We start from the raw sequence: 70,227 nt of genomic DNA on the forward strand, positions 1-70,227 counted from the left end.
AACATTCCCCTAGTGCTGCCTCCAAACATTCCTGGAGTGCTGTCTCCAGTCATTCCCGGAGTGCTGTATCCAAACTTTCCCGGAGTGCTGTCTCCAGTCAATCCTGGAGTGCTGTCTCCAAACATTCCCGGAGTGCTGTCTCCAAACATTCCCGGAGTGCTGTCCCCAAACTTTCACAGAGTGCTGTCTCCAAACATTCCGGGAGTGCTGTCTGCAAATATTCCCGGAGTGCGGTCACCAAACATTCCCGGAGTGCTGTCTCCAAACATTCCCGGAGAGCTGAATCCAAACATTCATGGAGTGCTGTCTCCGGTCATTCCCTGAGTGCTTTCTCCAAATATTCCCTGAGTGCTGTCTCCAAACATTCCCGGAGTGCTGTCTCCAGTCATTCCCGGAGTGCTGTTTCCAAACATTCCCGCAGTGTTGTCACCAAACATTCCCCGAGTGTTGTCACCAAACATTCCCGGAGTGCTGTCTCCAAACATTCCAGAGTGCTGTCACCAGGCATTCCCGGAGTGCTGTCTTCAAACATTCCCATAGTGCTGTCGCCAAACATTCCCAGAGTGCAGTCTCCAGTCATTCCCGGAGTGCTGTCTCCAGTCTTTCCCTGAGTGCTTTCTCCAAACATTCACGGAGTGCTGTCTCCAAACATTCCCAGAGTGCTGTCTCAAAACATTCCCGGAGTGCTGTCTCCAATTATTCCCGGAGTGCTGTCCCGAAGCATTCCAAGAGTGCTGTCTCCAGTGATTCCCAGAGTGCTGTCTCCAAACATTCCCGGAGTGCTGTCTCCAAGCATTATCAGAGTGCTGTCTCCAGTCATTCCCACAGTGCTGTCTCCAAACATTCCCCGAGTTCTCTCTCCAGTCATTCCCGGAGTGCTGTCTCCAAACAATCCTGTGGTGCTTTCTCCAGTCAATCCCAGAGTGCTGTCTCCAAGCATTCACGGAGTGCTGTCTCCAGTCATTCCCGGAGTGATGTCTTCAAACAATCCCAGAGTGTTTTCTCCAGTGAATCCCAGAGTGCTGTCTCCAACCATTCCCGGAGTGCTGTGTCCAGTCATTCCCGCAGTGCTGTCATTCCCGCAGGGCTGTCTCCACACATTCCGGAAGTGCTGACTCCAAACATTCCCAGAGTGCTGTCTCCAAATATTCCTGGAGTGCAGTCTCCAGTCATTCCCGTAGTGCTGCCTCCAATCTTTCCCGGAGTGTTCGCTCCCAACATTCCCGGAGTGCAGTCTCCAAATATTCCCGGAGAGCTGTCTCCAAACATTCCCAGAGTGTTGTCTCCAGTCATTTGCGGAGTGCTGTGTCCAGTCATTCCCAGAGTGCTGTCTCCTACATTCTCGGGGTGCAGGCTCCAGTCATTCCCACAGTGCTGTCTCCAAACATTCCCGGAGTTCTGTCTCCAGTCAATCCCAGAGTGCTGTCTCCAAGCATTCACGGAGTGCTGACTCCAAATATTCCCGGAGTGCTGTGTCCACACGTTCCCAGAGTGCTGTCTGCAAACGTTCCCGGAATGCTGTCACCAGGCATTCCCGGAGTGCTGTCTACAACATTCCCGTAGTGCTGACTCCAAACATTCCCAGAGTGCTGTCTCCAGTCATTCCCGGAGTGCTGTCTCCAGTATTTCCCTGAGTGCTGTCTCCATACATTCACGGAGTGCTGTCTCCAATCATTCCCGGAGTGCTGTCTCCGAAGATTCGCGGAGTGCTGTCTCCAAACATTCCCGGAGTGCTGTCTCCAAACATTCCTTAGTGCTGGCTCCAAACATTCCCGGAGTGCTGGCTCCAGTCATTTAAGGCGTGCTGTCATACCTGGAGTGCTGTCTCCAAATATTCCTGGAGTGCAGTCTCCAGTCATTCCCGTAGTGCTGCCGCCAAACTTTCCCAGAGTGTTGGCTCCCAACATTCCCGGAGTGCTGTCTCCAAATATTCCCTGGAGAGCTGTCTCCAAACATTCCCAGAGTGCTGTCTCCAGTCATTCCCACAGTGCTGTCTCCAAACATTCCCCGAGTTCTCTCTCCAGTCATTCCCGGAGTGCTGTCTCCAAACAATCCTGGGATGCTTTCTCCAGTCAATCCCAGAGTGCTGTCTCCAAGCATTCACGGAGTGCTGTCTCCAGTCATTCCCGGAGTGATGTCTTCAAACAATCCCAGAGTGCTTTCTCCAGTGAATCCCAGAGTGCTTCTCCAACCATTCCCGGAGTGCTGTCTCCAGTCATTCCCGCAGTGCTGTCATTCCCGGAGGGCTGTCTCCACACATTCCGGGAGTGCTGACTCCAAACATTCCCAGAGTGCTGTCTCCAAACATTCCCGGTGTGCTGTCTCCAAACATTCCCGGAGTGCTGTCTCCAGTCATTCCCGGAGTGCTGTCTCCAAAAAATCCCGGAGTGCTTTCTCCAGTCAATCACAGAGTGCTGTCTCCAGTCATTCCCGGAGTGCAGTCTCCAAACAATCCCAGAGTGCTTTCTCCAGAGAATCCGAGAGTGCTGTCTCCAAACATTCACGGAGTGCATTCCCCGAATATTCCCGGAGTGCTGTCTCCAAACATTCCCGGAGTGCTGTCTCCAGTCATTCCCGGAGTGCTTTCTCCAAACATTCCCGGAGAGCTGTCTCCAAACAGTCCCGGAGTGCTGCCTCCAAAGATTTCCGGAGTGCTGTCTCCAAACATTCCCGGAGCGCTGGCTCCAAACATTCCCGGAGTGCTGTCTCTAAACATTCCTGGAGCGATGTCTGCAAACATTTACGGAGTGCTGTCTCCAAACATTCCCGGAGTGCTGTTTCCAGTCCTTCCCGGAGTGCTGTCCATAAAACATTCCCCTGGTGCTGCCTCCAAACATTCCTGGAGTGCTGTCTCCAGTCATTCCCGGAGTGCTGTATCCAAACTTTCCCGGAGTGCTGTCTCCAGTCAATCCTGGAGTGCTGTCTCCAAACATTCCCGGAGTGCTGTCTCCAAACATTCCCGGAGTGCTGTCCCCAAACTTTCACAGAGTGCTGTCTCCAAACATTCCGGGAGTGCTGTCTGCAAATATTCCCGGAGTGCGGTCACCAAACATTCCCGGAGTGCTGTCTCCAAACATTCCCGGAGAGCTGAATCCAAACATTCATGGAGTGCTGTCTCCGGTCATTCCCAGAGTGCTTTCTCCAAACATTCCCTGAGTGCTGTCTCCAAACATTCCCGGAGTGCTGTCTCCAGTCATTCCCGGAGTGCTGTTTCCAAACATTCCCTCAGTGTTGTCACCAAACATTCCCCGAGTGTTGTCACCAAACATTCCCGGAGTGCTGTCTTCAAACATTCCCATAGTGCTGTCGCCAAACATTCCCAGAGTGCAGTCTACAGTCATTCCCGGAGTGCTGTCTCCAGTCTTTCCCTGAGTGCTTTCTCCAAACATTCCCTGAGTGCTGTCTCCAAACATTCCCAGAGTGCTGTCTCCAGTCATTCCCGGAGTGCTGTCTCCAGTATTTCCCTGAGTGCTGTCTCCATACATTCACGGAGTGCTGTCTCCAATCATTCCCGGAGTGCTGTCTCCGAAGATTCGCGGAGTGCTGTCTCCAAACATTCCCGGAGTGCTGTCTCCAAACATTCCTTAGTGCTGGCACCAAACATTCCCGGAGTGCTGGCTCCAGTCATTTAAGGCGTGCTGTCATACCTGGAGTGCTGTCTCCAAATATTCCTGGAGTGCAGTCTCCAGTCATTCCCGTAGTGCTGCCGCCAAACTTTCCCAGAGTGTTGGCTCCCAACATTCCCGGAGTGCTGTCTCCAAATATTCCCGGAGAGCTGTCTCCAAACATTCCCAGAGTGCTGTCTCCAGTCATTCCCGGAGTGCTGTGTCCAGTCATTCCCAGAGTGCTGTCTCCTACATTCTCGGAGTGCTGTCTCCAGTCATTCCCACAGTGCTGTCTCCAAACATTCCGCGAGTTCTCTCTCCAGTCATTCCCGGAGTGCTGTCTCCAAACAATCCTGGGGTGCTTTCTCCAGTCAATCCCAGAGTGCTGTCTCCAAGCATTCACGGAGTGATGTCTTCAAACAATCCCAGAGTGCTTTCTCCAGTGAATCCCAGAGTGCTTCTCCAACCATTCCCGGAGTGCTGTCTCCAGTCATTCCCGCAGTGCTGTCATTCCCGGAGGGCTGTCTCCACACATTCCGGGAGTGCTGACTCCAAACATTCCCAGAGTGCTGTCTCCAAACATTCACGGTGTGCTGTCTCCAAACATTCCCGGAGTGCTGTCTCCAGTCATTCCCGGAGTGCTGTCTCCAAAAAATCCCGGAGTGCTTTCTCCAGTCAATCACAGAGTGCTGTCTCCAGTCATTCCCGGAGTGCAGTCTCCAAACAATCCCAGAGTGCTTTCTCCAGAGAATCCGAGAGTGCTGTCTCCAAACATTCACGGAGTGCATTCCCCGAATATTCCCGGAGTGCTGTCTCCAAACATTCCCGGAGTGCTGTCTCCAGTCATTCCCGGAGTGCTTTCTCCAAACATTCCCGGAGAGCTGTCTCCAAACAGTCCCGGAGTGCTGCCTCCAAAGATTTCCGGAGTGCTGTCTCCAAACATTCCCGGAGCGCTGTCTCCAAACATTCCCGGAGTGCTGCCTCTAAACATTCCTGGAGCGATGTCAGCAAACATTTACGGAGTGCTGTCTCCAAACATTCCCGGAGTGCTGTTTCCAGTCCTTCCCGGAGTGCTGTCCATAAAACATTCCCCTGGTGCTGCCTCCAAACATTCCTGGAGTGCTGTCTCCAGTCATTCCCGGAGTGCTGTATCCAAACTTTCCCGGAGTGCTGTCTCCAGTCAATCCTGGAGTGCTGTCTCCAAACATTCCCGGAGTGCTGTCTCCAAACATTCCCGGAGTGCTATCCCCAAACTTTCACAGAGTGCTGTCTCCAAACATTCCGGGAGTACTGTCTGCAAATATTCCCGGAGTGCGGTCGCCAAACATTCCCGGAGTGCTGTCTCCAAACATTCCCGGAGAGCTGAATCCAAACATTCATGGAGTGCTGTCTCCGGTCATTCCCAGAGTGCTTTCTCCAAACATTCCCTGAGTGCTGTCTCCAAACATTCCCGGAGTGCTGTCACCAGTCATTCCCGGAGTGCTGTTTCCAAACATTCCCTCAGTGCTGTCACCAAACATTCCCCGAGTGTTGTCACCAAACATTCCCGGAGTGCTGTCTCCAAACACTCCAGAGTGCTGTCACCAGGCATTCCCGGAGTGCTGTCTTCAAACATTCCCATAGTGCTGTCGCCAAACATTCCCAGAGTGCAGTCTCCAGTCATTTCCGGAGTGCTGTCTCCAGTCTTTCCCTGAGTGCTTTCTCCAAACATTCACGGAGTGCTGTCTCCAAACATTCCCAGAGTACTGTCTCAAAACATTCCCGGAGTGCTGTCTCCAATTATTCCCGGAGTGTTGTCTCCAAGCATTATCGGAGTGCTGTCTCCAGTCATTCCCACAGTGCTGTCTCCAAACATTCTCCGAGTTCTCTCTCCAGTCATTCCCGGAGTGCTGTCTCCAAACAATCCTGGGGTGCTTTCTCCAGTCAATCCCAGAGTGCTGTCTCCAAGCATTCACGGAGTGCTGTCACCAGTCATTCCCGGAGTGCTGTCTCCAGTCCTTCCCTGAGTGCTGTCCATAAAACATTCCCCTAGTGCTGCCTCCAAACATTCCTGGAGTGCTGTCTCCAGTCATTCCCGGAGTGCTCTATCCAAACTTTCCTGGAGTGCTGTCTCCAGTCAATCCTGGAGTGCTGTCCCCAAACTTTCACAGAGTGCTGTCTCCAAACATTCCGGGAGTGCTGTCTGCAAATATTCCCGGAGTGCGGTCACCAAACATTCCCGGAGTGCTGTCTCCAAACATTCCCGGAGAGCTGAATCCAAACATTCATGGAGTGCTGTCTCCGGTCATTCCCAGAGTGCTTTCTCCAAACATTCCCTGAGTGCTGTCTCCAAACATTCCCGGAGTGCTGTCTCCAGTCATTCCCGGAGTGCTGTTTCCAAACATTCCCTCAGTGTTGTCACCAAACATTCCCCGAGTGTTGTCACCAAACATTCCCAGAGTGCTGTCTCCAAACATTCCAGAGTGCTGTCACCAGGCATTCCCGGAGTGCTGTCTTCAAACATTCCCATAGTGCTGTCGCCAAACATTCCCAGAGTGCAGTCTCCAGTCATTTCCGGAGTGCTGTCTCCAGTCTTTCCCTGAGTGCTTTCTCCAAACATTCACGGAGTGCTGTCTCCAAGCATTATCGGAGTGCTGTCTCCAGTCATTCCCACAGTGCTGTCTCCAAACATTCTCCGAGTTCTCTCTCCAGTCATTCCCGGAGTGCTGTCTCCAAACAATCCTGGGGTGCTTTCTCCAGTCAATCCCAGAGTGCTGTCTCCAAGCATTCACGGAGTGCTGTCTCCAGTCATTCCCGGAGTGCTGTCTCCAAGCATTCACGGAGTGCCGTCTCCAGTCATTCCCGGAGTGCTGTCTCCAGTCCTTCCCTGAGTGCTGTCCATAAAACATTCCCCTAGTGCTGCCTCCAAACATTCCTGGAGTGCTGTCTCCAGTCATTCCCGGAGTGCTGTATCCAAACTTTCCCGGAGTGCTGTCTCCAGTCAATCCTGGAGTGCTGTCTCCAAACATTCCCGGAGTGCTGTCTCCAAACATTCCCGGAGTGCTGTCCCCAAACTTTCACAGAGTGCTGTCTCCAAACATTCCGGGAGTGCTGTCTGCAAATATTCCCGGAGTGCGGTCACCAAACATTCCCGGAGTGCTGTCTCCAAACATTCCAGGAGAGCTGAATCCAAACATTCATGGAGTGCTGACACCGGTCATTCCCAGAGTGCTTTCTCCAAACATTCCCTGAGTGCTGTCTCCAAACATTCCCGGAGTGCTGTCTCCAGTCATTCCCGGAGTGCTGTTTCCAAACATTCCCCCAGTGTTGTCACCAAACATTCCCCCGAGTGTTGTCACCAAACATTCCCGGAGTGCTGTCTCCAAACATTCCAGTGTGCTGTCACCAGGCATTCCCGGAGTGCTGTCTTCAAACATTCCCACAGTGCTGTCGCCAAACATTCCCAGAGTGCAGTCTCCAGTCTTTCCCTGAGTGCTTTCTCCAAACATTCACGGAGTGCTGTCTCCAAACATTCCCAGAGTGCTGTCTCAAAACATTCCCGGAGTGCTGTCTCCAATTATTCCCGGAGTGCTGTCCCGAAGCATTCCAAGAGTGCTGTCTCCAGTGATTCCCAGAGTGCTGTCTCCAAACATTCCCGGAGTGCTGTCTCCAAGCATTATCGGAGTGCTGTCTCCAGTCATTCCCGGAGTGCTGTCTCCAAACATTCCCCGAGTTCTCTTTCCAGTCATTCCCGGAGTGCTGTCTCCAAACAATCCTGGGGTGCTTTCTCCAGTCAATCCCAGAGTGCTGTCTCCAAGCATTCACGGAGTGCTGTCTCCAGTCATTCCCGGAGTGATGTCTTCAAACAATCCCAGAGTGTTTTCTCCAGTGAATCCCAGAGTGCTGTCTCCAACCATTCCCGGAGTGCTGTGTCCAGTCATTCCCGCAGTGCTGTCATTCCCGCAGGGCCGTCTCCACACATTCCGGAAGTGCTGACTCCAAACATTCCCAGAGTGCTGTCTCCAAATATTCCTGGAGTGCAGTCTCCAGTCATTCCCGTAGTGCTGCCTCCAATCTTTCCCGGAGTGTTCACTCCCAACATTCCCGGAGTGCAGTCTCCAAATATTCCCGGAGAGCTGTCTCCAAACATTCCCAGAGTGTTGTCTCCAGTCATTTGCGGAGTGCAGGCTCCAGTCATTCCCACAGTGCTGTCTCCAAACATTCGCGGAGTTCTGTCTCCAGTCAATCCCAGAGTGCTGTCTCGAAGCATTCACGGAGTGCTGACTCCAAATATTCCCGGAGTGCTGTATCCACACGTTCCCAGAGTGCTGTCTGCAAACGTTCCCGGAATGCTGTCTCCAGTCATTCCCAGAGTTCTGTCACCAGGCATTCCCGGAGTGCTGTCTACAACATTCCCGTAGTGCTGACTCCAGTCATTCCCGGAGTGCTTTCTCCAAACATTCCCGGAGAGCTGTCTCCAAACAGTCCCGGAGTGCTGCCTCCAAAGATTTCCAGAGTGCTGTCTCCAAACATTCCCGGAGCGCTGTCTCCAAACATTCCCGGAGTGCTGTCTCTAAACATTCCTGGAGCGATGTCTGCAAACATTTACGGAGTGCTGTCTCCAAACATTCCCGGAGTGCTGTTTCCAGTCCTTCCCGGAGTGCTGTCCATAAAACATTCCCCTGGGGCTGCCTCCAAACATTCCTGGAGTGCTGTCTCCAGTCATTCCCGGAGTGCTGTATCCAAACTTTCCCGGAGTGCTGTCTCCAGTCAATCCTGGAGTGCTGTCTCCAAACATTCCCGGAGTGCTGTCTCCAAACATTCCCGGAGTGCTGTCCCCAAACTTTCACAGAGTGCTGTCTCCAAACATTCCGGGAGTGCTGTCTGCAAATATTCCCGGAGTGCGGTCACCAAACATTCCCGGAGTGCTGTCTCCAAACATTCCCGGAGAGCTGAATCCAAACATTCATGGAGTGCTGTCTCCGGTCATTCCCAGAGTGCTTTCTCCAAACATTCCCTGAGTGCTGTCTCCAAACATTCCCGGAGTGCTGTCTCCAGTCATTCCCGGAGTGCTGTTTCCAAACATTCCCTCAGTGTTGTCACCAAACATTCCCCGAGTGTTGTCACCAAACATTCCCAGAGTGCTGTCTCCAAACATTCCAGAGTGCTGTCACCAGGCATTCCCGGAGTGCTGTCTTCAAACATTCCCATAGTGCTGTCGCCAAACATTCCCAGAGTGCAGTCTCCAGTCATTTCCGGAGTGCTGTCTCCAGTCTTTCCCTGAGTGCTTTCTCCAAACATTCACGGAGTGCTGTCTCCAAGCATTATCGGAGTGCTGTCTCAAGTCATTCCCACAGTGCTGTCTCCAAACATTCTCCGAGTTCTCTCTCCAGTCATTCCCGGAGTGCTGTCTCCAAACAATCCTGGGGTGCTTTCTCCAGTCAATCCCAGAGTGCTGTCTCCAAGCATTCACGGAGTGCTGTTTCCAGTCCTTCCCGGAGTGCTGTCCATAAAACATTCCCCTGGGGCTGCCTCCAAACATTCCTGGAGTGCTGTCTCCAGTCATTCCCGGAGTGCTGTATCCAAACTTTCCCGGAGTGCTGTCTCCAGTCAATCCTGGAGTGCTGTCTCCAAACATTCCCGGAGTGCTGTCTCCAAACATTCCCGGAGTGCTGTCCCCAAACTTTCACAGAGTGCTGTCTCCAAACATTCCGGGAGTGCTGTCTGCAAATATTCCCGGAGTGCGGTCACCAAACATTCCCGGAGTGCTGTCTCCAAACATTCCCGGAGAGCTGAATCCAAACATTCATGGAGTGCTGTCTCCGGTCATTCCCAGAGTGCTTTTTCCAAACATTCCCTGAGTGCTGTCTCCACACATTCCCGGAGTGCTGTCTCCAGTCATTCCCGGAGTGCTGTTTCCAAACATTCCCTCAGTGTTGTCACCAAACATTCCCCGAGTGTTGTCACCAAACATTCCCAGAGTGCTGTCTCCAAACATTCCAGAGTGCTGTCACCAGGCATTCCCGGAGTGCTGTCTTCAAACATTCCCATAGTGCTGTCGCCAAACATTCCCAGAGTGCAGTCTCCAGTCATTTCCGGAGTGCTGTCTCCAGTCTTTCCCTGAGTGCTTTCTCCAAACATTCACGGAGTACTGTCTCCAAGCATTATCGGAGTGCTGTCTCAAGTCATTCCCACAGTGCTGTCTCCAAACATTCTCCGAGTTCTCTCTCCAGTCATTCCCGGAGTGCTGTCTCCAAACAATCCTGGGGTGCTTTCTCCAGTCAATCCCAGAGTGCTGTCTCCAAGCATTCACGGAGTGCTGTCTCCAGTCCTTCCCTGAGTGCTGTCCATAAAACATTCCCCTAGTGCTGCCTCCAAACATTCCTGGAGTGCTGTCTCCAGTCATTCCCGGAGTGCTGTATCCAAACTTTCCCGGAGTGCTGTCTCCAGTCAATCCTGGAGTGCTGTCTCCAAACATTCCCGGAGTGCTGTCTCCAAACATTCCCGGAGTGCTGTCCCCAAACTTTCACAGAGTGCTGTCTCCAAACATTCCGGGAGTGCTGTCTGCAAATATTCCCGGAGTGCGGTCACCAAACATTCCCGGAGTGCTGTCTCCAAACATTCCAGGAGAGCTGAATCCAAACATTCATGGAGTGCTGACACCGGTCATTCCCAGAGTGCTTTCTCCAAACATTCCCTGAGTGCTGTCTCCAAACATTCCCGGAGTGCTGTCTCCAGTCATTCCCGGAGTGCTGTTTCCAAACATTCCCGCAGTGTTGTCACCAAACATTCCCCGAGTGTTGTCACCAAACATTCCCGGAGTGCTGTCTCCAAACATTCCCCGAGTGTTGTCACCAAACATTCCCAGAGTGCTGTCTCCAAACATTCCAGTGTGCTGTCACCAGGCATTCCCGGAGTGCTGTCTTCAAACATTCCCATAGTGCTGTCGCCAAACATTCCCAGAGTGCAGTCTCCAGTCATTCCCGGAGTGCTGTCTTCAAACATTCCCATAGTGCTGTCGCCAAACATTCCCAGAGTGCAGTCTCCAGTCATTTCCGGAGTGCTGTCTCCAGTCTTTCCCTGAGTGCTTTCTCCAAACATTCACGGAGTGCTGTCTCCAAGCATTATCGGAGTGCTGTCTCCAGTCATTCCCACAGTGCTGTCTCCAAACATTCTCCGAGTTCTCTCTCCAGTCATTCCCGGAGTGCTGTCTCCAAACAATCCTGGGGTGCTTTCTCCAGTCAATCCCAGAGTGCTGTCTCCAAGCATTCACGGTGTGCTGTCACCAGTCATTCCCGGAGTGCTGTCTCCAGTCCTTCCCTGAGTGCTGTCCATAAAACATTCCCCTAGTGCTGCCTCCAAACATTCCTGGAGTGCTGTCTCCAGTCATTCCCGGAGTGCTCTATCCAAACTTTCCTGGAGTGCTGTCTCCAGTCAATCCTGGAGTGCTGTCTCCAAACATTCCCGGAGTGCTGTCTCCAAACATTCCCGGAGTGCTGTCCCCAAACTTTCACAGAGTGCTGTCTCCAAACATTCCGGGAGTGCTGTCTGCAAATATTCCCGGAGTGCGGTCACCAAACATTCCCGGAGTGCTGTCTCCAAACATTCCAGGAGAGCTGAATCCAAACATTCATGGCGTGCTGACTCCGGTCATTCCCAGAGTGCTTTCTCCAAACATTCCTTGAGTGCTGTCTCCAAACATTCCCGGAGTGCTGTCTCCAGTCATTCCCGGAGTGCTGTTTCCAAACATTCCCGCAGTGTTGTCACCAAATATTCCCCGAGTGTTGTCACCAAACATTCCCGGAGTGCTGTCTCCAAACATTCCAGAGTGCTGTCACCAGGCATTCCCGGAGTGCTGTCTTCAAACATTCCCATAGTGCTGTCGCCAAACATTCCCAGAGTGCAGTCTCCAGTCATTCCCGGAGTGCTGTCTCCAGTCTTTCCCTGAGTGCTTTCTCCAAACATTCACGGAGTGCTGTCTCCAAACATTCCCAGAGTGCTGTCTCAAAACATTCCCGGAGTGCTGTCTCCAATTATTCCCGGAGTGCTGTCCCGAAGCATTCCAAGAGTGCTGTCTCCAGTGATTCCCAGAGTGCTGTCTCCAAACATTCCCGGAGTGCTGTCTCCAAGCATTATCGGAGTGCTGTCTCCAGTCATTCCCGGAGTGCTGTCTCCAAACATTCCCCGAGTTCTCTCTCCAGTCATTCCCGGAGTGCTGTCTCCAAACAATCCTGGGGTGCTTTCTCCAGTCAATCCCAGAGTGCTGTCTCCAAGCATTCACGGAGTGCTGTCTCCAGTCATTCCCGGAGTGATGTCTTCAAACAATCCCAGAGTGTTTTCTCCAGTGAATCCCAGAGTGCTGTCTCCAACCATTCCCGGAGTGCTGTGTCCAGTCATTCCCGCAGTGCTGTCATTCCCGCAGGGCCGTCTCCACACATTCCGGAAGTGCTGACTCCAAACATTCCCAGAGTGCTGTCTCCAAATATTCCTGGAGTGCAGTCTCCAGTCATTCCCGGAGTGCTGTCTTCAAACATTCCCATAGTGCTGTCGCCAAACATTCCCAGAGTGCAGTCTCCAGTCATTTCCGGAGTGCTGTCTCCAGTCTTTCCCTGAGTGCTTTCTCCAAACATTCACGGAGTGCTGTCTCCAAGCATTATCGGAGTGCTGTCTCCAGTCATTCCCACAGTGCTGTCTCCAAACATTCTCCGAGTTCTCTCTCCAGTCATTCCCGGAGTGCTGTCTCCAAACAATCCTGGGGTGCTTTCTCCAGTCAATCCCAGAGTGCTGTCTCCAAGCATTCACGGTGTGCTGTCACCAGTCATTCCCGGAGTGCTGTCTCCAGTCCTTCCCTGAGTGCTGTCCATAAAACATTCCCCTAGTGCTGCCTCCAAACATTCCTGGAGTGCTGTCTCCAGTCATTCCCGGAGTGCTCTATCCAAACTTTCCTGGAGTGCTGTCTCCAGTCAATCCTGGAGTGCTGTCTCCAAACATTCCCGGAGTGCTGTCTCCAAACATTCCCGGAGTGCTGTCCCCAAACTTTCACAGAGTGCTGTCTCCAAACATTCCGGGAGTGCTGTCTGCAAATATTCCCGGAGTGCGGTCACCAAACATTCCCGGAGTGCTGTCTCCAAACATTCCAGGAGAGCTGAATCCAAACATTCATGGCGTGCTGACTCCGGTCATTCCCAGAGTGCTTTCTCCAAACATTCCTTGAGTGCTGTCTCCAAACATTCCCGGAGTGCTGTCTCCAGTCATTCCCGGAGTGCTGTTTCCAAACATTCCCGCAGTGTTGTCACCAAATATTCCCCGAGTGTTGTCACCAAACATTCCCGGAGTGCTGTCTCCAAACATTCCAGAGTGCTGTCACCAGGCATTCCCGGAGTGCTGTCTTCAAACATTCCCATAGTGCTGTCGCCAAGCATTCCCAGAGTGCAGTCTCCAGTCATTCCCGGAGTGCTGTCTCCAGTCTTTCCCTGAGTGCTTTCTCCAAACATTCACGGAGTGCTGTCTCCAAACATTCCCAGAGTGCTGTCTCAAAACATTCCCGGAGTGCTGTCTCCAATTATTCCCGGAGTGCTGTCCCGAAGCATTCCAAGAGTGCTGTCTCCAGTGATTCCCAGAGTGCTGTCTCCAAACATTCCCGGAGTGCTGTCTCCAAGCATTATCGGAGTGCTGTCTCCAGTCATTCCCGGAGTGCTGTCTCCAAACATTCCCCGAGTTCTCTCTCCAGTCATTCCCGGAGTGCTGTCTCCAAACAATCCTGGGGTGCTTTCTCCAGTCAATCCCAGAGTGCTGTCTCCAAGCATTCACGGAGTGCTGTCTCCAGTCATTCCCGGAGTGATGTCTTCAAACAATCCCAGAGTGTTTTCTCCAGTGAATCCCAGAGTGCTGTCACCAACCATTCCCGGAGTGCTGTGTCCAGTCATTCCCGCAGTGCTGTCATTCCCGCAGGGCCGTCTCCACACATTCCGGAAGTGCTGACTCCAAACATTCCCAGAGTGCTGTCTCCAAATATTCCTGGAGTGCAGTCTCCAGTCATTCCCGTAGTGCTGCCTCCAATCTTTCCTGGAGTGTTCGCTCCCAACATTCCCGGAGTGCAGTCTCCACATATTCCCGGAGAGCTGTCTCCAAACATTCCCAGAGTGTTGTCTCCAGTCATTTGCGGAGTGCTGTGTCCAGTCATTCCCAGAGTGCTGTCTCCTACATTCTCGGAGTGCAGGCTCCAGTCATTCCCACAGTGCTGTCTCCAAACATTCCCGGAGTTCTGTCTCCAGTCAATCCCAGAGTGCTGTCTCCAAGCATTCACGGAGTGCTGACTCCAAATATTCCCGGAGTGCTGTGTCCACACGTTCCCAGAGTGCTGTCTGCAAACGTTCCCGGAATGCTGTCTCCAGTCATTCCCAGAGTTCTGTCACCAGGCATTCCCGGAGTGCTGTCTACAACATTCCCGTAGTGCTGACTCCAAACATTCCCAGAGTGCTGTCTCCAGTCATTCCCGGAGTGCTGTCTCCAGTATTTCCCTGAGTGCTGTCTCCATACATTCACGGAGTGCTGTCTCCAATCATTCCCGGAGTGCTGTCTCCGAAGATTCGCGGAGTGCTGTCTCCAAACATTCCCGGAGTGCTGTCTCCAAACATTCCTTAGTGCTGGCTCCAAACATTCCCGGAGTGCTGGCTCCAGTCATTTAAGGCGTGCTGTCATACCTGGAGTGCTGTCTCCAAATATTCCTGGAGTGCAGTCTCCAGTCATTCCCGCAGTGCTGTCTTTCCCGGAGGGCTGTCTCCACACATTCCGGGAGTGCTGACTCCAAACATTCCCAGAGTGCTGTCTCCAAACATTCCCGGTGTGCTGCCTCCAAACATTCCCGGAGTGCTGTCTCCAAAAAATCCCGGAGTGCTTTCTCCAGTCAATCACAGAGTGCTGTCTCCACTCATTCCCGGAGTGCAGTCTCCAAACAATCCCAGAGTGCTTTCTCCAGAGAATCCGAGAGTGCTGTCTCCAAACATTCACGGAGTGCATTCCCCGAATATTCCCGGAGTGCTGTCTCCAAACATTCCCGGAGTGCTGTCTCCAGTCATTCCCGGAGTGCTTTCTCCAAACATTCCCGGAGAGCTGTCTCCAAACAGTCCCGGAGTGCTGCCTCCAAAGATTTCCGGAGTGCTGTCTCCAAACATTCCCGGAGCGCTGTCTCCAAACATTCCCGGAGTGCTGTCTCTAAACATTCCTGGAGCGATGTCTGCAAACATTTAGGGAGTGCTGTCTCCAAACATTCCCGGAGTGCTGTTTCCAGTCCTTCCCGGAGTGCTGTCCATAAAACATTCCCCTGGGGCTGCCTCCAAACATTCCTGGAGTGCTGTCTCCAGTCATTCCCGGAGTGCTGTATCCAAACTTTCCCGGAGTGCTGTCTCCAGTCAATCCTGGAGTGCTGTCTCCAAACATTCCCGGAGTGCTGTCTCCAAACATTCCCGGAGTGCTGTCCCCAAACTTTCACAGAGTGCTGTCTCCAAACATTCCGGGAGTGCTGTCTGCAAATATTCCCGGAGTGCGGTCACCAAACATTCCCGGAGTGCTGTCTCCAAACATTCCCGGAGAGCTGAATCCAAACATTCATGGAGTGCTGTCTCCGGTCATTCCCAGAGTGCTTTCTCCAAACATTCCCTGAGTGCTGTCTCCAAACATTCCCGGAGTGCTGTCTCCAGTCATTCCCGGAGTGCTGTTTCCAAACATTCCCTCAGTGTTGTCACCAAACATTCCCCGAGTGTTGTCACCAAACATTCCCAGAGTGCTGTCTCCAAACATTCCAGAGTGCTGTCACCAGGCATTCCCGGAGTGCTGTCTACAACATTCCCGTAGTGCTGACTCCAAACATTCCCAGAGTGCTGTCTCCAGTCATTCCCGGAGTGCTGTCTCCAGTATTTCCCTGAGTGCTGTCTCCATACATTCACGGAGTGCTGTCTCCAATCATTCCCGGAGTGCTGTCTCCGAAGATTCGCGGAGTGCTGTCTCCAAACATTCCCGGAGTGCTGTCTCCAAACATTCCTTAGTGCTGGCTCCAAACATTCCCGGAGTGCTGGCTCCAGTCATTTAAGGCGTGCTGTCATACCTGGAGTGCTGTCTCCAAATATTCCTGGAGTGCAGTCTCCAGTCATTCCCGCAGTGCTGTCATTCCCGGAGGGCTGTCTCCACACATTCCGGGAGTGCTGACTCCAAACATTCCCAGAGTGCTGTCTCCAAACATTCCCGGTGTGCTGCCTCCAAACATTCCCGGAGTGCTGTCTCCAAAAAATCCCGGAGTGCTTTCTCCAGTCAATCACAGAGTGCTGTCTCCAGTCATTCCCGGAGTGCAGTCTCCAAACAATCCCAGAGTGCTTTCTCCAGAGAATCCGAGAGTGCTGTCTCCAAACATTCACGGAGTGCATTCCCCGAATATTCCCGGAGTGCTGTCTCCAAACATTCCCGGAGTGCTGTCTCCAGTCATTCCCGGAGTGCTTTCTCCAAACATTCCCGGAGAGCTGTCTCCAAACAGTCCCGGAGTGCTGCCTCCAAAGATTTCCGGAGTGCTGTCTCCAAACATTCCCGGAGCGCTGTCTCCAAACATTCCCGGAGTGCTGTCTCTAAACATTCCTGGAGCGATGTCTGCAAACATTTAGGGAGTGCTGTCTCCAAACATTCCCGGAGTGCTGTTTCCAGTCCTTCCCGGAGTGCTGTCCATAAAACATTCCCCTGGGGCTGCCTCCAAACATTCCTGGAGTGCTGTCTCCAGTCATTCCCGGAGTGCTGTATCCAAACTTTCCCGGAGTGCTGTCTCCAGTCAATCCTGGAGTGCTGTCTCCAAACATTCCCGGAGTGCTGTCTCCAAACATTCCCGGAGTGCTGTCCCCAAACTTTCACAGAGTGCTGTCTCCAAACATTCCGGGAGTGCTGTCTGCAAATATTCCCGGAGTGCGGTCACCAAACATTCCCGGAGTGCTGTCTCCAAACATTCCCGGAGAGCTGAATCCAAACATTCATGGAGTGCTGTCTCCGGTCATTCCCAGAGTGCTTTCTCCAAACATTCCCTGAGTGCTGTCTCCAAACATTCCCGGAGTGCTGTCTCCAGTCATTCCCGGAGTGCTGTTTCCAAACATTCCCTCAGTGTTGTCACCAAACATTCCCCGAGTGTTGTCACCAAACATTCCCAGAGTGCTGTCTCCAAACATTCCAGAGTGCTGTCACCAGGCATTCCCGGAGTGCTGTCTTCAAACATTCCCATAGTGCTGTCGCCAAACATTCCCAGAGTGCAGTCTCCAGTCATTTCCGGAGTGCTGTCTCCAGTCTTTCCCTGAGTGCTTTCTCCAAACATTCACGGAGTGCTGTCTCCAAGCATTATCGGAGTGCTGTCTCCAGTCATTCCCACAGTGCTGTCTCCAAACATTCTCCGAGTTCTCTCTCCAGTCATTCCCGGAGTGCTGTCTCCAAACAATCCTGGGGTGCTTTCTCCAGTCAATCCCAGAGTGCTGTCTCCAAGCATTCACGGAGTGCTGTCTCCAGTCATTCCCGGAGTGCTGTCTCCAAGCATTCACGGAGTGCTGTCTCCAGTCATTCCCGGAGTGCTGTCTCCAGTCCTTCCCTGAGTGCTGTCCATAAAACATTCCCCTAGTGCTGCCTCCAAACATTCCTGGAGTGCTGTCTCCAGTCATTCCCGGAGTGCTGTATCCAAACTTTCCCGGAGTGCTGTCTCCAGTCAATCCTGGAGTGCTGTCTCCAAACATTCCCGGAGTGCTGTCTCCAAACATTCCCGGAGTGCTGTCCCCAAACTTTCACAGAGTGCTGTCTCCAAACATTCCGGGAGTGCTGTCTGCAAATATTCCCGGAGTGCGGTCACCAAACATTCCCGGAGTGCTGTCTCCAAACATTCCAGGAGAGCTGAATCCAAACATTCATGGAGTGCTGACACCGGTCATTCCCAGAGTGCTTTCTCCAAACATTCCCTGAGTGCTGTCTCCAAACATTCCCGGAGTGCTGTCTCCAGTCATTCCCGGAGTGCTGTTTCCAAACATTCCCGCAGTGTTGTCACCAAACATTCCCCCGAGTGTTGTCACCAAACATTCCCGGAGTGCTGTCTCCAAACATTCCAGTGTGCTGTCACCAGGCATTCCCGGAGTGCTGTCTTCAAACATTCCCATAGTGCTGTCGCCAAACATTCCCAGAGTGCAGTCTCCAGTCTTTCCCTGAGTGCTTTCTCCAAACATTCACGGAGTGCTGTCTCCAAACATTCCCAGAGTGCTGTCTCAAAACATTCCCGGAGTGCTGTCTCCAATTATTCCCGGAGTGCTGTCCCGAAGCATTCCAAGAGTGCTGTCTCCAGTGATTCCCAGAGTGCTGTCTCCAAACATTCCCGGAGTGCTGTCTCCAAGCATTATCGGAGTGCTGTCTCCAGTCCTTCCCGGAGTGCTGTCTCCAAACATTCCCCGAGTTCTCTTTCCAGTCATTCCCGGAGTGCTGTCTCCAAACAATCCTGGGGTGCTTTCTCCAGTCAATCCCAGAGTGCTGTCTCCAAGCATTCACGGAGTGCTGTCTCCAGTCATTCCCGGAGTGATGTCTTCAAACAATCCCAGAGTGTTTTCTCCAGTGAATCCCAGAGTGCTGTCTCCAACCATTCCCGGAGTGCTGTGTCCAGTCATTCCCGCAGTGCTGTCATTCCCGCAGGGCCGTCTCCACACATTCCGGAAGTGCTGACTCCAAACATTCCCAGAGTGCTGTCTCCAAATATTCCTGGAGTGCAGTCTCCAGTCATTCCCGTAGTGCTGCCTCCAATCTTTCCCGGAGTGTTCACTCCCAACATTCCCGGAGTGCAGTCTCCATATATTCCCGGAGAGCTGTCTCCAAACATTCCCAGAGTGTTGTCTCCAGTCATTTGCGGAGTGCAGGCTCCAGTCATTCCCACAGTGCTGTCTCCAAACATTCGCGGAGTTCTGTCTCCAGTCAATCCCAGAGTGCTGTCTCGTAGCATTCACGGAGTGCTGACTCCAAATATTCCCGGAGTGCTGTGTCCACACGTTCCCAGAGTGCTGTCTGCAAACGTTCCCGGAATGCTGTCTCCAGTCATTCCCAGAGTTCTGTCACCAGGCATTCCCGGAGTGCTGTCTACAACATTCCCGTAGTGCTGACTCCAGTCATTCCCGGAGTGCTTTCTCCAAACATTCCCGGAGAGCTGTCTCCAAACAGTCCCGGAGTGCTGCCTCCAAAGATTTCCAGAGTGCTGTCTCCAAACATTCCCGGAGCGCTGTCTCCAAACATTCCCGGAGTGCTGTCTCTAAACATTCCTGGAGCGATGTCTGCAAAAATTTACGGAGTGCTGTCTCCAAACATTCCCGGAGTGCTGTTTCCAGTCCTTCCCGGAGTGCTGTCCATAAAACATTCCCCTGGGGCTGCCTCCAAACATTCCTGGAGTGCTGTCTCCAGTCATTCCCGGAGTGCTGTATCCAAACTTTCCCGGAGTGCTGTCTCCAGTCAATCCTGGAGTGCTGTCTCCAAACATTCCCGGAGTGCTGTCTCCAAACATTCCCGGAGTGCTGTCCCCAAACTTTCACAGAGTGCTGTCTCCAAACATTCCGGGAGTGCTGTCTGCAAATATTCCCGGAGTGCGGTCACCAAACATTCCCGGAGTGCTGTCTCCAAACATTCCCGGAGAGCTGAATCCAAACATTCATGGAGTGCTGTCTCCGGTCATTCCCAGAGTGCTTTCTCCAAACATTCCCTGAGTGCTGTCTCCAAACATTCCCGGAGTGCTGTCTCCAGTCATTCCCGGAGTGCTGTTTCCAAACATTCCCTCAGTGTTGTCACCAAACATTCCCCGAGTGTTGTCACCAAACATTCCCAGAGTGCTGTCTCCAAACATTCCAGAGTGCTGTCACCAGGCATTCCCGGAGTGCTGTCTTCAAACATTCCCATAGTGCTGTCGCCAAACATTCCCAGAGTGCAGTCTCCAGTCATTTCCGGAGTGCTGTCTCCAGTCTTTCCCTGAGTGCTTTCTCCAAACATTCACGGAGTGCTGTCTCCAAGCATTATCGGAGTGCTGTCTCAAGTCATTCCCACAGTGCTGTCTCCAAACATTCTCCGAGTTCTCTCTCCAGTCATTCCCGGAGTGCTGTCTCCAAACAATCCTGGGGTGCTTTCTCCAGTCAATCCCAGAGTGCTGTCTCCAAGCATTCACGGAGTGCTGTTTCCAGTCCTTCCCGGAGTGCTGTCCATAAAACATTCCCCTGGGGCTGCCTCCAAACATTCCTGGAGTGCTGTCTCCAGTCATTCCCGGAGTGCTGTATCCAAACTTTCCCGGAGTGCTGTCTCCAGTCAATCCTGGAGTGCTGTCTCCAAACATTCCCGGAGTGCTGTCTCCAAACATTCCCGGAGTGCTGTCCCCAAACTTTCACAGAGTGCTGTCTCCAAACATTCCGGGAGTGCTGTCTGCAAATATTCCCGGAGTGCGGTCACCAAACATTCCCGGAGTGCTGTCTCCAAACATTCCCGGAGAGCTGAATCCAAACATTCATGGAGTGCTGTCTCCAGTCATTCCCAGAGTGCTTTTTCCAAACATTCCCTGAGTGCTGTCTCCACACATTCCCGGAGTGCTGTCTCCAGTCATTCCCGGAGTGCTGTTTCCAAACATTCCCTCAGTGTTGTCACCAAACATTCCCCGAGTGTTGTCACCAAACATTCCCAGAGTGCTGTCTCCAAACATTCCAGAGTGCTGTCACCAGGCATTCCCGGAGTGCTGTCTTCAAACATTCCCATAGTGCTGTCGCCAAACATTCCCAGAGTGCAGTCTCCAGTCATTTCCGGAGTGCTGTCTCCAGTCTTTCCCTGAGTGCTTTCTCCAAACATTCACGGAGTGCTGTCTCCAAGCATTATCGGAGTGCTGTCTCAAGTCATTCCCACAGTGCTGTCTCCAAACATTCTCCGAGTTCTCTCTCCAGTCATTCCAGGAGTGCTGTCTCCAAACAATCCTGGGGTGCTTTCTCCAGTCAATCCCAGAGTGCTGTCTCCAAGCATTCACGGAGTGCTGTCTCCAGTCCTTCCCTGAGTGCTGTCCATAAAACATTCCCCTAGTGCTGCCTCCAAACATTCCTGGGGTGCTGTCTCCAGTCATTCCCGGAGTGCTGTATCCAAACTTTCCCGGAGTGCTGTCTCCAGTCAATCCTGGAGTGCTGTCTCCAAACATTCCCGGAGTGCTGTCTCCAAACATTCCCGGAGTGCTGTCCCCAAACTTTCACAGAGTGCTGTCTCCAAACATTCCGGGAGTGCTGTCTGCAAATATTCCCGGAGTGCGGTCACCAAACATTCCCGGAGTGCTGTCTCCAAACATTCCAGGAGAGCTGAATCCAAACATTCATGGAGTGCTGACACCGGTCATTCCCAGAGTGCTTTCTCCAAACATTCCCTGAGTGCTGTCTCCAAACATTCCCGGAGTGCTGTCTCCAGTCATTCCCGGAGTGCTGTTTCCAAACATTCCCGCAGTGTTGTCACCAAACATTCCGGGAGTGTTGTCACCAAACATTCCCGGAGTGCTGTCTCCAAACATTCCCCGAGTGTTGTCACCAAACATTCCCAGAGTGCTGTCTCCAAACATTCCAGTGTGCTGTCACCAGGCATTCCCGGAGTGCTGTCTTCAAACATTCCCATAGTGCTGTCGCCAAACATTCCCAGAGTGCAGTCTCCAGTCATTCCCGGAGTGCTGTCTCCAGTCTTTCCCTGAGTGCTTTCTCCAAACATTCACGGAGTGCTGTCTCCAAACATTCCCAGAGTGCTGTCTCAAAATATTCCCGGAGTGCTGTCTCCAATTATTCCCGGAGTGCTGTCCCGAAGCATTCCAAGAGTGTTGTCTCCAGTGATTCCCAGAGTGCTGTCTCCAAACATTACCGGAGTGCTGTCTCCAAGCATTATCGGAGTGCTGTCTCCAGTCATTCCCGGAGTGCTGTCTCCAAACATTCCCCGAGTTCTCTTTCCAGTCATTCCCGGAGTGCTGTCTCCAAACAATCCTGGGGTGCTTTCTCCAGTCAATCCCAGAGTGCTGTCTCCAAGCATTCACGGAGTGCTGTCTCCAGTCATTCCCGGAGTGATGTCTTCAAACAATCCCAGAGTGTTTTCTCCAGTGAATCCCAGAGTGCTGTCTCCAACCATTCCCGGAGTGCTGTGTCCAGTCATTCCCGCAGTGCTGTCATTCCCGCAGGGCCGTCTCCACACATTCCGGAAGTGCTGACTCCAAACATTCCCAGAGTGCTGTCTCCAAATATTCCTGGAGTGCAGTCTCCAAACATTCCCGGAGTGCTGTCCCCAAACTTTCACAGAGTGCTGTCTCCAAACATTCCGGGAGTGCTGTCTGCAAATATTCCCGGAGTGCGGTCACCAAACATTCCCGGAGTGCTGTCTCCAAACATTCCCGGAGAGCTGAATCCAAACATTCATGGAGTGCTGTCTCCGGTCATTCCCAGAGTGCTTTCTCCAAACATTCCCTGAGTGCTGTCTCCAAACATTCCCGGAGTGCTGTCTCCAGTAATTCCCGGAGTGCTGTTTCCAAACATTCCCTCAGTGTTGTCACCAAACATTCCCCGAGTGTTGTCACCAAACATTCCCAGAGTGCTGTCTCCAAACATTCCAGAGTGCTGTCACCAGGCATTCCCGGAGTGCTGTCTTCAAACATTCCCATAGTGCTGTCGCCAAACATTCCCAGAGTGCAGTCTCCAGTCATTCCCGGAGTGCTGTCTCCAGTCTTTCCCTGAGTGCTTTCTCCAAACATTCACGGAGTGCTGTCTCCAAACATTCCCACAGTGCTGTCTCCAAACATTCTCCGAGTTCTCTCTCCAGTCATTCCCGGAGTGCTGTCTCCAAACAATCCTGGGGTGCTTTCTCCAGTCAATCCCAGAGTGCTGTCTCCAAGCATTCACGGAGTGCTGTCTCCAGTCATTCCCGGAGTGCTGTCTCCAGTCCTTCCCTGAGTGCTGTCCATAAAACATTCCCCTAGTGCTGCCTCCAAACATTCCTGGAGTGCTGTCTCCAGTCATTCCCGGAGTGCTGTATCCAAACTTTCCCGGAGTGCTGTCTCCAGTCAATCCTGGAGTGCTGTCTCCAAACATTCCCGGAGTGCTGTCTCCAAACATTCCCGGAGTGCTGTCCCCAAACTTTCACAGAGTGCTGTCTCCAAACATTCCGGGAGTGCTGTCTGCAAATATTCCCGGAGTGCGGTCACCAAACATTCCCGGAGTGCTGTCTCCAAACATTCCAGGAGAGCTGAATCCAAACATTCATGGAGTGCTGACACCGGTCATTCCCAGAGTGCTTTCTCCAAACATTCCCTGAGTGCTGTCTACAAACATTCCCGGAGTGCTGTCTCCAGTCATTCCCGGAGTGCTGTTTCCAAACATTCCCGCAGTGTTGTCACCAAACATTCCCCGAGTGTTGTCACCAAACATTCCCGGAGTGCTGTCTCCAAACATTCCAGTGTGCTGTCACCAGGCATTCCCGGAGTGCTGTCTTCAAACATTCCCATAGTGCTGTCGCCAAACATTCCCGGAGTGCTGTCTCCAATTATTCCCGGAGTGCTGTCCCGAAGCATTCCAAGAGTGCTGTCTCCAGTGATTCCCAGAGTGCTGTCTCCAAACATTCCCGGAGTGCTGTCTCCAAGCATTATCGGAGTGCAGTCTCCAGTCTTTCCCTGAGTGCTTTCTCCAAACATTCACGGAGTGCTGTCTCCAAACATTCCCAGAGTGCTGTCTCAAAACATTCCCGGAGTGCTGTCTCCAATTATTCCCGGAGTGCTGTCCCGAAGCATTCCAAGAGTGCTGTCTCCAGTGATTCCCAGAGTGCTGTCTCCAAACATTCCCGGAGTGCTGTCTCCAAGCATTATCGGAGTGCTGTCTCCAGTCATTCCCGGAGTGCTGTCTCCAAACATTCCCCGAGTTCTCTTTCCAGTCATTCCCGGAGTGCTGTCTCCAAACAATCCTGGGGTGCTTTCTCCAGTCAATCCCAGAGTGCTGTCTCCAAGCATTCACGGAGTGCTGTCTCCAGTCATTCCCGGAGTGATGTCTTCAAACAATCCCAGAGTGTTTTCTCCAGTGAATCCCAGAGTGCTGTCTCCAACCATTCCCGGAGTGCTGTGTCCAGTCATTCCCGCAGTGCTGTCATTCCCGCAGGGCCGTCTCCACACATTCCGGAAGTGCTGACTCCAAACATTCCCAGAGTGCTGTCTCCAAATATTCCTGGAGTGCAGTCTCCGGTCATTCCCGTAGTGCTGCCTCCAATCTTTCCCGGAGTGTTCGCTCCCAACATTCCCGGAGTGCAGTCTCCAAATATTCCCGGAGAGCTGTCTCCAAACATTCCCAGAGTGTTGTCTCCAGTCATTTGCGGAGTGCTGTGTCCAGTCATTCCCAGAGTGCTGTCTCCTACATTCTCGGAGTGCAGGCTCCAGTCATTCCCACAGTGCTGTCTCCAAACATTCGTGGAGTTCTGTCTCCAGTCAATCCCAGAGTGCTGTCTCGAAGCATACACGGAGTGCTGACTCCAAATATTCCCGGAGTGCTGTGTCCACACGTTCCCAAAGTGCTGTCTGCAAACGTTCCCGGAATGCTGTCTCCAGTCATTCCCAGAGTTCTGTCACCAGGCATTCCCGGAGTGCTGTCTACAACATTCCCGTAGTGCTGACTCCAGTCATTCCCGGAGTGCTTTCTCCAAACATTCCCGGAGAGCTGTCTCCAAACAGTCCCGGAGTGCTGCCTCCAAAGATTTCCAGAGTGCTGTCTCCAAACATTCCCGGAGCGCTGTCTCCAAACATTCCCGGAGTGCTGTCTCTAAACATTCCTGGAGCGATGTCTGCAAACATTTACGGAGTGCTGTCTCTAAACATTCCTGGAGCGATGTCTGCAAACATTTACGGAGTGCTGTCTCCAAACATTCCCGGAGTGCTGTTTCCAGTCCTTCCCGGAGTGCTGTCCATAAAACATTCCCCTGGGGCTGCCTCCAAACATTCCTGGAGTGCTGTCTCCAGTCATTCCCGGAGTGCTGTATCCAAACTTTCCCGGAGTGCTGTCTCCAGTCAATCCTGGAGTGCTGTCTCCAAACATTCCCGGAGTGCTGTCTCCAAACATTCCCGGAGTGCTGTCCCCAAACTTTCACAGAGTGCTGTCTCCAAACATTCCGGGAGTGCTGTCTGCAAATATTCCCGGAGTGCGGTCACCAAACATTCCCGGAGTGCTGTCTCCAAACATTCCCGGAGAGCTGAATCCAAACATTCATGGAGTGCTGTCTCCGGTCATTCCCAGAGTGCTTTCTCCAAACATTCCCTGAGTGCTGTCTCCAAACATTCCCGGAGTGCTGTCTCCAGTCATTCCCGGAGTGCTGTTTCCAAACATTCCCTCAGTGTTGTCACCAAACATTCCCCGAGTGTTGTCACCAAACATTCCCAGAGTGCTGTCTCCAAACATTCCAGAGTGCTGTCACCAGGCATTCCCGGAGTGCTGTCTTCAAACATTCCCATAGTGCTGTCGCCAAACATTCCCAGAGTGCAGTCTCCAGTCATTTCCGGAGTGCTGTCTCCAGTCTTTCCCTGAGTGCTTTCTCCAAACATTCACGGAGTGCTGTCTCCAAGCATTATCGGAGTGCTGTCTCAAGTCATTCCCACAGTGCTGTCTCCAAACATTCTCCGAGTTCTCTCTCCAGTCATTCCCGGAGTGCTGTCTCCAAACAATCCTGGGGTGCTTTCTCCAGTCAATCCCAGAGTGCTGTCTCCAAGCATTCACGGAGTGCTGTTTCCAGTCCTTCCCGGAGTGCTGTCCATAAAACATTCCCCTGGGGCTGCCTCCAAACATTCCTGGAGTGCTGTCGCCAGTCATTCCCGGAGTGCTGTATCCAAACTTTCCCGGAGTGCTGTCTCCAGTCAATCCTGGAGTGCTGTCTCCAAACATTCCCGGAGTGCTGTCTCCAAACATTCCCGGAGTGCTGTCCCCAAACTTTCACAGAGTGCTGTCTCCAAACATTCCGGGAGTGCTGTCTGCAAATATTCCCGGAGTGCGGTCACCAAACATTCCCGGAGTGCTGTCTCCAAACATTCCCGGAGAGCTGAATCCAAACATTCATGGAGTGCTGTCTCCGGTCATTCCCAGAGTGCTTTTTCCAAACATTCCCTGAGTGCTGTCTCCACACATTCCCGGAGTGCTGTCTCCAGTCATTCCCGGAGTGCTGTTTCCAAACATTCCCTCAGTGTTGTCACCAAACATTCCCCGAGTGTTGTCACCAAACATTGCCAGAGTGCTGTCTCCAAACATTCCAGAGTGCTGTCACCAGGCATTCCCGGAGTGCTGTCTTCAAACATTCCCATAGTGCTGTCGCCAAACATTCCCAGAGTGCAGTCTCCAGTCATTTCCGGAGTGCTGTCTCCAGTCTTTCCCTGAGTGCTTTCTCCAAACATTCACGGAGTGCTGTCTCCAAGCATTATCGGAGTGCTGTCTCAAGTCATTCCCACAGTGCTGTCTCCAAACATTCTCCGAGTTCTCTCTCCAGTCATTCCCGGAGTGCTGTCTCCAAACAATCCTGGGGTGCTTTCTCCAGTCAATCCCAGAGTGCTGTCTCCAAGCATTCACGGAGTGCTGTCTCCAGTCCTTCCCTGAGTGCTGTCCATAAAACATTCCCCTAGTGCTGCCTCCAAACATTCCTGGAGTGCTGTCTCCAGTCATTCCCGGAGTGCTGTATCCAAACTTTCCCGGAGTGCTGTCTCCAGTCAATCCTGGAGTGCTGTCTCCAAACATTCCCGGAGTGCTGTCTCCAAACATTCCCGGAGTGCTGTCCCCAAACTTTCACAGAGTGCTGTCTCCAAACATTCCGGGAGTGCTGTCTGCAAATATTCCCGGAGTGCGGTCACCAAACATTCCCGGAGTGCTGTCTCCAAACATTCCAGGAGAGCTGAATCCAAACATTCATGGAGTGCTGACACCGGTCATTCCCAGAGTGCTTTCTCCAAACATTCCCTGAGTGCTGTCTCCAAACATTCCCGGAGTGCTGTCTCCAGTCATTCCCGGAGTGCTGTTTCCAAACATTCCCGCAGTGTTGTCACCAAACATTCCCCGAGTGTTGTCACCAAACATTCCCGGAGTGCTGTCTCCAAACATTCCCCGAGTGTTGTCACCAAACATTCCCAGAGTGCTGTCTCCAAACATTCCAGTGTGCTGTCACCAGGCATTCCCGGAGTGCTGTCTTCAAACATTCCCATAGTGCTGTCGCCAAACATTCCCAGAGTGCAGTCTCCAGTCATTCCCGGAGTGCTGTCTCCAGTCTTTCCCTGAGTGCTTTCTCCAAACATTCACGGAGTGCTGTCTCCAAACATTCCCAGAGTGCTGTCTCAAAATATTCCCGGAGTGCTGTCTCCAATTATTCCCGGAGTGCTGTCCCGAAGCATTCCAAGAGTGCTGTCTCCAGTGATTCCCAGAGTGCTGTCTCCAAACATTACCGGAGTGCTGTCTCCAAGCATTATCGGAGTGCTGTCTCCAGTCATTCCCGGAGTGCTGTCTCCAAACATTCCCCGAGTTCTCTTTCCAGTCATTCCCGGAGTGCTGTCTCCAAACAATCCTGGGGTGCTTTCTCCAGTCAATCCCAGAGTGCTGTCTCCAAGCATTCACGGAGTGCTGTCTCCAGTCATTCCCGGAGTGATGTCTTCAAACAATCCCAGAGTGTTTTCTCCAGTGAATCCCAGAGTGCTGTCTCCAACCATTCCCGGAGTGCTGTGTCCAGTCATTCCCGCAGTGCTGTCATTCCCGCAGGGCCGTCTCCACACATTCCGGAAGTGCTGACTCCAAACATTCCCAGAGTGCTGTCTCCAAATATTCCTGGAGTGCAGTCTCCAAACATTCCCGGAGTGCTGTCCCCAAACTTTCACAGAGTGCTGTCTCCAAACATTCCGGGAGTGCTGTCTGCAAATATTCCCGGAGTGCGGTCACCAAACATTCCCGGAGTGCTGTCTCCAAACATTCCCGGAGAGCTGAATCCAAACATTCATGGAGTGCTGTCTCCGGTCATTCCCAGAGTGCTTTCTCCAAACATTCCCTGATTGCTGTCTCCAAACATTCACGGAGTGCTGTCTCCAGTCATTCCCGGAGTGCTGTTTCCAAACATTCCCTCAGTGTTGTCACCAAACATTCCCCGAGTGTTGTCACCAAACATTCCCAGAGTGCTGTCTCCAAACATTCCAGAGTGCTGTCACCAGGCATTCCCGGAGTGCTGTCTTCAAACATTCCCATAGTGCTGTCGCCAAACATTCCCAGAGTGCAGTCTCCAGTCATTCCCGGAGTGCTGTCTCCAGTCTTTCCCTGAGTGCTTTCTCCAAACATTCACGGAGTGCTGTCTCCAAACATTCCCACAGTGCTGTCTCCAAACTTTCTCCGAGTTCTCTCTCCAGTCATTCCCGGAGTGCTGTCTCCAAACAATCCTGGGGTGCTTTCTCCAGTCAATCCCAGAGTGCTGTCTCCAAGCATTCACGGAGTGCTGTCTCCAGTCATTCCCGGAGTGCTGTCTCCAGTCCTTCCCTGAGTGCTGTCCATAAAACATTCCCCTAGTGCTGCCTCCAAACATTCCTGGAGTGCTGTCTCCAGTCATTCCCGGAGTGCTGTATCCAAACTTTCCCGGAGTGCTGTCTCCAGTCAATCCTGGAGTGCTGTCTCCAAACATTCCCGGAGTGCTGTCTCCAAACATTCCCGGAGTGCTGTCCCCAAACTTTCACAGAGTGCTGTCTCCAAACATTCCGGGAGTGCTGTCTGCAAATATTCCCGGAGTGCGGTCACCAAACATTCCCGGAGTGCTGTCTCCAAACATTCCAGGAGAGCTGAATCCAAACATTCATGGAGTGCTGACACCGGTCATTCCCAGAGTGCTTTCTCCAAACATTCCCTGAGTGCTGTCTCCAAACATTCCCGGAGTGCTGTCTCCAGTCATTCCCGGAGTGCTGTTTCCAAACATTCCCGCAGTGTTGTCACCAAACATTCCCCGAGTGTTGTCACCAAACATTCCCGGAGTGCTGTCTCCAAACATTCCAGTGTGCTGTCACCAGGCATTCCCGGAGTGCTGTCTTCAAACATTCCCATAGTGCTGTCGCCAAACATTCCCAGAGTGCAGTCTCCAGTCTTTCCCTGAGTGCTTTCTCCAAACATTCACGGAGTGCTGTCTCCAAACATTCCCAGAGTGCTGTCTCAAAACATTCCCGGAGTGCTGTCTCCAATTATTCCCGGAGTGCTGTCCCGAAGCATTCCAAGAGTGCTGTCTCCAGTGATTCCCAGAGTGCTGTCTCCAAACATTCCCGGAGTGCTGTCTCCAAGCATTATCGGAGTGCTGTCTCCAGTCATTCCCGGAGTGCTGTCTCCAAACATTCCCCGAGTTCTCTTTCCAGTCATTCCCGGAGTGCTGTCTCCAAACAATCCTGGGGTGCTTTCTCCAGTCAATCCCAGAGTGCTGTCTCCAAGCATTCACGGAGTGCTGTCTCCAGTCATTCCCGGAGTGATGTCTTCAAACAATCCCAGAGTGTTTTCTCCAGTGAATCCCAGAGTGCTGTCTCCAACCATTCCCGGAGTGCTGTGTCCAGTCATTCCCGCAGTGCTGTCATTCCCGCAGGGCCGTCTCCACACATTCCGGAAGTGCTGACTCCAAACATTCCCAGAGTGCTGTCTCCAAATATTCCTGGAGTGCAGTCTCCAGTCATTCCCGTAGTGCTGCCTCCAATCTTTCCCGGAGTGTTCGCTCCCAACATTCCCGGAGTGCAGTCTCCAAATATTCCCGGAGAGCTGTCTCCAAACATTCCCAGAGTGTTGTCTCCAGTCATTTGCGGAGTGCTGTGTCCAGTCATTCCCAGAGTGCTGTCTCCTACATTCTCGGAGTGCAGGCTCCAGTCATTCCCACAGTGCTGTCTCCAAACATTCGCGGAGTTCTGTCTCCAGTCAATCCAAGAGTGCTGTCTCGAAGCATTCACGGAGTGCTGACTCCAAATATTCCCGGAGTGCTGTGTCCACACGTTCCCAGAGTGCTGTCTGCAAACGTTCCCGGAATGCTGTCTCCAGTCATTCCCAGAGTTCTGTCACCAGGCATTCCCGGAGTGCTGTCTACAACATTCCTGTAGTGCTGACTCCAGTCATTCCCGGAGTGCTTTCTCCAAACATTCCCGGAGAGCTGTCTCCAAACAGTCCCGGAGTGCTGCCTCCAAAGATTTCCAGAGTGCTGTCTCCAAACATTCCCGGAGCGCTGTCTCCAAACATTCCCGGAGTGCTGTCTCTAAACATTCCTGGAGCGATGTCTGCAAACATTTACGGAGTGCTGTCTCCAAACATTCCCGGAGTGCTGTTTCCAGTCCTTCCCGGAGTGCTGTCCATAAAACATTCCCCTGGGGCTGCCTCCAAACATTCCTGGAGTGCTGTCTCCAGTCATTCCCGGAGTGCTGTATCCAAACTTTCCCGGAGTGCTGTCTCCAGTCAATCCTGGAGTGCTGTCTCCAAACATTCCCGGAGTGCTGTCTCCAAACATTCCCGGAGTGCTGTCCCCAAACTTTCACAGAGTGCTGTCTCCAAACATTCCGGGAGTGCTGTCTGCAAATATTCCCGGAGTGCGGTCACCAAACATTCCCGGAGTGCTGTCTCCAAACATTCCCGGAGAGCTGAATCCAAACATTCATGGAGTGCTGTCTCCGGTCATTCCCAGAGTGCTTTTTCCAAACATTCCCTGAGTGCTGTCTCCAAACATTCCCGGAGTGCTGTCTCCAGTCATTCCCGGAGTGCTGTTTCCAAACATTCCCTCAGTGTTGTCACCAAACATTCCCCGAGTGTTGTCACCAAACATTCCCAGAGTGCTGTCTCCAAACATTCCAGAGTGCTGTCACCAGGCATTCCCGGAGTGCTGTCTTCAAACATTCCCATAGTGCTGTCGCCAAACATTCCCAGAGTGCAGTCTCCAGTCATTTCCGGAGTGCTGTCTCCAGTCTTTCCCTGAGTGCTTTCTCCAAACATTCACGGAGTGCTGTCTCCAAGCATTATCGGAGTGCTGTCTCCAGTCATTCCCACAGTGCTGTCTCCAAACATTCTCCGAGTTCTCTCTCCAGTCATTCCCGGAGTGCTGTCTCCAAACAATCCTGGGGTGCTTTCTCCAGTCAATCCCAGAGTGCTGTCTCCAAACATTCACGGAGTGCTGCCTCCAAACATTTCTGGAGTGCTGTCTCCAGTCATTCCCGGAGTGCTGTATCCAAACTTTCCCGGAGTGCTGTCTCCAGTCAATCGTGGAGTGCTGTCTCCAAACATTCCCGGAGTGCTGTCTCCAAATATTCCCGGAGTGCTGTCCCCAAACTTTCACAGAGTGCTGTCTCCAAACATTCCGGGAGTGCTGTCTGCAAATATTCCCGGAGTGCGGTCACCAAACATTCCCGGAGTGCTGTCTCCAAACATTCCAGGAGAGCTGAATCCAAACATTCATGGAGTGCTGACACCGGTCATTCCCAGAGTGCTTTCTCCAAACATTCCCTGAGTGCTGTCTCCAAACATTCCCGGAGTGCTGTCTCCAGTCATTCCCGGAGTGCTGTTTCCAAACATTCCCGCAGTGTTGTCACCAAACATTCCCCGAGTGTTGTCACCAAACATTCCCGGAGTGCTGTCTCCAAACATTCCCCGAGTGTTATCACCAAACATTCCCAGAGTGCTGTCTCCAAACATTCCAGTGTGCTGTCACCAGGCATTCCCGGAGTGCTGTCTTCAAACATTCCCATAGTGCTGTCGCCAAACATTCCCAGAGTGCAGTCTCCAGTCATTCCCGGAGTGCTGTCTCCAGTCTTTCCCTGAGTGCTTTCTCCAAACATTCACGGAGTGCTGTCTCCAAACATTCCCAGAGTGCTGTCTCAAAACATTCCCGGTGTGCTGTCTCCAATTATTCCCCTAGTGCTGCCTCCAAACATTCCTGGAGTGCTGTCTCCAGTCATTCCCGGAGTGCTGTATCCAAACTTTCCCGGAGTGCTGTCTCCAGTCAATCCTGGAGTGCTGTCTCCAAACATTCCCGGAGTGCTGTCTCCAAACATTCCCGGAGTGCTGTCCCCAAACTTTCACAGAGTGCTGTCTCCAAACATTCCGGGAGTGCTGTCTGCAAATATTCCCGGCGTGCGGTCACCAAACATTCCCGGAGTGCTGTCTCCAAACATTCCAGGAGAGCTGAATCCAAACATTCATGGAGTGCTGACACCGGTCATTCCCAGAGTGCTTTCTCCAAACATTCCCTGAGTGCTGTCTCCAAACATTCCCGGAGTGCTGTCTCCAGTCATTCCCGGAGTGCTGTTTCCAAACATTCCCGCAGTGTTGTCACCAAACATTCCCCGAGTGTTGTCACCAAACATTCCCGGAGTGCTGTCTCCAAACATTCCCCGAGTGTTGTCACCAAACATTCCCAGAGTGCTGTCTCCAAACATTCCAGTGTGCTGTCACCAGGCATTCCCGGAGTGCTGTCTTCAAACATTCCCATAGTGCTGTCGCCAAACATTCCCAGAGTGCAGTCTCCAGTCATTCCCGGAGTGCTGTCTCCAGTCTTTCCCTGAGTGCTTTCTCCAAACATTCACGGAGTGCTGTCTCCAAACATTCCCAGAGTGCTGTCTCAAAATATTCCCGGAGTGCTGTCTCCAATTATTCCCGGAGTGCTGTCCCGAAGCATTCCAAGAGTGCTGTCTCCAGTGATTCCCAGAGTGCTGTCTCCAAACATTACCGGAGTGCTGTCTCCAAGCATTATCGGAGTGCTGTCTCCAGTCATTCCCGGAGTGCTGTCTCCAAACATTCCCCGAGTTCTCTTTCCAGTCATTCCCGGAGTGCTGTCTCCAAACAATCCTGGGGTGCTTTCTCCAGTCAATCCCAGAGTGCTGTCTCCAAGCATTCACGGAGTGCTGTCTCCAGTCATTCCCGGAGTGATGTCTTCAAACAATCCCAGAGTGTTTTCTCCAGTGAATCCCAGAGTGCTGTCTCCAACCATTCCCGGAGTGCTGTGTCCAGTCATTCCCGCAGTGCTGTCATTCCCGCAGGGCCGTCTCCACACATTCCGGAAGTGCTGACTCCAAACATTCCCAGAGTGCTGTCTCCAAATATTCCTGGAGTGCAGTCTCCAAACATTCCCGGAGTGCTGTCCCCAAACTTTCACAGAGTGCTGTCTCCAAACATTCCGGGAGTGCTGTCTGCAAATATTCCCGGAGTGCGGTCACCAAACATTCCCGGAGTGCTGTCTCCAAACATTCCCGGAGAGCTGAATCCAAACATTCATGGAGTGCTGTCTCCGGTCATTCCCAGAGTGCTTTCTCCAAACATTCCCTGATTGCTGTCTCCAAACATTCACGGAGTGCTGTCTCCAGTCATTCCCGGAGTGCTGTTTCCAAACATTCCCTCAGTGTTGTCACCAAACATTCCCCGAGTGTTGTCACCAAACATTCCCAGAGTGCTGTCTCCAAACATTCCAGAGTGCTGTCACCAGGCATTCCCGGAGTGCTGTCTTCAAACATTCCCATAGTGCTGTCGCCAAACATTCCCAGAGTGCAGTCTCCAGTCATTCCCGGAGTGCTGTCTCCAGTCTTTCCCTGAGTGCTTTCTCCAAACATTCACGGAGTGCTGTCTCCAAACATTCCCACAGTGCTGTCTCCAAACTTTCTCCGAGTTCTCTCTCCAGTCATTCCCGGAGTGCTGTCTCCAAACAATCCTGGGGTGCTTTCTCCAGTCAATCCCAGAGTGCTGTCTCCAAGCATTCACGGAGTGCTGTCTCCAGTCATTCCCGGAGTGCTGTCTCCAGTCCTTCCCTGAGTGCTGTCCATAAAACATTCCCCTAGTGCTGCCTCCAAACATTCCTGGAGTGCTGTCTCCAGTCATTCCCGGAGTGCTGTATCCAAACTTTCCCGGAGTGCTGTCTCCAGTCAATCCTGGAGTGCTGTCTCCAAACATTCCCGGAGTGCTGTCTCCAAACATTCCCGGAGTGCTGTCCCCAAACTTTCACAGAGTGCTGTCTCCAAACATTCCGGGAGTGCTGTCTGCAAATATTCCCGGAGTGCGGTCACCAAACATTCCCGGAGTGCTGTCTCCAAACATTCCAGGAGAGCTGAATCCAAACATTCATGGAGTGCTGACACCGGTCATTCCCAGAGTGCTTTCTCCAAACATTCCCTGAGTGCTGTCTCCAAACATTCCCGGAGTGCTGTCTCCAGTCATTCCCGGAGTGCTGTTTCCAAACATTCCCGCAGTGTTGTCACCAAACATTCCCCGAGTGTTGTCACCAAACATTCCCGGAGTGCTGTCTCCAAACATTCCAGTGTGCTGTCACCAGGCATTCCCGGAGTGCTGTCTTCAAACATTCCCATAGTGCTGTCGCCAAACATTCCCAGAGTGCAGTCTCCAGTCTTTCCCTGAGTGCTTTCTCCAAACATTCACGGAGTGCTGTCTCCAAACATTCCCAGAGTGCTGTCTCAAAACATTCCCGGAGTGCTGTCTCCAATTATTCCCGGAGTGCTGTCCCGAAGCATTCCAAGAGTGCTGTCTCCAGTGATTCCCAGAGTGCTGTCTCCAAACATTCCCGGAGTGCTGTCTCCAAGCATTATCGGAGTGCTGTCTCCAGTCATTCCCGGAGTGCTGTCTCCAAACATTCCCCGAGTTCTCTTTCCAGTCATTCCCGGAGTGCTGTCTCCAAACAATCCTGGGGTGCTTTCTCCAGTCAATCCCAGAGTGCTGTCTCCAAGCATTCACGGAGTGCTGTCTCCAGTCATTCCCGGAGTGATGTCTTCAATCAATCCCAGAGTGTTTTCTCCAGTGAATCCCAGAGTGCTGTCTCCAACCATTCCCGGAGTGCTGTGTCCAGTCATTCCCGCAGTGCTGTCATTCCCGCAGGGCCGTCTCCACACATTCCGGAAGTGCTGACTCCAAACATTCCCAGAGTGCTGTCTCCAAATATTCCTGGAGTGCAGTCTCCAGTCATTCCCGTAGTGCTGCCTCCAATCTTTCCCGGAGTGTTCGCTCCCAACATTCCCGGAGTGCAGTCTCCAAATATTCCCGGAGAGCTGTCTCCAAACATTCCCAGAGTGTTGTCTCCAGTCATTTGCGGAGTGCTGTGTCCAGTCATTCCCAGAGTGCTGTCTCCTACATTCTCGGAGTGCAGGCTCCAGTCATTCCCACAGTGCTGTCTCCAAACATTCGCGGAGTTCTGTCTCCAGTCAATCCAAGAGTGCTGTCTCGAAGCATTCACGGAGTGCTGACTCCAAATATTCCCGGAGTGCTGTGTCCACACGTTCCCAGAGTGCTGTCTGCAAACGTTCCCGGAATGCTGTCTCCAGTCATTCCCAGAGTTCTGTCACCAGGCATTCCCGGAGTGCTGTCTACAACATTCCTGTAGTGCTGACTCCAGTCATTCCCGGAGTGCTTTCTCCAAACATTCCCGGAGAGCTGTCTCCAAACAGTCCCGGAGTGCTGCCTCCAAAGATTTCCAGAGTGCTGTCTCCAAACATTCCCGGAGCGCTGTCTCCAAACATTCCCGGAGTGCTGTCTCTAAACATTCCTGGAGCGATGTCTGCAAACATTTACGGAGTGCTGTCTCCAAACATTCCCGGAGTGCTGTTTCCAGTCCTTCCCGGAGTGCTGTCCATAAAACATTCCCCTGGGGCTGCCTCCAAACATTCCTGGAGTGCTGTCTCCAGTCATTCCCGGAGTGCTGTATCCAAACTTTCCCGGAGTGCTGTCTCCAGTCAATCCTGGAGTGCTGTCTCCAAACATTCCCGGAGTGCTGTCTCCAAACATTCCCGGAGTGCTGTCCCCAAACTTTCACAGAGTGCTGTCTCCAAACATTCCGGGAGTGCTGTCTGCAAATATTCCCGGAGTGCGGTCACCAAACATTCCCGGAGTGCTGTCTCCAAACATTCCCGGAGAGCTGAATCCAAACATTCATGGAGTGCTGTCTCCGGTCATTCCCAGAGTGCTTTTTCCAAACATTCCCTGAGTGCTGTCTCCAAACATTCCCGGAGTGCTGTCTCCAGTCATTCCCGGAGTGCTGTTTCCAAACATTCCCTCAGTGTTGTCACCAAACATTCCCCGAGTGTTGTCACCAAACATTCCCAGAGTGCTGTCTCCAAACATTCCAGAGTGCTGTCACCAGGCATTCCCGGAGTGCTGTCTTCAAACATTCCCATAGTGCTGTCGCCAAACATTCCCAGAGTGCAGTCTCCAGTCATTTCCGGAGTGCTGTCTCCAGTCTTTCCCTGAGTGCTTTCTCCAAACATTCACGGAGTGCTGTCTCCAAGCATTATCGGAGTGCTGTCTCCAGTCATTCCCACAGTGCTGTCTCCAAACATTCTCCGAGTTCTCTCTCCAGTCATTCCCGGAGTGCTGTCTCCAAACAATCCTGGGGTGCTTTCTCCAGTCAATCCCAGAGTGCTGTCTCCAAACATTCACGGAGTGCTGCCTCCAAACATTTCTGGAGTGCTGTCTCCAGTCATTCCCGGAGTGCTGTATCCAAACTTTCCCGGAGTGCTGTCTCCAGTCAATCGTGGAGTGCTGTCTCCAAACATTCCCGGAGTGCTGTCTCCAAATATTCCCGGAGTGCTGTCCCCAAACTTTCACAGAGTGCTGTCTCCAAACATTCCGGGAGTGCTGTCTGCAAATATTCCCGGAGTGCGGTCACCAAACATTCCCGGAGTGCTGTCTCCAAACATTCCAGGAGAGCTGAATCCAAACATTCATGGAGTGCTGACACCGGTCATTCCCAGAGTGCTTTCTCCAAACATTCCCTGAGTGCTGTCTCCAAACATTCCCGGAGTGCTGTCTCCAGTCATTCCCGGAGTGCTGTTTCCAAACATTCCCGCAGTGTTGTCACCAAACATTCCCCGAGTGTTGTCACCAAACATTCCCGGAGTGCTGTCTCCAAACATTCCCCGAGTGTTATCACCAAACATTCCCAGAGTGCTGTCTCCAAACATTCCAGTGTGCTGTCACCAGGCATTCCCGGAGTGCTGTCTTCAAACATTCCCATAGTGCTGTCGCCAAACATTCCCAGAGTGCAGTCTCCAGTCATTCCCGGAGTGCTGTCTCCAGTCTTTCCCTGAGTGCTTTCTCCAAACATTCACGGAGTGCTGTCTCCAAACATTCCCAGAGTGCTGTCTCAAAACATTCCCGGAGTGCTGTCTCCAATTATTCCCGGAGTGCTGTCCCGAAGCATTCCAAGAGTGCTGTCTCCAGTGATTCCCAGAGTGCTGTCTCCAAACATTCCCGGAGTGCTGTCTCCAAGCATTATCGGAGTGCTGTCTCCAGTCATTCCCGGAGTGCTGTCTCCAAACATTCCCCGAGTTCTCATTCCAGTCATTCCCGGAGTGCTGTCTCCAAACAATCCTGGGGTGCTTTCTCCAGTCAATCCCAGAGTGCTGTCTCCAAGCATTCACGGAGTGCTGTCTCCAGTCATTCCCGGAGTGATGTCTTCAAACAATCCTAGAGTGTTTTCTCCAGTGAATCCCAGAGTGCTGTCTCCAACCATTCCCGGAGTGCTGTGTCCAGTCATTCCCGCAGTGCTGTCATTCCCGCAGGGCCGTCTCCACACATTCCGGAAGTGCTGACTCCAAACATTCCCAGAGTGCTGTCTCCAAATATTCCTGGAGTGCAGTCTCCAGTCATTCCCGTAGTGCTGCCTCCAATCTTTCCCGGAGTGTTCGCTCCCAACATTCCCGGAGTGCAGTCTCCAAATATTCCCGGAGAGCTGTCTCCAAATATTCCCAGAGTGTTGTCTCCAGTCATTTGCGGAGTGCTGTGTCCAGTCATTCCCAGAGTGCTGTCTCCTACATTCTCGGAGTGCAGGCTCCAGTCATTCCCACAGTGCTGTCTCCAAACATTCCCGGAGTTCTGTCTCCAGTCAATCCCAGAGTGCTGTCTCGAAGCATTCACGGAGTGCTGACTCCAAATATTCCCGGAGTGCTATGTCCACACGTTCCCAGAGTGCTGTCTGCAAACGTTCCCTGAATGCTGTCTCCAGTCATTCCCAGAGTTCTGTCACCAGGCATTCCCGGAGTGCTGTCTACAACATTCCCGTAGTGCTGACTCCAAACATTCCCAGAGTGCTGTCTCCAGTCATTCCCGGAGTGCTGTCTCCAGTATTTCCCTGAGTGCTGTCTCCATACATTCACGGAGTGCTGTCTCCAATCATTCCCGGAGTGCTGTCTCCGAAGATTCGCGGAGTGCTGTCTCCAAACATTCCCGGAGTGCTGTCTCCAAACATTCCTTAGTGCTGGCTCCAAACATTCCCGGAGTGCTGGCTCCAGTCATTTAAGGCGTGCTGTCATTCCCGGAGTGCTGTCTCCAAATATTCCTGGAGTGCAGTCTCCAGTCATTCCCGTAGTGCTGCCGCCAAACTTTCCCGGAGTGTTGGCTCCCAACATTCCCGGAGTGCTGTCTCCAAATATTCCCGGAGAGCTGTCTCCAAACATTCCCAGAGTGCTGTCTCCAGTCATTCCCGGAGTGCTGTGTCCAGTCATTCCCAGAGTGCTGTCTCCGACATTCTCGGAGTGCTGTCTCCAGTCATTCCCACAGTGCTGTCTCCAAACATTCCCCGAGTTCTCTCTCCAGTCATTCCCGGAGTGCTGTCTCCAAACAATCCTGGGGTGCTTTCTCCAGTCAATCCCAGAGTGCTGTCTCCAAGCATTCACGGAGTGCTGTCTCCAGTCATTCCCGGAGTGATGTCTTCAAACAATCCCAGAGTGCTTTCTCCAGTGAATCCCAGAGTGCTTCTCCAACCATTCCCGGAGTGCTGTCTCCAGTCATTCCCGCAGTGCTGTCATTCCCGGAGGGCTGTCTCCACACATTCCGGAAGTGCTGACTCCAAACATTCCCAGAGTGCTGTCTCCAAACATTCCCGGTGTGCTGTCTCCAAACATTCCCGGAGTGCTGTCTCCAGTCATTCCCGGAGTGCTGTATCCAAACAATCCCGGAGTGCTTTCTCCAGTCAATCACAGAGTGCGGTCTCCAGTCATTCCCGGAGTGCAGTCTCCAAACAATCCCAGAGTGCTTTCTCCAGTGAATCCGAGAGTGCTGTCTCCAAACATTCACGGAGTGCATTCCCTGAATATTCCCGGAGTGCTGTCTCCAAACATTCCCGGAGTGCTGTCTCCAGTCATTCCCGGAGTGCTTTCTCCAAACATTCCTGGAGAGCTGTCTCCAAACAGTCCCGGAGTGCTGCCTCCAAAGATTTCCGGAGTGCTGTCTCCAAACATTCCCGGAGCGCTGTCTCCAAACATTCCCGGAGTGCTGTCTCTAAACATTCCTGGAGCGATGTCTGCAAACATTTACGGAGTGCTGTCTCCAAACTTTCCCGGAATGCTGTTTCCAGTCCTTCCCGGAGTGCTGTCCATAAAACATTCCCCTAGTGCTGCCTCCAAACATTCCTGGAGTGCTGTCTCCAGTCATTCCCGGAGTGCTGTAACCAAACTTTCCCGGAGTGCTGTCTCCAGTCAATCCTGGAGTGCTGTCTCCAAACATTCAAGGAGTGCTGTCTCCAAACATTCCCGGAGTGCTGTCTCCAAACATTCCCGGAGTGCTGTCCCCAAACTTTCACAGAGTGCTGTCTCCAAACATTCCTGGAGTGCTGTCTGCAAATACTCCCGGAGTGCGGTCACCAAACATTCCCGGAGTGCTTGTCTCCAAACATTCCCGGAGAGCTGAATCCAAACATTCATGGAGTGCTGGCTCCGGTCATTCCCAGAATGCTTTCTCCAAATATTCCCTGAGTGCTGTCTCCAAACATTCCCGGAGTGCTGTCTCCAGTCATTCCCGGAGTGCTGTTTCCAAACATTCCCTCAGTGTTGTCACCAAACATTCCCCGAGTGTTGTCACCAAACATTCCCGGAGTGCTGTCTCCAAACATTCCAGAGTGCTGTCACCAGGCATTCCCGGAGTGCTGTCTTCAAACATTCCCATAGTGCTGTCGCCAAACATTCCCAGAGTGCTGTCTCAAAACATTCCCGGAGTGCTGTCTCCAATTATTCCCGGAGTGCTGTCCCGAAGCATTCCAATAGTGCTGTCTCCAGTGATTCCCAGAGTGCTGTCTCCAAACATTCCCGGAGTGCTGTCTCCAAGCATTATCGGGGTGCTGTCTCCCGTCATTCCCACAGTGCTGTCTCCAAACATTCCCCGAGTTCTCTCTCCAGTCATTCCCGGAGTGCTGTCTCCAAACAATCCTGGGGTGCTTTCTCCAGTCAATCCCAGAGTGCTGTCTCCAAGCATTCACGGAGTGCTGTCTCCAGTCATTCCCGGAGTGATGTCTTCAAACAATCCCAGAGTGTTTTCTCCAGTGAATCGCAGAGTGCTGTCTCCTACATTCTCGGAGTGCTGTCTCCAGTCATTCCCACAGTGCTGTCTCTAAACATTCCCGGAGTTCTGTCTCCAGAAATTCCCGGAGTGCTGTCTCCATACAATCCCGGAGTGCTTTCTCCAGTCAATCCCAGAGTGCTGCCTCCAAACATTCCCGGAGTGCTATCTCCAAACATTCCCGGAGTGCTGTCTCCAGTCATTCCCCGAGTGCTGTCTCCAAACATTCTCAGAGTGTTGTCTCCAAACATTCCCGGAGTGATGTCTCCAAACATTCCTGGAGTGCTGTCTCCATACATTCCCGGAGTGTTGTCTCCAAACATTCCTGGAGTGCTGTCTCCATACATTCCCGGAGTGTTGTCTCCAAACATTCCTGCAGTGCTGTCCCCAAATATTCCCGGAGTGCTGTTTCCAAACATTCCCGGATTGCTGTCTCCAAACATTCCCGGAATGCTGTCTCCAGTCATTCCCGGAGTGCTGTCTCCAAACATTCCCGGAATGCTGTCTCCAGTCATTCCCGGAGTGCTTTCTCCAAACATTCCCGGAGAGCTGTCTCCAAACAGTCCTGGAGTGCTGTCTCCAAAGATTTCCGGAGTGCTGTCTCCAAACATTCCCGGAGCGCTGCTCCAAACATTCCCGGAGTGCTGTCTCTAAACATTCCTGGAGCGATGTCTGCAAACATTTACGGAGTGCTGTCTCCAAACATTCCCGGAGTGCTGTTTCCAGTCCTTCCCGGAGTGCTGTCCATAAAACATTCCCCTGGGGCTGCCTCCAAACATTCCTGGAGTGCTGTCTCCAGTCATTCCCGGAGTGCTGTATCCAAACTTTCCCGGAGTGCTGTCTCCAGTCAATCCTGGAGTGCTGTCTCCAAACATTCCCGGAGTGCTGTCTCCAAACATTTCCAGAGTGCTGTCCCCAAACTTTCACAGAGTGCTGTCTCCAAACATTCCGGGAGTGCTGTCTGCAAATATTACCGGAGTGTGGTCACCAAACATTCCCGGAGTGCTGTCTCCAAACATTCCCGGAGAGCTGACTCCAAACATTTCTGGAGTGCTGTCTCCGGTCATTCCCAGAGTGCTTTCTCCAAACATTCCCAGAGAGCTGTCTCCAAACATTCCCGGAGTGCTGTCTCCAGTCATTCCCGGAGTGCTGTTTCCAAACATTCCCGCAGTGTTGTCACCAAACATTCCGGAGTGCTGTCTCCAAACATTCCCAGAGTGCTGTCACCAGGCATTCCCGGAATGCTGTCTTCAAACATTCCCGGAGTGCTGTCTCCAAACATTCCCAGAGTGCTCTCCCCAAACTTTCACTGAGTGCTGTCTCCAAACATTCCGGGAGTGCTGTCTGCAAATATTCCCGGAGTGCGGTCACCAAACATTCCCAGAGTGCTGTCTCCAAACATTCCCGGAGAGCTGACTCCAAACATTTCTGGAGTGCTGTCTCCGGTCATTCCCAGAGTGCTTTCTCCAAACATTCCCAGAGAGCTGACTCCAAACATTCCCGGCGTGCTGTCTCCAGTCATTCCCGGAGCGCTGTTTCCAAACATTCCCGCAGTCCTGTCACCAAACATTCCCCGAGTTTTGTCACCAAACATTCACGGAGTGCTGTCTCCAGTCTTTCCCGGAGTGCTTTCTTTAAACATTCAGGAGGTGCTGTCTCCAAACATTCCCAGAGTGCTGTCTCCAAACATTCCCGGAATGCTGTCTCCAATTATTCCCGGAGTGCTGTCCTGAAACATTCCAGGTGTGCTGTCTCCAGTCATTCCCCGAGTGCTGTCTCCAAACATTCCCGGAGTGTTGTCTCCAAACATTCCCGGAGTGCTGTCTCCATACATTCCCGGAGTGTTGTCTCTAAACATTCCTGCAGTGCTGTCTCCAAATATTCCCGGAGTGCTGTCTCCAATCATTCCTTAATGCTGGCTCCAAACATTCCCAGACTGCTGGCTCCAGTCATTTAAGGCATGCTGTCATCCCCGGAGTGCTGTCTCCAAACATTGCAGGAGTGCTGTCTCCAGTCATTCCCGGAGTGCTGTCATACCCGGAGTGCTGTCTCAAAATATTCCTGGAGTGCAGTCTCCAGTCATTCCCGTAGTGCAGCCTCCAATTTTTACCGGAGTGTTGGCTCCCAACATTCCCGGAGTTCAGTCTCCAAATATTCCCGGAGAGCTGTCTCCAAACATTCCCAGAGTGTTGTCTCCAGTCATTTGCGGAGTGCTGTGTCCAGTCATTCCCAGAGTGCTGTCTCCTACATTCTCGGAGTGCTGTCTCCAGTCATTCCCACAGTGCTGTCTCCAAACATTCCCGGAGTTCTGTCTCCAGTCATTCCCGGAGTGCTGTCTCCAAACATTCCCGGAATGCTGTCTCCAGTCATTCCCGGAGTGCTTTCTCCAAACATTCCCGGAGAGCTGTCTCCAAACAGTCCTGGAGTGCTGTCTCCAAAGATTTCCAGAGTGCTGTCTCCAAACATTCCCGGAGTGCTGTCTCCAGTCCTTCCCGGAGTGCTGTCCATAAAACATTCCCGTAGTGCTGCCTCCAAACATTCCTGGAGAGCTGTCTCCAGTCATTCCCGGAGTGCTGTATCCAAACTTTCCCGGAGTGCTGTCTCCAGTCAATCCTGGAGTGCTGTCTCCAAACATTCCCGGAGTGCTGTCTCCAAACATTTCCAGAGTGCTGTCCCCAAACTTTCACAGAGTGCTGTCTCCAAACATTCCGGGAGTGCTGTCTGCAAATATTACCGGAGTGTGGTCACCAAACATTCCCGGAGTGCTGTCTCCAAACATTCCCGGAGAGCTGACTCCAAACATTTCTGGAGTGCTGTCTCCGGTCATTCCCAGAGTGCTTTCTCCAAACATTCCCAGAGAGCTGTCTCCAAACATTCCCGGAGTGCTGTCTCCAGTCATTCCCGGAGTGCTGTTTCCAAACATTCCCGCAGTGTTGTCACCAAACATTCCCGGAGTGCTGTCTCCAAACATTCCCAGAGTGCTGTCACCAGGCATTCCCGGAGTGCTGTCTTCAAACATTCCCGGAGTGCTGTCTCCAAACATTCCCAGAGTGCTCTCCCCAAACTTTCACTGAGTGCTGTCTCCAAACATTCCGGGAGTGCTGTCTGCAAATATTCCCGGAGTGCGGTCACCAAACATTCCCGGAGTGCTGTCTCCAAACATTCCCGGAGAGCTGACTCCAAACATTTCTGGAGTGCTGTCTCCGGTCATTCCCAGAGTGCTTTCTCCAAACATTCCCAGAGTGCTTTCTCCAAACATTCCCTGAGTGCTGTCTCCAAACATTCCCGGAGTGCTGTCTCCAGTCATTCCCGGAGCGCTGTTTCCAAACATTCCCGAAGTGTTGTCACCAAACATTCCCCGAGTGTTGTCATCAAACATTCCCGGAGTGCTGTCTCCAGTCTTTCCCGGAGTGCTTTCTCCAAACATTCAGGAGGTGCTGTCTCCAAACATTCCGAGAGTGCTGTCTCCAAACATTCCCGGAATGCTGTCTCCAATTATTCCCGGAGTGCTGTCCTGAAACATTCCAGGTGTGCTGTCTCCAGTCATTCCCCGAGTGCTGTCTCCAAACATTCCCGGAGTGTTGTCTCCAAACATTCCCGGAGTGCTGTCTCCATACATTCCCGGAGTGTTGTCTCCAAACATTCCTGCAGTGCTGTCTCCAAATATTCCCGGAGTGCTGTCTCCAATCATTCCTTAATGCTGGCTCCAAACATTCCCAGACTGCTGGCTCCAGTCATTTAAGGCATGCTGTCATCCCCGGAGTGCTGTCTCCAAACATTGCAGGAGTGCTGTCTCCAGTCATTCCCGGAGTGCTATCTCCAAACATTCCCGGGGTGCTGTCTCCAGTCATTCCCGGAGTGCTGTCATACCCGGAGTGCTGTCTCAAAATATTCCTGGAGTGCAGTCTCCAGTCAATCCCGTAGTGCAGCCTCCAATTTTTCCCGGAGTGTTGGCTCCCAACATTCCCGGAGTTCAGTCTCCAAATATTCCCGGAGAGCTGTCTCCAAACATTCCCAGAGTGTTGTCTCCAGTCATTTGCGGAGTGCTGTGTCCAGTCATTCCCAGAGTGCTGTCTCCTACATTCTCAAGTGCTGTCTCCAGTCATTCCCACAGTGCTGTCTCCAAACATTCCCGGAATTCTGTCTCCAGAAATTCCCGGAGTGCTGTCTCCATACAATCCCGGAGTGCTTTCTCCAGTCATTCCCAGAGTGCTGTCTCCAAGTATTCACGGAGTGCTGTCTCCAAATATTCCTGGAGTGCTTTGTCCACACGTTCCCGGATTGCTTTCTCCAAACGTTCCCGGAATGCTGTCTCCAGTCATTCCCGGAGTGCTGTCACCGGGCATTCCCAGAGTGCTGTCTCCAAACATTCCCGGAGTGCTGTCTCCAGTCCTTCCCGCAGTGCTGTCCATAAAACATTCCCGTAGTGCTGCCTCCAAACATTCCTGGAGTACTGTCTCCAGTCATTCCCGGAGTGCTGTATCCAAACTTTCCCGGAGTGCTGTCTCCAGTCAGTCCTGGAGTGATGTCTCCAAACATTCCCGGAGTGCTGTCTCCAAACATTCCCAGAGTGCTGTCCCCAAACTTCCACAGAGTGCTGTCTCCAAACATTCCGGGGGTGCTGTCTGCAAATATTCCCAGAGTGCGGTCACCAAACATTCCCGGAGTGCTGTCTCCAAACATTTCTGGAGTGCTGTCTCCGGTCATTCCCAGAGTGCTTTCTCCAAACATTCCCAGAGTGCTTCTCCAAACATTCCCGGAGTGCAGTCTCCAGTCATTCCCGGAGTGCTGTTTCCAAACATTCCTGCAGTGTTGTCACCAAACATTCCCCGAGTGTTGTCACCAAACATTCCCGGAGTGCTGTCTCCAAACATTCCCAGAGTGCTGTCTCCTACATTCTCGGAGTGCTGTCTCCAGTCATTCCCACAGTGCTGTCTCTAAACATTCCCGGAGTTCTGTCTCCATAAATTCCCGGAGTGCTGTCTCCATACAATCCCGGAGTGCTTTCTCCAGTCAATCCCAGAGTGCTGCCTCCAAACATTCCCGGAGTGCTATCTCCAAACATTCCCGGAGTGCTGTCTCCAGTCATTCCCCGAGTGCTGTCTCCAAACATTCTCAGAGTGTTGTCTCCAAACATTCCCGGAGTGATGTCTCCAAACATTCCTGGAGTGCTGTCTCCATACATTCCCGGAGTGTTGTCTCCAAACATTCCTGGAGTGCTGTCTCCATACATTCCCGGAGTGTTGTCTCCAAACATTCCTGCAGTGCTGTCTCCAAATATTCCCGGAGTGCTGTTTCCAAACATTCCCGGATTGCTGTCTCCAAACATTCCCGGAATGCTGTCTCCAGTCATTCTCGGAGTGCTGCCTCCAAACATTCCCGGAATGCTGTCTCCAGTCATTCCCGGAGTGCTTTCTCCAAACATTCCCGGAGAGCTGTCTCCAAACAGTCCTGGAGTGCTGTCTCCAAAGATTTCCGGAGTGCTGTCTCGAAAAATTCCCGGAGCGCTTCTCCAAACATTCCCGGAGTGCTGTCTCTAAACATTCCTGGAGCGATGTCTGCAAACATTAACGGAGTGCTGTCTCCAAACATTCCCGGAGTGCTGTCTCCAGTCCTTCCCGGAGTGCTGTCCATAAAACATTCCCGTAGTGCTGCCTCCAAACATTCCTGGAGAGCTGTCTCCAGTCATTCCCGGAGTGCTGTATCCAAACTTTCCCGGAGTGCTGTCTCCAGTCAATCCTGGAGTGCTGTCTCCAAACATTCCCGGAGTGCTGTCTCCAAACATTTCCAGAGTGCTGTCCCCAAACTTTCACAGAGTGCTGTCTCCAAACATTCCGGGAGTGCTGTCTGCAAATATTACCGGAGTGTGGTCACCAAACATTCCCGTAGTGCTGTCTCCAAACATTCCCGGAGAGCTGACTCCAAACATTTCTGGAGTGCTGTCTCCGGTCATTCCCAGAGTGCTTTCTCCAAACATTCCCAGAGAGCTGTCTCCAAACATTCCCGGAGTGCTGTCTCCAGTCATTCCCGGAGTGCTGTTTCCAAACATTCCCGCAGTGTTGTCACCAAACATTCCCGGAGTGCTGTCTCCAAACATTCCCAGAGTGCTGTCACCAGGCATTCCCGGAGTGCTGTCTTCAAACATTCCCGGAGTGCTGTCTCCAAACATTCCCAGAGTGCTCTCCCCAAACTTTCACTGAGTGCTGTCTCCAAACATTCCGGGAGTGCTGTCTGCAAATATTCCCGGAGTGCGGTCACCAAACATTCCCGGAGTGCTGTCTCCAAACATTCCCGGAGAGCTGACTCCAAACATTTCTGGAGTGCTGTCTCCGGTCATTCCCAGAGTGCTTTCTCCAAACATTCCCAGAGAGCTGACTCCAAACATTCCCGGCGTGCTGTCTCCAGTCATTCCCGGAGCGCTGTTTCCAAACACTCCCGCAGTGTTGTCACCAAACATTCCCCGAGTGTTGTCACCAAACATTCCCGGAGTGCTGTCTCCAGTCTTTCCCAGAGTGCTTTCTCCAAACATTCAGGAGGTGCTGTCTCCAAACATTCCCAGAGTGCTGTCTCCAAACATTCCCGGAAGGCTGTCTCCAATTATTCCCGGAGTGCTGTCCTGAAACATTCCAGGTGTGCTGTCTCCAGTCATTCCCCGAGTGCTGTCTCCAAACATTCCCGGAGTGTTGTCTCCAAACATTCCCGGAGTGCTGTCTCCATACATTCCCGGAGTGTTGTCTCCAAACATTCCTGCAGTGCTGTCTCCAAATATTCCCGGAGTGCTGTCTCCAATTATTCCTTAATGCTGGCTCCAAACATTCCCAGACTGCTGGCTCCAGTCATTTAAGGCATGCTGTCATCCCCGGAGTGCTGTCTCCAAACATTGCAGGAGTGCTGTCTCCAGTCATTCCCGGAGTGCTATCTCCAAATATTCCCGGAGTGCTGTCTCCAGTCATTCCCGGAGTGCTGTCATACCCGGAGTGCTGTCTCAAAATATTCCTGGAGTGCAGTCTCCAGTCATTCCCGTAGTGCAGCCTCCAATTTTTCCCGGAGTGTTGGCTCCCAACATTCCCGGAGTTCAGTCTCCAAACATTGCAGGAGTGCTGTGTCCAGTCATTCCCAGAGTGCTGTCTCCTACATTCTCGGAGTGCTGTCTCCAGTCATTCCTGGAGTGCTGTTTCCAAACATTCCCGCAGTGTTGTCACCAAACATTCCCCGAGTGTTGTCACCAAACATTCCCGGAGTGCTGTATCCAAACATTCCCAGAGTGCTGTCACCAGGCATTCCCGGAGTGCTGTCTTCAAACATTCCCATAGTGCTGTCGCCAAACATTCCCAGAGTGCAGGCTCCAGTCATTCCCGGAGTGCAGTCTCCAGTCTTTCCCTGAGTGCTTTCTCCAAACATTCACGGAGTGCTGTCTCCAAACATTCCCAGAGTGCAGTCTCCAAACATTCACGGAGTGCTGTCTCCAATTATTCCCGGAGTGCTGTCCTGAAACATTCCGGGAGTGCTGTCTCCGGTGATTCCCAGAGTGCTGCCTCCAAACATTCACGGAGTGTTGTCTCCAAACATTCCTGGAGTGCTGTCTCCATACATTCCCGGAGTGTTGTCTCCAAACATTCCTGGAGTGCTGTCTCAATACATTCCCGGAGTGTTGTCTCCAAACATTCCAGCAGTGCTGTCTCCAAATATTCCCGGAGTGCTGTTTCCAAACATTCACGGATTGCTGTCTCCAAACATTCCCGGAATGCTGTCTCCAGTCATTCCCGGAGTGCTGTCTCCAAACATTCCTGGAGTGCTGTCTCCAGTCATTCCCGGAGTGCTTTCTGCAAACATTCCCGGAGAGCTGTCTCCAAACAGTCCCGGAGTGCTGTCTCCAAAGATTTCCGGAGTGCTGTCTCCAAACATTCCCGGAGCGCTGCTCCAAACATTCCCGGAGTGCTGTCACTCAACATTCCTGGAGCGATGTCTGCAAACATTTAGGGAGTGCTGTCTCCAAACATTCGCGGAGTGCTGTCTCCAGTCCTTCTCGGAGTGCTGTCCATAAAACATTCCCGCAGTGCTGCCTCCAAACATTCCTGGAGAGCTGTCTCCAGTCATTCCCGGAGTGCTGTATCCAAACTTTCCCGGAGTGCTGTCTCCAGTGAATCCTGGAGTGCTGTCTCCAAACATTCCCGGAGTGCTGTCTCCAAATATTCCCATAGTGCTGTCCCCAAACTTTCACAGAGTGCTGTCTCCAAACATTCCGGGAGTGCTGTCTGCAAATATTCCCGGAGTGCGGTCACCAAACATTCCCGGAGTGCTGTCTCCAAACATTCCCGGAGAGCTGACTCCAAACATTTCTGGAGTGCTGTCTCAGGTCATTCCCATAGTGCTTTCTCCAAACATTCCAAGAGAGCTGTCTCCAAACATTCCCGGAGTGCTGTCTCCTGTCATTCCCGAAGTGCTGTTTCCAAACATTCCCGCAGTGTTGTCACCAAACATTCCACGAGTCTTGTCACCAAACATTCCCGGAGTGCCGTCTCCAAACATTCCCAGAGTGCTGTCACCAGGCATTCCCGGAGTGCTGTCTCCAGTCTTTCCCTGAGTGCTTTCTCCAAACATTCACGGAGTGCTGTCTACAAATATTCCCAGAGTGCTGTCTCCAAACATTCCCGGAGTGGTGTCTGCAAATATTCCCGGAGTGTGGTCACCAAACATTCCCGGAGTGCTGTCTCCAAACATTCCCGGAAAGAGCTGACTCCAAACATTTCTGGAGTGCTGTCTCCAAACATTCCCGGAATGCTGTCTCCAAACATTCCCGAAGTGCTGTCACCAGGCATTCCCGGAGTGCTGTCTCCAGTCATTCCCGGAGTGCTGTCTCCAGTCTTTCCCTGAGTGCTTTCTCCAAACATTCACGGAGTGCTGTCTCCAAACATTCCCATAGTGCTGTCGCCAAACATTCCCAGAGTGCAGTCTCCAGTCATTCCCGGAGTGCTGTCTCCAGTCTTTCCCTGAGTGCTTTCTCCAAACATTCACGGAGTGCTGTCTCCAAACATTCCCGGAGTGTTGTCTCCAGTCATTCCCGGAGTGCTATCTCCAAACATTCCCGGAGTGCAGTCTCCAGTCATTCCCATAGTGCTGCCTCCTATCTTTCCCAGAGTGTTGGCTCCCAACATTCCGGGAGTGCAGTCTTCAAATATTCCCGGAGAGCTGTCTCCAAACATTCCCGGGGTGCTGTCTCCAAACAATACCGGGGTGCTGTCTCCAGTCATTCCCGGAATGCTGTCTCCAAGCATTCCCGGAATGCTGTCTCCAAGCATTCACGGAGTGCTGTCTCCAGTCATTCCCGCAGTGCTGTCATTCCCGGAGGGCTGTCTCCACACATTCCGGGAGTGCTGACTCCAAACATTCCCAGAGTGTTGTCTCCAAACATTCCCGGAGTGCTGTCTCCAGTCATTCCCGGAGTGCTTTCTCCAAACATTCCCGGAGTGCTGTCTCCAAACATTCCCGGGGTGCTGTCTCCAAACAATACCGGGGTGCTGTCTCCAGTCATTCCCGGAATGCTGTCGCCAAGCATTCCCGGAATGCTGTCTCCAAGCATTCACGGAATGCTGTGTCCAGTCAGTCCCGGAGTGATGTCTTCAAACAATCCCAGCGTGTTTTCTCCAGTGAATCCCAGAGTGCTGTCTCCAACCATTCCCGGAGTGCTGTCTCCAGTCATTCCCGCAGTGCTGTCATTCCCGGAGGGCTGTCTCCACAGATTCCGGGAGTGCTGACTCCAAACATTCCCTGAATGCTGTCTCCAGTCATTCCCGGAGTGCTGTCTCCAAACATTCCCCGAGTGCTGTCTCCAGTCATTCACGGAGTGCTGTCTCCAAACATTCCCGGAGTGCTGTCTCCAAACATTCCTTAGTGCTGTCTCCAAACATTCCCGGAGTGCTGTCTCCAGCCATTCCCGGAGTGCTGTCTCCAAATATTCCTGGAGTGCAGGCTCCAGTCATTCCCGTAGTGCAGCCTCCAATCTTTCCCAGAGTGTTGGTTCCCAACATTCCCGGAGTGCATTCTCCAAATATTCCCAGAGAGCTGTCTCCAAACATTCCCATAGTGCTGTCTCCAGTCAGTTGCGGAGTGCTGTCTCCAGTCATTCCCAGAGTGCTGTCTCCTACATTCTCGGAGTGCTGTCTCCAGTCATTCCCACAGTGCTGTCTCCAAACATTCCCGGAGTTCTGTCTCCAGTCATTCCCGGAGTGCTGTCTCCATACAATCCCGGAGTGCTTTCTCCAGTCAATCCCAGAATGCTGTCTCCAAGCATTCACGGAGTGCTGTCTCCAGTCATTCCTGGAGTGCTGTATCCAAACAATCCCAGAGTGCTTTCTCCAGTGAATCCCAGAGTTCTGTCTCCAACCATTCCCGGAGTGCTGTCTCCAATCATTCCCGGAGTGCTGTCTCCAAATATTCCCAGAGTGCTGTCTCCAGTCAATCCCGGTGTGCTGTCTCCAAACAATCCCGGAGTGCTTTCTCCAGTCAATCCCAGAGTGCTGTCTCCAAACAATCCCGGAGTGCTTTCTCCAGTCAATCCCAGAGTGCTGTCTCCAAACAATCCCGGAGTGCTTTCTCCAGTCAATCACAGAGTGCTGTCTCCAAACATTCCCGGAGAGATGTCTCCAAACATCCCAGAGTGCTGTCTCCAAACAATCCCGGAGTGCTTTCTCCAAACATTCCCTGAATGCTGTCTCCAGTCATTCCCGGAGTGCTGTCTCCAAACATTCCCCGAGTGCTGTCTCCAGTCATTCCCGGAGTGCTGTCTCCGAACATTCACGGAGTGCTGTCTCCAAACATTCCCGGAGGGCTGTCTCCAAACATTCCTTAGTGCTGTCTCCAAACATTCCCGGAGTGCTGTCTCCAGCCATTCCCGGAGTGCTGTCTCCAAATATTCCTGGAGTGCAGGCTCCAGTCATTCCCGTAGTGCTGCCTCCAATCTTTCCCAGAGTGTTGGCTCCCAACATTCCCGGAGTGCATTCTCCAAATATTCCCAGAGAGCTGTCTCCAAACATTCCCAGAGTGCTTTCTCCAGTCATTTGCGGAGTGCTGTCTCCAGTCATTCCCAGAGTGCTGACTCCTACATTCTCGGAGTGCTGTCTCCAGTTATTCCCACAGTGCTGTCTCCAAACATTCCCGGAGTTCTGTCTCCAGTCATTTGCGGAGTGCTGTCTCCAGTCATTCCCAGAGTGCTGACTCCTACATTCTCGGAGTGCTGTCTCCAGTTATTCCCACAGTGCTGTCTCCAAACATTCCCGGAGTTCTGTCTCCAGTCATTCCCGGAGTGCTGTCTCCATACAATCCCGGAGTGCTTTCTCCAGTCAAATCCCAGAGTGCTGTCTCCAAGCATTCACGGAGTGCTGTCTCCAGTCATTCCCGGAGTGATGACTTCAAACAATCCCAGAGTGCTTTCTCCAGTGAATCCCAGAGTGCTGTCTCCAACCATTCCCGGAGTGCTGTCTCCAGTCATTCCCGCAGTGATGTCATTCCCGGAGGGCTGTCTCCACACATTCCGGGAGTGCTGACTCCAAACATTCCCAGAGTGTTGTCTCCAAACATTCCCGGAGTGCTGTCTCCAAAACATTCCTTAGTGCTGGCTGCAAACATTCCCGGAGTGCTGGCTCCAGTCATTTAAGGAGTGCTGTCATCCCCGGACTGCTGTCTCCAATCATTCCCGGAGTGCTGTATCCAGTCATTCCCGGAGTTCTGTCTCCAAATATTCCCAGAGTGCTGTCTCCAGTCAATCCCGGAGTGCTGTCTCCAAACAATCCCGGAGTGCTTTCTCCAGTCAATCCCAGAGTGCTGTCTCCAAACATTCCCGGAGTGCTGTCTCCAAACAATCCCGGAATGCTTTCTCCAGTCAATCACAGAGTGCTGTCTCCAAACATTCCCGGAGAGATGTCTCCAAACATCCCAGAGTGCTGTCTCCAAACAATCCCGGAGTGCTTTCTCCAGTCAATCACAGAGTGCTGTCGCCAGTCATTCCCGGAGTGCTGTCTCCAAACAATCCCAGAGTGCTTTCTCCAGTCAATCCGAGAGTGCTGTCTCCAAACATTACCGGAGTGCATTCCCGAATATTCCCGGAGTGCTGTCTCCAAACATTCCAGGAGTGCTGTCTCCAGTCATTCCCGGAGTGCTTTCTCCAAACATTCTCGGAGGGCTGTCTCTAAACATGCCCGGAGTACTGTCTCCAAAGATTTCCAGAGTGCTGTCTCCAAACATTCCCGGAGCGCTGTCTCCAAACATTCCCGGAGTGTGTCTCTAAACATTCCCGGAGCGCTGTCTGCAAACATTTACGGAGTGCTGTCACCAAACATTCCCCGAGTGCTGTCTCCAGTCCTTCCCGGAGTGCTGTCCATAAAACATTCCCTTTGTGCTGCCTCCAAACATTCCCGGAGTGCTGTCTCCAGTCATTCCCGGAGTGCTGTATCCAAACTTTCCCGGAGTGCTGTCTCCAGTCAATCCTGGCGTGCTGTCTCCAAACATTCCCGGAGTGCTGTCTCCAAACTGTCCAGGAGTCCTGTCCCCAAACTTTCACAGAGTGCTGTCTCCAAACATTCCGGGAGTGCTGTCTGCAAATATTCCCGGAGTGCGGTCACCAAACATTCCAGGAGTGCTGTCTCCAAACATTCCCGGAGACCTGACTCCAAACATTCCTGGAGTGCTGTCTCAAGTCATTCCCAGAGTGCTTTCTACAAACATTCCCAGAGTGTTGTCTACAAACATTCCCGGAGTGCTGTCTCCAGTCATTTCTGGAGTGCTTTTTCCAAACATTCCCGCAGTGTTGTCACCAAACATTCCGGGAGTGTTGTCACCAAACATTCCCGGAGTGCTGTCTCCAAACATTCCCAGAGTGCTGTCACCAGGCTTTCCCGGAGTGCTGTTTCCAAACATTCCCATAGTGCTGACGCCAAACATTCCCAGAGTGCTGTCTCCAGTCATTCCCGGAGTGCTGTCTCCAATTATTCCCAGAGTGCTGTCCCCAAACATTCCAGGAGTGCTGTCTCCGGTGATTCCCAGAGTGCTGTCTCCAAACATTCCCGGAGTGCTGTCTCCAAACATTCCCAGAGTGCTGTCTCCAAACATTCCCGGAGTGCTGTCTCCAATTATTCCCGGAGTGCTGCTCCAAACATTCCAGGAGTGCTGTCTCCGGTGATTCCCAGAGTGCTGTCTCCAAACATTCCCGGAGTGCTGTCTCCAAACATTCCCGGAGTGCTGTCTCCAGTCATTCCCCGAGTGCTGTCTCCAAACATTCCCGGAGTGTTGTCTCCAAATATTCCCGGAGTGCTGTCTCCATACATTCCCGGAGTGTTGTCTCCAAACATTCCTGCAGTGCTGTCTCCAGATATTGCCGGAGTGCTGTGTCCAAACGTTCCCGGAGTGCTGTCTCCAAACATTCGCGGAATGCTGTCTCCAGTCATTCCCGGAGTTCTGTCACCATGCATTCCTGGAGTGCTGTCTACAAACATTCCCGTAGTGCTGACTCCAAACATTCCCAGAGTGCTGTCTCCAGTCATTCCCGGAGTGCTGTCTCCGAACATTCCCGGAGTGCTGTCTCCAAACATTCCCGGAGTGCTGTCTCCAAACATTCCTTAGTGCTGGCTCCAAACATTCCCAGAGTGCTGGCTCCAGTCATTTAAGGCGTGCTGTCATCCCCGGAGTGCTGTCTCCAAACATTCCCAGAGTGCTGTCTCCAGTCATTCTCGGAGTGCTATCTCCAAACATTCCCGGAGTGCTGTCATATCCGGAGTTTCCCAGAGTGCTGTCTCCAAACATTCCCGGATTGCTGTCTCCAAACATTCCCGGAGTGCTGTCTCCAGTCATTCCCCGAGTGCTGTCTCCAAACAATCCCGGAGAGTTGTCTCCAAATATTCCCGGAGTGCTGTCTCCATACATTCCCAGAGTGTTGTCTCTAAACATTCCTGCACTGCTGTCTCCAGATATTCCCGGAGTGCTGTGTCCAAACGTTCCCGGAGTGCTGTCTCCAAACATTCCTGGAATGCTGTCTCCAGTCATTCCCGGAGTGCTGTCACCAGGCATTCCCGGTGTGCTGTCTACAAACATTCCCGTAGTGCTGACTCCAAACATTCCCAGAGTTATGTCTCCAGTCATTCCCGGAGTGCTGTCTCCAGTATTTCCCTGAGTGCTGTCTCCAGACATTCACGGAGTGCTGTCACCAGTCATTCCCGGAGTGCTATCTCCGAACATTCCCGGAGTGCTGTCTCCAAACATTCCTTAGTGCTGGCTCCAAACATTCCCAGAGTGCTGGCTCCAGTCATTTAAGGTGTGCTGTCATCCCCGGAGTGCTGTCTCCAAACATTCCCAGAGTGCTGTCTCCAGTCATTCCCGGAGTGCTGTCATACCCGGAGTGCTGTCTCCAAATATTCCTGGAGTGCAGTCTCCAGTCATTCCCGTAGTGCTGCCTCCAATCTTTCCCGGAGTGTTGTCTCCAAACATTCCCGGAGTGCTGTCTCCATACATTCCCAGAGTGCTGTCTAAAAACATTCCCGGAATGCTGTCTGCAGTCATTCCCGGAGTGCTGTCACCAGGCATTCCCGGAGTGCTGTCTACAAACATTCCCGTAGTGCTGACTCCAAACATTCCCAGAGTGCTGTCTCCAGTCATTCCCGGAGAGCTGTCTCCAGTATTTCCCTGAGTGCTGGCTCCAAACATTCCCAGAGTGCTGGCGCCAGTCATTTAAGGCGTGCTGTCATCCCCGGAGTGCTGTCTCCAAACATTCCCGGAGTGCTGTCTCCAGTCATTCCTGGAGTGCTATCTCCAAACATTCCCGGAGTGCTGTCATACCCGGAATGCTGTCTCCAAATATTCCTGGAGTGCAGTCTCCAGTCATTTAAGGCGTGCAGTCATCCACGGAGTGCTGTCTCCAAACATTCCCGGAGTGCTGTCTCCAGTCATTCCTGGAGTGCTATCTCCAAACATTCCCGGAGTGCTGTCATACCCGGAATGCTGTCTCCAAATATTCCTGGAGTGCAGTGTCCAGTCATTCCCATAGTGCTGCCTCCAATCTTTCCCAGAGTGTTGGCTCCCAACATTCCCGGAGTGCTGTCTCCAGTCATTCCCGGAGTGCTGTTTCCAAACATTCCCGCAGTGTTGTCACCAAACATTCCGGGAGTGTTGTCACCAAACTTTCCCGGAGTGCTGTCTCCAAACATTCCCAGAGTGCTGTCACCAGGCTTTCCCGGAGTGCTGTTTCCAAACATTCCCATAGTGCTGGCGCCAAACATTCCCAGAGTGCTGTCTCCAGTCATTCCCGGAGTGCTGTCTCCAATTATTCCCGGAGTGCTGTCCCCAAACATTCCGGGAGTGCTGTCTCCGGTGATTCCCCGAGTGCTGTCTCCAAACATTCCCGGAGAGTTGTCTCCAAATATTCCCGGAGTGCTGTCACCAGGCATTCCCAGAGTGCTGTCTCCAAACATTCCCAGAGTGCTGTCTCCAGTCATTCTCGGAGTGCTATCTCCAAACATTCCCGGAGTGCTGTCATATCCGGAGTTTCCCAGAGTGCTGTCTCCAAACATTCCCGGATTGCTGTCTCCAAACATTCCCGGAGTGCTGTCTCCAGTCATTCCCCGAGTGCTGTCTCCAAACAATCCCGGAGAGTTGTCTCCAAATATTCCCGGGGTGCTGTCTCCATACATTCCCAGAGTGTTGTCTCTAAACATTCCTGCACTGCTGTCTCCAGATATTCCCGGAGTGCTGTGTCCAAACGTTCCCGGAGTGCTGTCTCCAAACATTCCCGGAATGCTGTCTCCAGTCATTCCCGGAGTGCTGTCACCAGGCATTCCCGGTGTGCTGTCTACAAACATTCCCGTAGTGCTGACTCCAAACATTCCCAGAGTTACGTCTCCAGTCATTCCCGGAGTGCTGTCTCCAGTATTTCCCTGAGTGCTGTCTCCAGACATTCACGGAGTGCTGTCTCCAGTCATTCCCGGAGTGCTATCTCCGAACATTCCCGGAGTGCTGTCTCCAAACATTCCTTAGTGCTGGCTCCAAACATTCCCAGAGTGCTGGCTCCAGTCATTTAAGGTGTGCTGTCATCCCCGGAGTGCTGTCTCCAAACATTCCCAGAGTGCTGTCTCCAGTCATTCCCGGAGTGCTGTCATACCCGGAGTGCTGTCTCCAAATATTCCTGGAGTGCAGTCTCCAGTCATTCCCGTAGTGCTGCCTCCAATCTTTCCCGGAGTGTTGTCTCCAAACATTCCCGGAGTGCTGTCTCCATACATTCCCAGAGTGCTGTCTAAAAACATTCCCGGAATGCTGTCTGCAGTCATTCCCGGAGTGCTGTCACCAGGCATTCCCGGAGTGCTGTTTACAAACATTCCCGTAGTGCTGACTCCAAACATTCCCAGAGTGCTGTCTCCAGTCATTCCCGGAGAGCTGTCTCCAGTATTTCCCTGAGTGCTGGCTCCAAACATTCCCAGAGTGCTGGCGCCAGTCATTTAAGGCGTGCTGTCATCCCCGGAGTGCTGTCTCCAAACATTCCCGGAGTGCTGTCTCCAGTCATTCCTGGAGTGCTATCTCCAAACATTCCCGGAGTGCTGTCATACCCGGAATGCTGTCTCCAAATATTCCTGGAGTGCAGTCTCCAGTCATTTAAGGCGTGCAGTCATCCACGGAGTGCTGTCTCCAAACATTCCCGGAGTGCTGTCTCCAGTCATTCCTGGAGTGCTATCTCCAAACATTCCCGGAGTGCTGTCATACCCGGAATGCTGTCTCCAAATATTCCTGGAGTGCAGTGTCCAGTCATTCCCATAGTGCTGCCTCCAATCTTTCCCAGAGTGTTGGCTCCCAACATTCCCGGAGTGCTGTCTCCAGTCATTCCCGGAGTGCTGTTTCCAAACATTCCCGCAGTGTTGTCACCAAACATTCCGGGAGTGTTGTCACCAAACTTTCCCGGAGTGCTGTCTCCAAACATTCCCAGAGTGCTGTCACCAGGCTTTCCCGGAGTGCTGTTTCCAAACATTCCCATAGTGCTGGCGCCAAACATTCCCAGAGTGCTGTCTCCAGTCATTCCCGGAGTGCTGTCTCCAATTATTCCCGGAGTGCTGTCCCCAAACATTCCGGGAGTGCTGTCTCCGGTGATTCCCCGAGTGCTGTCTCCAAACATTCCCGGAGAGTTGTCTCCAAATATTCCCGGAGTGCTGTCACCAGGCATTCCCAGAGTGCTGTCTACAAACGTTCCCGTAGTGCTGACTCCAAACATTCCCAGAGTGCTGTCTCCAGTCATTCCCGGAGTGCTGTCTCCAGTATTTCCCTGAGTGCTGTCTCCAAACATTCACGGAGTGCTGTCTCCAGTCATTCCCGGAGTGCTGTCTCCGAACATTCCCGGAGTGCTGTCTCCAAACATTCCCGGAGTGCTGTCTCCAAACATTCCTTAGTGCTGGCTCCAAACATTCCCAGAGTGCTGGCTCCAGTCATTTAAGGCGTGCTGTCATCCCCGGAGTGCTGTCTCCAAACTTTCCCAGAGTGCTGTCTCCAGTCATTCCCGGAGTGCTATCTCCAAACATTCCCAGAGTGCTGTCATACCCGGAGTTTCCCAGAGTGCTGTCTCCAAACATTCCCGGATTGCTGTCTCCAAACATTCCCGGAGTGCTGTCTCCAGTCATTCCCCGAGTGCTGTCTCCAAACATTCCCGGAGAGTTGTCTCCAAATATTCCCGGAGTGCTGTCTCCATACATCCCCGGAGTGCTGTCTCCAGTCATTCTCGGAGTGCTATCTCCAAATATTCCCGGAGTGCTGTCATATCCGGAGTTTCCCAGAGTGCTGTCTCCAAACATTCCCGGATTGCTGTCTCCAAACATTCCCGGAGTGCTGTCTCCAGTCATTCCCCGAGTGCTGTCTCCAAACAATCCCGGAGAGTTGTCTCCAAATATTCCCGGAGTGCTGTCTCCATACATTCCCAGAGTGTTGTCTCTAAACATTCCTGCACTGCTGTCTCCAGATATTCCCGGAGTGCTGTGTCCAAACGTTCCCGGAGTGCTGTCTCCAAACATTCCTGGAATGCTGTCTCCAGTCATTCCCGGAGTGCTGTCACCAGGCATTCCCGGTGTGCTGTCTACAAACATTCCCGTAGTGCTGACTCCAAACATTCCCAGAGTTATGTCTCCAGTCATTCCCGGAGTGCTGTCTCCAGTATTTCCCTGAGTGCTGTCTCCAGACATTCACGGAGTGCTGTCACCAGTCATTCCCGGAGTGCTATCTCCTAACATTCCCGGAGTGCTGTCTCCAAACATTCCTTAGTGCTGGCTCCAAACATTCCCAGAGTGCTGGCTCCAGTCATTTAAGGTGTGCTGTCATCCCCGGAGTGCTGTCTCCAAACATTCCCAGAGTGCTGTCTCCAGTCATTCCCGGAGTGCTGTCATACCCGGAGTGCTGTCTCCAAATATTCCTGGAGTGCAGTCTCCAGTCATTCCCGTAGTGCTGCCTCCAATCTTTCCCGGAGTGTTGTCTCCAAACATTCCCGGAGTGCTGTCTCCATACATTCCCAGAGTGCTGTCTAAAAACATTCCCGGAATGCTGTCTGCAGTCATTCCCGGAGTGCTGTCACTAGGCATTCCCGGAGTGCTGTCTACAAACATTCCCGTAGTGCTGACTCCAAACATTCCCAGAGTGCTGTCTCCAGTCATTCCCGGAGAGCTGTCTCCAGTATTTCCCTGAGTGCTGGCTCCAAACATTCCCAGAGTGCTGGCGCCAGTCATTTAAGGCGTGCTGTCATCCCCGGAGTGCTGTCTCCAAACATTCCCGGAGTGCTGTCTCCAGTCATTCCTGGAGTGCTATCTCCAAACATTCCCGGAGTGCTGTCATACCCGGAATGCTGTCTCCAAATAGTCCTGGAGTGCAGTCTCCAGTCATTTAAGGCGTGCAGTCATCCACGGAGTGCTGTCTCCAAACATTCCCGGAGTGCTGTCTCCAGTCATTCCTGGAGTGCTATCTCCAAACATTCCCAGAGTGCTGTCATACCCGGAATGCTGTCTCCAAATATTCCTGGAGTGCAGTGTCCAGTCATTCCCATAGTGCTGCCTCCAATCTTTCCCAGAGTGTTGGCTCCCAACATTCCCGGAGTGCTGTCTCCAGTCATTCCCGGAGTGCTGTTTCCAAACATTCCCGCAGTGTTGTCACCAAACATTCCGGGAGTGTTGTCACCAAACTTTCCCGGAGTGCTGTCTCCAAACATTCCCAGAGTGCTGTCACCAGGCTTTCCCGGAGTGCTGTTTCCAAACATTCCCATAGTGCTGGCGCCAAACATTGCCAGAGTGCTGTCTCCAGTCATTCCCGGAGTGCTGTCTCCAATTATTCCCGGAGTGCTGTCCCCAAACATTCCGGGAGTGCTGTCTCCGGTGATTCCCCGAGTGCTGTCTCCAAACATTCCCGGAGAGTTGTCTCCAAATATTCCCGGAGTGCTGTCACCAGGCTTTCCCAGAGTGCTGTCTCCAAACATTCCCAGAGTGCTGTCTCCAGTCATTCTCGGAGTGCTATCTCCAAACATTCCCGGAGTGCTGTCATATCCGGAGTTTCCCAGAGTGCTGTCTCCAAACATTCCCGGATTGCTGTCTCCAAACATTCCCGGAGTGCTGTCTCCAGTCATTCCCCGAGTGCTGTCTCCAAACAATCCCGGAGAGTTGTCTCCAAATATTCCCGGGGTGCTGTCTCCATACATTCCCAGAGTGTTGTCTCTAAACATTCCTGCACTGCTGTCTCCAGATATTCCCGGAGTGCTGTGTCCAAACGTTCCCGGAGTGCTGTCTCCAAACATTCCCGGAATGCTGTCTCCAGTCATTCCCGGAGTGCTGTCACCAGGCATTCCCGGTGTGCTGTCTACAAACATTCCCGTAGTGCTGACTCCAAACATTCCCAGAGTTACGTCTCCAGTCATTCCCGGAGTGCTGTCTCCAGTATTTCCCTGAGTGCTGTCTCCAGACATTCACGGAGTGCTGTCTCCAGTCATTCCCGGAGTGCTATCTCCAAACATTCCCGGAGTGCTGTCTCCAAACATTCCTTAGTGCTGGCTCCAAACATTCCCAGAGTGCTGGCTCCAGTCATTTAAGGTGTGCTGTCATCCCCGGAGTGCTGTCTCCAAACATTCCCAGAGTGCTGTCTCCAGTAATTCCCGGAGTGCTGTCATACCCGGAGTGCTGTCTCCAAATATTCCTGGAGTGCAGTCTCCAGTCATTCCCGTAGTGCTGCCTCCAATCTTTCCCGGAGTGTTGTCTCCAAACATTCCCGGAGTGCTGTCTCCATACATTCCCAGAGTGCTGTCTAAAAACATTCCCGGAATGCTGTCTGCAGTCATTCCCGGAGTGCTGTCACCAGGCATTCCCGGAGTGCTGTCTACAAACATTCCCGTAGTGCTGACTCCAAACATTCCCAGAGTGCTGTCTCCAGTCATTCCCGGAGAGCTGTCTCCAGTATTTCCCTGAGTGCTGGCTCCAAACATTCCCAGAGTGCTGTCTCCAGTCATTCCTGGAGTGCTATCTCCAAACATTCCCGGAGTGCTGTCATACCCGGAATGCTGTCTCCAAATATTCCTGGAGTGCAGTGTCCAGTCATTCCCATAGTGCTGCCTCCAATCTTTCCCAGAGTGTTGGCTCCCAACATTCCCGGAGTGCTGTCTCCAGTCATTCCCGGAGTGCTGTTTCCAAACATTCCCGCAGTGTTGTCACCAAACATTCCGGGAGTGTTGTCACCAAACTTTCCCGGAGTGCTGTCTCCAAACATTCCCAGAGTGCTGTCACCAGGCTTTCCCGGAGTGCTGTTTCCAAACATTCCCATAGTGCTGGCGCCAAACATTCCCAGAGTGCTGTCTCCAGTCATTCCCGGAGTGCTGTCTCCAATTATTCCCGGAGTGCTGTCCCCAAACATTCCGGGAGTGCTGTCTCCGGTGATTCCCCGAGTGCTGTCTCCAAACATTCCCGGAGAGTTGTCTCCAAATATTCCCGGAGTGCTGTCACCAGGCATTCCCAGAGTGCTGTCTACAAACGTTCCCGTAGTGCTGACTCCAAACATTCCCAGAGTGCTGTCTCCAGTCATTCCCGGAGTGCTGTCTCCAGTATTTCCCTGAGTGCTGTCTCCAAACATTCACGGAGTGCTGTCTCCAGTCATTCCCGGAGTGCTGTCTCCGAACATTCCCGGAGTGCTGTCTCCAAACATTCCCGGAGTGCTGTCTCCAAACATTCCTTAGTGCTGGCTCCAAACATTCCCAGAGTGCTGGCTCCAGTCATTTAAGGCGTGCTGTCATCCCCGGAGTGCTGTCTCCAAACTTTCCCAGAGTGCTGTCTCCAGTCATTCCCGGAGTGCTATCTCCAAACATTCCCAGAGTGCTGTCATACCCGGAGTTTCCCAGAGTGCTGTCTCCAAACATTCCCGGATTGCTGTCTCCAAACATTCCCGGAGTGCTGTCTCCAGTCATTCCCCGAGTGCTGTCTCCAAACATTCCCGGAGAGTTGTCTCCAAATATTCCCGGAGTGCTGTCTCCATACATCCCCGGAGTGCTGTCTCCAGTCATTCTCGGAGTGCTATCTCCAAATATTCCCGGAGTGCTGTCATATCCGGAGTTTCCCAGAGTGCTGTCTCCAAACATTCCCGGATTGCTGTCTCCAAACATTCCCGGAGTGCTGTCTCCAGTCATTCCCCGAGTGCTGTCTCCAAACAATCCCGGAGAGTTGTCTCCAAATATTCCCGGAGTGCTGTCTCCATACATTCCCAGAGTGTTGTCTCTAAACATTCCTGCACTGCTGTCTCCAGATATTCCCGGAGTGCTGTGTCCAAACGTTCCCGGAGTGCTGTCTCCAAACATTCCTGGAATGCTGTCTCCAGTCATTCCCGGAGTGCTGTCACCAGGCATTCCCGGTGTGCTGTCTACAAACATTCCCGTAGTGCTGACTCCAAACATTCCCAGAGTTATGTCTCCAGTCATTCCCGGAGTGCTGTCTCCAGTATTTCCCTGAGTGCTGTCTCCAGACATTCACGGAGTGCTGTCACCAGTCATTCCCGGAGTGCTATCTCCTAACATTCCCGGAGTGCTGTCTCCAAACATTCCTTAGTGCTGGCTCCAAACATTCCCAGAGTGCTGGCTCCAGTCATTTAAGGTGTGCTGTCATCCCCGGAGTGCTGTCTCCAAACATTCCCAGAGTGCTGTCTCCAGTCATTCCCGGAGTGCTGTCATACCCGGAGTGCTGTCTCCAAATATTCCTGGAGTGCAGTCTCCAGTCATTCCCGTAGTGCTGCCTCCAATCTTTCCCGGAGTGTTGTCTCCAAACATTCCCGGAGTGCTGTCTCCATACATTCCCAGAGTGCTGTCTAAAAACATTCCCGGAATGCTGTCTGCAGTCATTCCCGGAGTGCTGTCACTAGGCATTCCCGGAGTGCTGTCTACAAACATTCCCGTAGTGCTGACTCCAAACATTCCCAGAGTGCTGTCTCCAGTCATTCCCGGAGAGCTGTCTCCAGTATTTCCCTGAGTGCTGGCTCCAAACATTCCCAGAGTGCTGGCGCCAGTCATTTAAGGCGTGCTGTCATCCCCGGAGTGCTGTCTCCAAACATTCCCGGAGTGCTGTCTCCAGTCATTCCTGGAGTGCTATCTCCAAACATTCCCGGAGTGCTGTCATACCCGGAATGCTGTCTCCAAATAGTCCTGGAGTGCAGTCTCCAGTCATTTAAGGCGTGCAGTCATCCACGGAGTGCTGTCTCCAAACATTCCCGGAGTGCTGTCTCCAGTCATTCCTGGAGTGCTATCTCCAAACATTCCCGGAGTGCTGTCATACCCGGAATGCTGTCTCCAAATATTCCTGGAGTGCAGTGTCCAGTCATTCCCATAGTGCTGCCTCCAATCTTTCCCAGAGTGTTGGCTCCCAACATTCCCGGAGTGCTGTCTCCAGTCATTCCCGGAGTGCTGTTTCCAAACATTCCCGCAGTGTTGTCACCAAACATTCCGGGAGTGTTGTCACCAAACTTTCCCGGAGTGCTGTCTCCAAACATTCCCAGAGTGCTGTCACCAGGCTTTCCCGGAGTGCTGTTTCCAAACATTCCCATAGTGCTGGCGCCAAACATTGCCAGAGTGCTGTCTGCAGTCATTCCCGGAGTGCTGTCTCCAATTATTCCCGGAGTGCTGTCCCCAAACATTCCGGGAGTGCTGTCTCCGGTGATTCCCCGAGTGCTGTCTCCAAACATTCCCGGAGAGTTGTCTCCAAATATTCCCGGAGTGCTGTCACCAGGCTTTCCCAGAGTGCTGTCTCCAAACATTCCCAGAGTGCTGTCTCCAGTCATTCTCGGAGTGCTATCTCCAAACATTCCCGGAGTGCTGTCATATCCGGAGTTTCCCAGAGTGCTGTCTCCAAACATTCCCGGATTGCTGTCTCCAAACATTCCCGGAGTGCTGTCTCCAGTCATTCCCCGAGTGCTGTCTCCAAACAATCCCGGAGAGTTGTCTCCAAATATTCCCGGGGTGCTGTCTCCATACATTCCCAGAGTGTTGTCTCTAAACATTCCTGCACTGCTGTCTCCAGATATTCCCGGAGTGCTGTGTCCAAACGTTCCCGGAGTGCTGTCTCCAAACATTCCCGGAATGCTGTCTCCAGTCATTCCCGGAGTGCTGTCACCAGGCATTCCCGGTGTGCTGTCTACAAACATTCCCGTAGTGCTGACTCCAAACATTCCCAGAGTTACGTCTCCAGTCATTCCCGGAGTGCTGTCTCCAGTATTTCCCTGAGTGCTGTCTCCAGACATTCACGGAGTGCTGTCTCCAGTCATTCCCGGAGTGCTATCTCCGAACATTCCCGGAGTGCTGTCTCCAAACATTCCTTAGTGCTGGCTCCAAACATTCCCAGAGTGCTGGCTCCAGTCATTTAAGGTGTGCTGTCATCCCCGGAGTGCTGTCTCCAAACATTCCCAGAGTGCTGTCTCCAGTAATTCCCGGAGTGCTGTCATACCCGGAGTGCTGTCTCCAAATATTCCTGGAGTGCAGTCTCCAGTCATTCCCGTAGTGCTGCCTCCAATCTTTCCCGGAGTGTTGTCTCCAAACATTCCCGGAGTGCTGTCTCCATACATTCCCAGAGTGCTGTCTAAAAACATTCCCGGAATGCTGTCTGCAGTCATTCCCGGAGTGCTGTCACCAGGCATTCCCGGAGTGCTGTCTACAAACATTCCCGTAGTGCTGACTCCAAACATTCCCAGAGTGCTGTCTCCAGTCATTCCCGGAGAGCTGTCTCCAGTATTTCCCTGAGTGCTGGCTCCAAACATTCCCAGAGTGCTGGCGCCAGTCATTTAAGGCGTGCTGTCATCCCCGGAGTGCTGTCTCCAAACATTCCCGGAGTGCTGTCTCCAGTCATTCCTGGAGTGCTATCTCCAAACATTCCCGGAGTGCTGTCATACCCGTAATGCTGTCTCCAAATATTCCTGGAGTGCAGTCTCCAGTCATTTAAGGCGTGCAGTCATCCACGGAGTGCTGTCTCCAAACATTCCCGGAGTGCTGTCTCCAGTCATTCCTGGAGTGCTATCTCCAAACATTCCCGGAGTGCTGTCATACCCGGAATGCTGTCTCCAAATATTCCTGGAGTGCAGTGTCCAGTCATTCCCATAGTGCTGCCTCCAATCTTTCCCAGAGTGTTGGCTCCCAACATTCCCGGAGTGCTGTCTCCAGTCATTCCCGGAGTGCTGTTTCCAAACATTCCCGCAGTGTTGTCACCAAACATTCCGGGAGTGTTGTCACCAAACTTTCCCGGAGTGCTGTCTCCAAACATTCCCAGAGTGCTGTCACCAGGCTTTCCCGGAGTGCTGTTTCCAAACATTCCCATAGTGCTGGCGCCAAACATTCCCAGAGTGCTGTCTCCAGTCATTCCCGGAGTGCTGTCTCCAATTATTCCCGGAGTGCTGTCCCCAAACATTCCGGGAGTGCTGTCTCCGGTGATTCCCCGAGTGCTGTCTCCAAACATTCCCGGAGAGTTGTCTCCAAATATTCCCGGAGTGCTGTCACCAGGCATTCCCAGAGTGCTGTCTACAAACGTTCCCGTAGTGCTGACTCCAAACATTCCCAGAGTGCTGTCTCCAGTCATTCCCGGAGTGCTGTCTCCAGTATTTCCCTGAGTGCTGTCTCCAAACATTCACGGAGTGCTGTCTCCAGTCATTCCCGGAGTGCTGTCTCCGAACATTCCCGGAGTGCTGTCTCCAAACATTCCCGGAGTGCTGTCTCCAAACATTCCTTAGTGCTGGCTCCAAACATTCCCAGAGTGCTGGCTCCAGTCATTTAAGGCGTGCTGTCATCCCCGGAGTGCTGTCTCCAAACTTTCCCAGAGTGCTGTCTCCAGTCATTCCCGGAGTGCTATCTCCAAACATTCCCAGAGTGCTGTCATACCCGGAGTTTCCCAGAGTGCTGTCTCCAAACATTCCCGGATTGCTGTCTCCAAACATTCCCGGAGTGCTGTCTCCAGTCATTCCCCGAGTGCTGTCTCCAAACATTCCCGGAGAGTTGTCTCCAAATATTCCCGGAGTGCTGTCTCCATACATCCCCGGAGTGCTGTCTCCAGTCATTCTCGGAGTGCTATCTCCAAACATTCCCGGAGTGCTGTCATATCCGGAGTTTCCCAGAGTGCTGTCTCCAAACATTCCCGGATTGCTGTCTCCAAACATTCCCGGAGTGCTGTCTCCAGTCATTCCCCGAGTGCTGTCTCCAAACAATCCCAGAGAGTTGTCTCCAAATATTCCCGGAGTGCTGTCTCCATACATTCCCAGAGTGTTGTCTCTAAACATTCCTGCACTGCTGTCTCCAGATATTCCCGGAGTGCTGTGTCCAAACGTTCCCGGAGTGCTGTCTCCAAACATTCCTGGAATGCTGTCTCCAGTCATTCCCGGAGTGCTGTCACCAGGCATTCCCGGTGTGCTGTCTACAAACATTCCCGTAGTGCTGACTCCAAACATTCCCAGAGTTATGTCTCCAGTCATTCCCGGAGTGCTGTCTCCAGTATTTCCCTGAGTGCTGTCTCCAGACATTCACGGAGTGCTGTCACCAGTCATTCCCGGAGTGCTATCTCCGAACATTCCCGGAGTGCTGTCTCCAAACATTCCTTAGTGCTGGCTCCAAACATTCCCAGAGTGCTGGCTCCAGTCATTTAAGGTGTGCTGTCATCCCCGGAGTGCTGTCTCCAAACATTCCCAGAGTGCTGTCTCCAGTCATTCCCGGAGTGCTGTCATACCCGGAGTGCTGTCTCCAAATATTCCTGGAGTGCAGTCTCCAGTCATTCCCGTAGTGCTGCCTCCAATCTTTCCCGGAGTGTTGTCTCCAAACATTCCCGGAGTGCTGTCTCCATACATTCCCAGAGTGCTGTCTAAAAACATTCCCGGAATGCTGTCTGCAGTCATTCCCGGAGTGCTGTCACCAGGCATTCCCGGAGTGCTGTCTACAAACATTCCCGTAGTGCTGACTCCAAACATTCCCAGAGTGCTGTCTCCAGTCATTCCCGGAGAGCTGTCTCCAGTATTTCCCTGAGTGCTGGCTCCAAACATTCCCAGAGTGCTGGCGCCAGTCATTTAAGGCGTGCTGTCATCCCCGGAGTGCTGTCTCCAAACATTCCCGGAGTGCTGTCTCCAGTCATTCCTGGAGTGCTATCTCCAAACATTCCCGGAGTGCTGTCATACCCGGAATGCTGTCTCCAAATAGTCCTGGAGTGCAGTCTCCAGTCATTTAAGGCGTGCAGTCATCCACGGAGTGCTGTCTCCAAACATTCCCGGAGTGCTGTCTCCAGTCATTCCTGGAGTGCTATCTCCAAACATTCCCGGAGTGCTGTCATACCCGGAATGCTGTCTCCAATTATTCCCGGAGTGCTGTCCCCAAACATTCCGGGAGTGCTGTCTCCGGTGATTCCCCGAGTGCTGTCTCCAAACATTCCCGGAGAGTTGTCTCCAAATATTCCCGGAGTGCTGTCACCAGGCATTCCCAGAGTGCTGTCTCCAAACATTCCCAGAGTGCTGTCTCCAGTCATTCTCGGAGTGCTATCTCCAAACATTCCCGGAGTGCTGTCATATCCGGAGTTTCCCAGAGTGCTGTCTCCAAACATTCCCGGATTGCTGTCTCCAAACATTCCCGGAGTGCTGTCTCCAGTCATTCCCCGAGTGCTGTCTCCAAACAATCCCGGAGAGTTGTCTCCAAATATTCCCGGAGTGCTGTCTCCATACATTCCCAGAGTGTTGTCTCTAAACATTCCTGCACTGCTGTCTCCAGATATTCCCGGAGTGCTGTGTCCAAACGTTCCCGGAGTGCTGTCTCCAAACATTCCTGGAATGCTGTCTCCAGTCATTCCCGGAGTGCTGTCACCAGGCATTCCCGGTGTGCTGTCTACAAACATTCCCGTAGTGCTGACTCCAAACATTCCCAGAGTTATGTCTCCAGTCATTCCCGGAGTGCTGTCTCCAGTATTTCCCTGAGTGCTGTCTCCAGACATTCACGGAGTGCTGTCACCAGTCATTCCCGGAGTGCTATCTCCGAACATTCCCGGAGTGCTGTCTCCAAACATTCCTTAGTGCTGGCTCCAAACATTCCCAGAGTGCTGGCTCCAGTCATTTAAGGTGTGCTGTCATCCCCGGAGTGCTGTCTCCAAACATTCCCAGAGTGCTGTCTCCAGTCATTCCCGGAGTGCTGTCATACCCGGAGTGCTGTCTCCAAATATTCCTGGAGTGCAGTCTCCAGTCATTCCCGTAGTGCTGCCTCCAATCTTTCCCGGAGTGTTGTCTCCAAACATTCCCGGAGTGCTGTCTCCATACATTCCCAGAGTGCTGTCTAAAAACATTCCCGGAATGCTGTCTGCAGTCATTCCCGGAGTGCTGTCACCAGGCATTCCCGGAGTGCTGTCTACAAACATTCCCGTAGTGCTGACTCCAAACATTCCCAGAGTGCTGTCTCCAGTCATTCCCGGAGAGCTGTCTCCAGTATTTCCCTGAGTGCTGGCTCCAAACATTCCCAGAGTGCTGGCGCCAGTCATTTAAGGCGTGCTGTCATCCCCGGAGTGCTGTCTCCAAACATTCCCGGAGTGCTGTCTCCAGTCATTCCTGGAGTGCTATCTCCAAACATTCCCGGAGTGCTGTCATACCCGGAATGCTGTCTCCAAATAGTCCTGGAGTGCAGTCTCCAGTCATTTAAGGCGTGCAGTCATCCACGGAGTGCTGTCTCCAAACATTCCCGGAGTGCTGTCTCCAGTCATTCCTGGAGTGCTATCTCCAAACATTCCCGGAGTGCTGTCATACCCGGAATGCTGTCTCCAAATATTCCTGGAGTGCAGTGTCCAGTCATTCCCATAGTGCTGCCTCCAATCTTTCCCAGAGTGTTGGCTCCCAACATTCCCGGAGTGCTGTCTCCAGTCATTCCCGGAGTGCTGTTTCCAAACATTCCCGCAGTGTTGTCACCAAACATTCCGGGAGTGTTGTCACCAAACTTTCCCGGAGTGCTGTCTCCAAACATTCCCAGAGTGCTGTCACCAGGCTTTCCCGGAGTGCTGTTTCCAAACATTCCCATAGTGCTGGCGCCAAACATTGCCAGAGTGCTGTCTCCAGTCATTCCCGGAGTGCTGTCTCCAATTATTCCCGGAGTGCTGTCCCCAAACATTCCCGTAGTGCTACCTCCAATCTTTCCCGGAGTGTTGTCTCCAAACATTCCCGGAGTGCTGTCTCCATACATTCCCAGAGTGCTGTCTAAAAACATTCCCGGAATGCTGTCTGCAGTCATTCCCGGAGTGCTGTCACCAGGCATTCCCGGAGTGCTGTCTACAAACATTCCCGTAGTGCTGACTCCAAACATTCCCAGAGTGCTGTCTCCAGTCATTCCCGGAGAGCTGTCTCCAGTATTTCCCTGAGTGCTGGCTCCAAACATTCCCAGAGTGCTGGCGCCAGTCATTTAAGGCGTGCTGTCATCCCCGGAGTGCTGTCTCCAAACATTCCCGGAGTGCTGTCTCCAGTCATTCCTGGAGTGCTATCTCCAAACATTCCCGGAGTGCTGTCATACCCGTAATGCTGTCTCCAAATATTCCTGGAGTGCAGTCTCCAGTCATTTAAGGCGTGCAGTCATCCACGGAGTGCTGTCTCCAAACATTCCCGGAGTGCTGTCTCCAGTCATTCCTGGAGTGCTATCTCCAAACATTCCCGGAGTGCTGTCATACCCGGAATGCTGTCTCCAAATATTCCTGGAGTGCAGTGTCCAGTCATTCCCATAGTGCTGCCTCCAATCTTTCCCAGAGTGTTGGCTCCCAACATTCCCGGAGTGCTGTCTCCAGTCATTCCCGGAGTGCTGTTTCCAAACATTCCCGCAGTGTTGTCACCAAACATTCCGGGAGTGTTGTCACCAAACTTTCCCGGAGTGCTGTCTCCAAACATTCCCAGAGTGCTGTCACCAGGCTTTCCCGGAGTGCTGTTTCCAAACATTCCCATAGTGCTGGCGCCAAACATTCCCAGAGTGCTGTCTCCAGTCATTCCCGGAGTGCTGTCTCCAATTATTCCCGGAGTGCTGTCCCCAAACATTCCGGGAGTGCTGCCTCCGGTGATTCCCCGAGTGCTGTCTCCAAACATTCCCGGAGAGTTGTCTCCAAATATTCCCGGAGTGCTGTCACCAGGCATTCCCAGAGTGCTGTCTACAAACGTTCCCGTAGTGCTGACTCCAAACATTCCCAGAGTGCTGTCTCCAGTCATTCCCGGAGTGCTGTCTCCAGTATTTCCCTGAGTGCTGTCTCCAAACATTCACGGAGTGCTGTCTCCAGTCATTCCCGGAGTGCTGTCTCCGAACATTCCCGGAGTGCTGTCTCCAAACATTCCCGGAGTGCTGTCTCCAAACATTCCTTAGTGCTGGCTCCAAACATTCCCAGAGTGCTGGCTCCAGTCATTTAAGGCGTGCTGTCATCCCCGGAGTGCTGTCTCCAAACTTTCCCAGAGTGCTGTCTCCAGTCATTCCCGGAGTGCTATCTCCAAACATTCCCAGAGTGCTGTCATACCCGGAGTTTCCCAGAGTGCTGTCTCCAAACATTCCCGGATTGCTGTCTCCAAACATTCCCGGAGTGCTGTCTCCAGTCATTCCCCGAGTGCTGTCTCCAAACATTCCCGGAGAGTTGTCTCCAAATATTCCCGGAGTGCTGTCTCCATACATCCCCGGAGTGCTGTCTCCAGTCATTCTCGGAGTGCTATCTCCAAACATTCCCGGAGTGCTGTCATATCCGGAGTTTCCCAGAGTGCTGTCTCCAAACATTCCCGGATTGCTGTCTCCAAACATTCCCGGAGTGCTGTCTCCAGTCATTCCCCGAGTGCTGTCT

This window comes from Scyliorhinus torazame, chromosome 12 (assembly GCF_047496885.1).
Source record: "Scyliorhinus torazame isolate Kashiwa2021f chromosome 12, sScyTor2.1, whole genome shotgun sequence".
Classification (NCBI taxonomy): domain Eukaryota; kingdom Metazoa; phylum Chordata; class Chondrichthyes; order Carcharhiniformes; family Scyliorhinidae; genus Scyliorhinus; species Scyliorhinus torazame.